The 72,089-nt window shown below is 37.2% G+C and overlaps 1 pseudogene; it reads right to left on the bottom strand.

Annotated features, from left to right (window-relative positions):
* Positions 1–25,605: 25,605 nt before the first annotated feature.
* LOC149252824 (AAA-ATPase At4g25835-like) lies at positions 25,606–59,287 on the bottom strand (annotated as a pseudogene).
* Positions 59,288–72,089: the final 12,802 nt, after the last annotated feature.

The raw sequence follows: 72,089 nt of genomic DNA, 5'->3' as shown, positions 1-72,089 counted from the left end.
TAACCATTGAAAAATGTTTTTTCTATTGAAATTGTATATAAACCATTTGTACTAGAGAATGTCACTAACTTGTGTGTTTTCAATCACGACCAACAGATACTGAACTTTATGGGTAGTGATAAAGTATTCAGAGATGTTTCCATAGAGGAGGATGATCATGATCAGGATCTGTAGGAAGAATCTAATGACATTAAAGTAAAAACTATGCCTAAAGGTGTAGTGTCCCTAGAGAATTTATCAGCGGACGTGTGTATTTGATCATTGTACATGTATTGTTATTTTATATGTTGAACATGGGTATGCCTCCCTCAGTAGAGATATCATGATGTAATATGTTGTAACAAATAATGATCTCACTGATTGTTCTTGATCCTGACTTGTCAGAAGGTAAAGAACTTTAGTCATCATATGCCATTTCAAACTTTGAGATTTAGGGGAAAATATGTTATAGGCCATTTTGTCACATCTAGTTGATAGGCCTATTAACTGGATCAATCAACATCCTTTTACCCCTTATCATCACATTTTCACAAATCCTTAAGCATGACTGTCCCTAATCCCAATTTTTTTGCCTTTAACTTCTTCATTTCAGTAATTTTAGGGTCCAACACACCCTAGCCCTTTAAGAGACTATGTTCACCAGTAGGTTGACCCTCTCTGGACCTGCATTGATCACCACGACGTTGCTCCTTGCTACGGGTGCACTGATTCTAGAAATTCGGAAAAAATAAAAATAATCCCAAAGATTCCTCTTCTAGAAGCTTCCAAGAGTAATTACAATCATTTACCTTAAATGAAAGTCTTGAAAATTATCCTATCCTACCTTGGATATTTCACCCCTTACCCCTTTAGCTCATCCTCCCATCAAGAGTAGGTCTCAATCCTAGATTGATAAATGGATAAGAATTCCTAACCTATCATTCTCTTCTATATATTTAATATCATCCAGAAGCTAGGGGTTGGATTTTAGAGATAGCTTCTACACTCATGCTCCTATTGTGAGAGTCATTATTCCATGCATTAGGTTGCTATATAGATACACTTTGTGACAAGGAAGGTCAAGTCAACTTGGAGGAGCTCTTCCACAAGATCAACTTTATATTTGGTTGTAACTCTCTCCATTTCTATTAATAAAAAGAGTTCATTGTTTTCCTATATATGATGTTATTATTTCATGCATTTCAATACCATGTTGATCTATTGAATGAAGTGATTGGATGATGCTACATAGATGTCGTAGATCTTTGGCTTGTGCTGTCTAATTGTGCAAGTTCTAATTATAATGATTGGAGCTAGGATTAGAGCATACAAGTTAATAGAGGAATGAAGCTTACGATCTATTCCAGGTGGAATTTATCCCATTGTCCATTTACTTTAAAGAAAAAATTGGTTTCTTTGCTTTCTATTGTTCTAGACTAGGCCACCCAATCTAAGGAAGATACGTTTGTCCACAGTCGTAGATTCTATATAAAAAATTATCTCTTATAGGCCATTTTTTCACATCTGGTCAATAGGCCTATTGACTATATCAATCAACATCCTTTCACCCTTTATCATCACCTTTTCACAAATCCCTAAGCATGACTCTCCCTAATCCCAGAGTTTTTGTGTTTAACTGCTTCACTTAAGTGATTTTAAGGCCCATCACATCCTGTCCCTTTAGGATACTATGCTCATGAGTAGGTTGACCTTCTCTGGACTTGCGTTGATCACCAGTAGGTTGCCCCTTGTTGGGGGTTTGGTGATTCTAGAAATTTAGGAAAAATAAAAAGAATCTTGAAGCTTCCTCTTCCATAAGCTTCCAAAGGTTGTTCTAACCATTTACCTTGGATGAAAGTATTGAATCCTATCTTATCCTACCTTGGAGATCTCATCCCTTATCCCTTGAGCTCATCCTCCCATCAAAAGTGGATCTCAATCCTTGATTGATAAATGGATAAAACTTCCTAACCTCGATTGATAAATGGATAAGAATTCCTAACTGGTCATCCTTTCGTATATATTTACTACCATCCACAAGCTAGGGGTTGAATTTTGGAGATAGATTATACCCTCATGTTGTTGTTGTGAGAGTAATTATTCCATGCATTAGGGTGACATAGAGATACACTTTGTGAACAGGAAGGACAAGTCAACTTGGAGGAGCTTTTCTACAAGATCAACTCTATATTTGGTTGTAACTCTCTCCATTTCTATTAATACAAAGAGTTCGTTGTTTTCTTATATGTGATGTTGTTATTTCATGTATTTCAATAACATGTTTATCTATTGAATGAAGCGATTGGATGATGATACATAGATGTAGTAGATCTTTGGCTTTTGTTGTTTGATTGTGCAGGTTCTAATTATAGCAATCGAAACTAGTATTGGAGCATATAATCTAAGAGAGGAATGAGGCATATGACAGATTCTAGGTAGGCTTCATCCCATTATCCATTTATTTTAAAGAAAACATTGGTTTCTTTTGTTTCTGTGGTTCTAGACTAGGTCACCTAGTCAAGGGAAGATACTTTTGTCCGCATTCATAGATTCTATATAAAAAAAATATTTTTTATAGGCCATTTTGTCATATCTCGTCAATAGGCTCATTAACTATATCAAAAAACATGCCTTTACCCCTTACCATAGCCTTTTCACAAATCCCTAAGCATGACTCTTCCTAATCCCAGTGTCTCTACCTTTAGCTACTTCATTTCAGTGATTTTAAGGCCCAACACACCCAGACCCTTTAGGAGACTTCATTCACCAACTGGTTGACCTTCTATAGACCTGTGCTGATCACCAGTAGGTTTCCCCTTGTTGGGGCTGCACTAATTCTAGAATTTCAAAAAAATAAAAATAATCCCGAAGCTTCCTCTTCCAAAATATTCTAGAGGTTGTTATAACCTTTTACCTTGGATGAAATTTTGGAATCCTATCCTATCCTACCTTGGGGATTTCATGCCTTATCCCTTGATCTCATCCGCCAAAGTATGTGAACCTCGGTACTTGATTCTCTCCACACGAATGATAGGAATGTATCCACTTATTTAGATAGTACCTTTATGTGTTCACATGGACATATGATGATTTGAAGACTTATGACACTTATATTATCCAGCACATCATCCCTATAAAAGAAGGGGTGAAATTGTTCTAGCAGAAACTATAGAAAGTTCATCTAACATTGGAACCCCTTATACATAAGGAATTGAGAAAGTTGTTGAATGATTGGATCATATTTCAAGTCAGAAATTCTATGTGGGTTTCTAATCTAGTCCCAATCAAAAAGAATTCTAGAGAGATAAGATTATGTGTATATTTCCACAACCTTCATGAGGCTTCTGATAAATATAACTATCAAGTGTCATCCATGGAGTGGATACTCTAGACAATATATGGGTCTAAAATGTTTTTTCTACTAAATGGTTTCTCTGGTATTAAGAAAGTGTTAGTATAAGAACCAAACAAATTACAAAATACCTTCCTGACCAAATGCGGAATATTCACTTTCAAGAGGATGCCATTCAAACTTATAAATGTAGGTGTGACTTTCCAAAGAGAAATGGAAATTGCTTTTCGTGGCTTGATAGGTCAGAGAGTTGTTGTTTATTTGGGTGATGTTAATGTGTTCTCCAAGAAAATATTAGACCACATACGTCATATGAAACAAATATTCAAGAAGTGTTGAAAGTACGAGATTTCTCTTAATCCCAAGAAGAGCACCTTTGATGTGTCTAAAGGGATCCTACACAGATAGATCATCACAAAGAGTAGAATTAAGATTCGACCTGAGAGGGACAAAGCCATCATGTAGATATTATTCCCTTTGAATAAGAAATCCATGTTGCCTTTATTAGCAAAAATTAATTTCTTGAGAAAATTCATCTTCGATTATCCATAGATAGTCAAGCCTATATAGGTGGTGATCAAGAATAAGTAGTATACAAATGGGATAAATGGGAAAAGGATGCCATTTCTCATATTAAGTGGCCCATTGTTGATGCACCCATGTTATTTAGTTTGGACTATGGCAAAGATTTCTTGCCCTATATTTTTTCTTCATATTCATCGATTGCGGTTGTGTTGACTGAGAAAGATATTGAAGGAAATGAGCAGCCTATCTCATTTATGAGTGCTATTCGACAAGGACCCAAATTAAATTATCCTACCATTGAAAAAAAGACATATGTAGTGTACAAGGCAATTAAATATTTCAAGCCCTATCTATTAAAATCTCACATAATTATATTTGTACCTCATCCAACAATAAGTACATTGTTCATGTAACAAGAGCTGGGTGAGAAGAGGGCTAGTTGGATGACCTGTCTTCAAGAATATGACTTGGAGTTAAAAACACTTCATACCATAAAAGTTCGTCGCCTATGTAAGCTAGTTGTCAAAGCAAGAGATGCTCTCAATCAAGATCATTCAGGATGGGAGTAGCAGATTGAAATTTATAACATTAAACATGTTCCTCAATCCACATCTACAGCGCCATGGTATGCAGTTCTACAAAAATTTCTAGAGAACGGAACCTTTCCCTTGTACTTATCGAATAAATAGAAGAGGTTCATTCATTTAAAATCTCTATCTTACCACCCGGATGTGGGTGGTATTAAGTCTCATTTATGACAAGCCGCATAACACAGGCAGCTGGCTTGGCAGACGGCAGGTGGATCGTTTGCAAGGTACGCGTAGCAGGTGGGCAAATGGTCTTAAGCACAGGTGAATTCAATTCCGGGCAGTCTCAAATGTTGGTCTTGCAGTCCGGCATTAATGCAAGCATGCATGATTGGCAGATAATTTGGTTTATAGACATGGATCTGTTCACTACGCCTGTTTCAGTCATTGGAGCGTTTCATAGCGAGGCAGAGCTGCTTCAGTACCCTTGTCTGGCGTTCCGAATCTGGCTGTTAGCGTGGGTCTGTAAATTCTTTGAAGCTGTCTGCGTTCCTCAGGTAATAGATTTACTTTGTCCTCAGGTTATAGACTTACTTTGTCACAATCCCTCTGCTCGTCAATTCGTGCTTCTGAAGATGCCTCGACGTCGAGGTGTTCCCCGCAGAGGCAGTCATACCGGGAATAGAGGCCAACCTTCTCGCCCTGTTCCTCAGAATGTTATCCCTATTGCCTCAGCATCCCCTTCTTCTCCGCCTCTGGAACAAGCTAGGCCCATTCCGAACAATTCATTCCAGACCTCCAGATTCACTTTTCAAAGTCGGCTTAACAGGCCTGTTTTGACAGCAAGTATCACTATCATTCTCGCGGAGGAAGACAGTAACCAGGTCAGCTCGGCTACAACTACCCCCTCTCAATCTCAGGGAGACAGTGTGCTTCTCGGGGACCTGACAGGGATGGTGTTCCAGGCAGACAACCAGCAAGATGTTGGCCATGTCTCGGAGGTGCCGCAACAACCCGTGGATCCGGCTCAAAGTGATATTCTGCCTTGCGGCCCGACTCAGTGTGCAGGCGGTATTTTAAACTTGGTGACCACTCCTGATGGTGGTGCACCAGCATATGATGACAGTGGTTTTGTGACCTGGGTGGCTTCTTCCAGCCAGGCGGACAAGGAAATACCAGATTCACCAAAGCATGCAGATTAGAACTGTTTCCTCGCTGTCGGGTGGTCTAAGCAATTTTGGTTATGTGTCGTCAATTTTGAGGTTAGATATCTCTGTTTGGTTCATACTCTGGCTACAGAGTGTGGCCAATGTCATTCCAGTCTCTGTTTTTTGTAATAGAAATGGCTATGATAGTTGCTTCTCAGTTTTTGTGGTCAATGAAGGGCATGATGAACTTAGTCTGGGCAATTTATTTCAGCATGTCAGGGCCCGAACTAAAAATTTTGTAGTGTGTTTTGTAAATTCGACATTAAGCCTGAATTGTAAGGCCTCTGAGTTTTTGGTAGAGGAATGGCTGCGGCCTCCTCTGAGGTACTAACCTCTTTGTATATACTTTTTATTTTTCTTTAATAGAATTAGCATTTATGGAGAAAAAAAAAATCTCTATCTTACCAATAAGTTCATGGGGTGCTCTTTCGGAAGCACCATAATAGTGTCTTGCTAAGGTGCCTTAAGTTGTAGGATACAGAGAAGGTCCTTAAAGATTTACACAATGGATTGGTATGTCGCCACTATGCGGATGACACTATATCACGTAAGGTTATGAGGGTTGGATATTATTGGTCCAATTTATTTACGGATGGTCACGCTTATGTCTGCAAGTTCCAAGCATGTCAGAGATGGAGTCTCAAGGCTCAGTACTCACCCCTGACCTCCTGAGTTGTGCAACTGCGCTATCCCTAAGTTTGTCTCCTAGCTTGCCACTCGGTTCTGGCTCAACCAATGGTTATCATGAAGCATGTTAGAATAGGGGTTTATCAGAATGATTTTGTCTTGTCATGAGTAGATTGCAGTTGTAGGTATTCTATCATGTTTTGACAAGATGATGATGAAGAAGATGGAGAAGGAGACTTGGCTAGAAGACACCTTTGTAGTTGTGGAAACAATTTGATCAATCAAGGGAGACAAAGGGACACCTAATTTTGACAACAAATGAAGATAAAGATCACATTGAAGACTCCTTATCATCAAGCCATGTGGAGGAGGAAGAAGAAGAGCATGTTCCATCTCTCAAGAAGACAAAAAGAAAGAAGCAACAAAGAGTTTCTTGACACTTCCATGTCATCATGAAGTCCATGTCATCAGTTTCATGTCATGAGTCATCATGTGCCACATCATATTGCAGATTATGTAAATTCAGTATTTGAGAAATGTAACGTAAAGTGTAAGTCCACGAATCATCCATGTAATGTGAATATTCATGTAAGGAAGTTTAAAGGTCATAGAGAAGTCAAACCATCATGAGGATAGTCCAAGAGTCACAAGGGAGGTAAACCATCACCCCATTTGTTATATATACACCCTCATTTCTCATGTAAAGGAGTTTTCACCTTGGCTCCTCCTACCAGGAATTAGAGATGAAGATAGTTCTTTTGGAGGAGCAAGTGGTTGTTGTAACACTCCACTATTGGAGCTAATGGTCTTCATTGTCTTGATGTATCTTGGAACCTTTATGTAATTTCATAAGCTCGTTGAGCTAACACACTTTCATGTGTGTGTCATAAATATTTTAAGGCTATTCTTTGAAATTTTGTGATGTATGTTGTTTTCATATATGCTAAGGAAATTAAACTATTTCGGTGGTTTTGGTACCTATCTTGTTGAGGGTGTGTTGTATGTTTTTTAAAAGTCATTTCTTCTAAGTAAACTATTTCGCTATTTGTTGAATAATTCATTCATACTTATATGCTCGTGTGTCTTTTATATATTTGTACTATTACTTGTATTTAAAAGGCTCACTTACCTTCCCCCTTTCGGTAGAAGAACCCTGATACATTTTACAGTTGAACATTCCACAAGGCATACTCACTTCCTAATCTAAAATTACATGTGTATTGCTCTCTCTTTTTGACATTGAAGCCAAGGAATATCTTTAAGAATATATGGCATCCATGCCTTATTTCCATAAGGGCTTCCACACCAAACATTGCGAAGTCCAATTGGGACTTTTCATGAGAGAGACCCCTTTGCATGTTGGTGGTATCCAGCACCATCAACAGGTAGATTAGTGCCTACAAATTAGTAGAGGGGATTGGTGTCTCATGTAAGTTGGTACCTATAAATTTATGTAATAATAGGTTTATGCCTACAAGATCATTCATATAAAGAAGTTTTGTGGTTTTCTCCCTTAAGGGTTTCCCTGTATATCTTGTATTACTTATTTAGTTTATGAGATTGATGTTTTATGATGTTTGAATAGCTTTAAATGAGTAAAAATTGTTACTATACTGATTCACACCCCCCTCTCAATATAATTGTGAATCCAACACCCTCTGCATATCCAGATTCTTTAGGAAAAATTATTGTGTAAGATTGGATTAAGATTGTTGGAGATGAGATTGGAAATGTTTTTGTAAATAACATTTCAAAACATTATGGGTATATATTTATTGTAAAATTGAGGATTATGCTTTTTAGGAACAAAAGTGATGAATGTAGAATAAAAGCATGTAGTAGGCAACCTAAACTCAATATATTTCCAAACATTATCTTCAATAATTGATCAATAGATTGAAGTAATTCCATAATGAAGCCATCAAGTACTAATTCTTTATTGATTCCCATTGAGTGCACCATAGTTGTTACCTATTATAAATAAATAGTATGGAAGAGACCTTAATTTCTCAAGAGAGATCAAGAGGGAATAAGACCAATATAGAGTCAGTGATTTCACATTCACTCATCTCTAGTTCAATTATGATCTGACTAAAATGTTCCTTTAGTTACTACACTATTTCATCATACTTTTCAAATCCTCTCCTTTTTGAGGAATTCAAACAAGAGATTCGACTCTGGTTTCTTCTATTGAGGATGGACTTGTGAAAAAATTTGAGTTCATATCACCTTTTTTGAGCCACTAGATCTTATCGTTTTTCTTCCACAATAGTTTTTCCTTGTATTCCTTGTTTGTGATTTCCTACAATTGGTGCATCCTTTGATATTCCTATTCCATTTTTTGTCCATTCATAATTATTCTTGCTTGAAGGGCCTTTATATTCTCCTTAAGTGTTTGTTTATCAAATACATTACCAGATACCTCTCTTTTCCATTTTTTATTTTTTGGTTGGACTCTTTTAGCTTCTCTTGAATTCAATATATGATGGGGCCTTGGATAGTACCTATATATTTCCACTATATCATCATATTAAAACATAATTATGTGTGGTCCACCCAACATATTTCAAATCTAAAGATTATGGCTTTGGTGAAAGATAGAAATTCTAGGAGGGTTTGATGGGAAAATGATCCAAGCCTATATAAGGTAGGATATAATATTCTAATAACATAATTCCTTAAAATAATTGTTAAAATAATAGGATTTGATTAAGTCTTATAGCTATTTTGTTAGATCATCCTCGCTTCTTATTCTAGGTGTAGCATACATTGCCACTTTGAATATGCAATAGTTGAAGCTTTGTTATGAAGTTTTTGAAGGATAGATTACCAAATTTTAGTCTTCTTAAACATTTTTATTTAATTTAATGGAATTTAACATATTAAGGACACCTTCAATTAAGTAATGTGATATAAGCGAAGTTCACCAACTTCCCTAAGGGGTTCTAGAAAGGTTACCTTGATAGTCGGGTTGACGGGTACATAAACATTAGTGGTAGATCCTTATATTAGATATTTCTTTATCTTAAAATTAGCCAAGAGGTTATTAAACCATTGAGTAATCTATGGATGGTATTACTATTATTTGACATGAATTCCAACATATCTTCACAAGTGGCAAGATTCTTTACTTGTCACACTTTGTTTCTTGTAGAAATACCATAGTGGGTTTTTCTTGATTGATTTTTTTATTTAACATGTGATGTTTTCTATGTGCATTTAAACCCCTTATATTCAATGTGAGAACAATCATTTGTAAGTTAGGATGGGAAGGAAGGTACTTATCTTTCAAGTTGATGGCATGTCCTAAGTCTACTAAGAGTAATCTAACTTTATTTACTTTCTACTTTGTAGATTTTCATATTCCTTTTTTCTCCTTTGAATTTAGCATACTTTCATATTTGATAGAGGTTCTAATATCCATTCCTTCAATTTGGCTAGGGTTTTAGATTGCCTTACTACTTTTATATTTCTTCCTAGCTAGTTCCATTTTTGGCTACTATAATTGTGGAAATTATAGATATTCCAAGTGAGGTTATCCATGACCGCTTAATAGGGTTGGGATGTTTATAACCATCATTTAAGTATCCATTTCTAATATATTTTATTCTTCCTCAAACTCTTGAAGTTCCTCTTCTTTCATATCTAGTTTTTCTCTAAGATATTCGATTAGTAGTTGAGAGCATTAGGTTAGTTGTTTTCCTTTTGGAGTTCTCTTCAAATGTGGATTCTAATGTGGGATCTAGTTTGGTGCCAACTAATGGCTTAGCTATTTTGTAGGGTCTGTCTTCTTCATTGGAAAATATTACAAATCTAATATTTCCATTAAGCGCCTAATTTCGTGGTCCTAGGATAAAGGTATTTCTAGTGAATTTCCTTTGATTTGGAACCTTGATGAAGCCTTTTTGATTTTCACCTTACTTCCCCACCTCAGTGTTCTCATGTATATTAGGTGGGGTATATTATAATAGATGTTTGTGTTCATGGAATATTTTGCAGTAAAATGGAATTTGGACATATTCCATGTGGATCTCCTGTCACATTCATATACACAAAAATTTGAGCATATGGAGTGTAACCGAGCATTCTAGTGAGTTATGAAATTTTGAAAAGGAACTTAGGAAGTTGTCAATGCCTTCAAGATTTTCTCATTCCCAAAATTCCTAAGAAAATACAATTTGGTCTAAACAAGGGCTTCAAAGGATGTTTCCTTGCTAGGACTAAATCATTTTATCCAATATTTTAGATGTAGACTAGTCGAATTGAAGAAATAAGGTCCTTCTTCAAATATATGCTCTTTATCTTCCACATAACAGAAGATTGAGGTGAAGAAACACTTGGATCCTAGTTTGAGATAATTCTATCCTTTTATTTTCTTCATATAGTATTGATTCATAATATGAGGGACTTAAAGGGCCAAATCCCCATGAATTTTCCAACAACTCCATGATCCTTCATTTTTTGGATGTAGTTACCTACATTCTAAGATGTTCCCCTGTACTTTAGGTTCTCCTTCACCTTGGCCAAGAATATAATTTGTACTTTTGTGGTTGTATTCCTCTCACCAGATGCATCTATAGTGGTATTCAATCCATGGATTGGCTCCTTCTGTGCAACACCTTTTCCATTCAAAGGTTTCCTCAACAAATTGCCGCATCATGCCACATCCTTGACACATAATGTGTCCTTGACGAGTAGGGAATTGAGATGCTTCAGAGAATATGTATTGATGTAAAGAACCACAAAACCTCCAAGCAATAAGAACCAATCAAGGAGTAGCATAGTACCTAAACATAAAATAGTTGTAAGGCACCATCATCTTTTTGTTTTCAAAATTAAATATCTATATTGACATTTTGTTAGTTATAAATTAATATAAAAGAAACTATGTAACATTTAAATTATAAATCTATAGTGTTTATTTTTTTGAATTAAAAATAATTCATTAAATTTTATAAGTTACATATTTATATAAGGGTGTCGATAGAAGAGGCCGAAGACCCAATGATCAAGAGGGGTGATCATTAAAATACTATCAAACCAAAAGTATTGGAACTCTTCCCACCAACTCACCACCCACTACTCATTTCATGTGTGTGTAATCGTGTGGTAAGCATATGATGATTTCATTAGTGGAGTTTTGCAATATAATCATGGTTACCAATGCGAAACCTTGACACTACCCACTGCTGATCGCTATAAAATGTGTCACATTGTAACATGAACATGAGCTTTCTAACAAGGGTGAGAATGATACAACCATGGTTTTGAGAGAATTTAACCCTATCGTATCCCACCCCCACTACCTGATCCTAGGTTACTTCTTAAATGCCATGATCAATAATACAAATGAGTAGCCCTCTAGCTTAGCATGGGCCTAAAACTACATGTCCAACTATGATGACTTGTCAGGGTCAATGATTTCCAATGGAGGCCATATGGGCACTAGATGACTAGTTTCAAGATATAACCTCTTTTAAGCCTATCTTTAATCGAGCATATTTTTATATCTAAGACTCAGTTTGGGATAAAATTTATATCACTAAAAAAATCTCAACAATTTGAGTGTGATGTTGATGTCAGAATATAATTCCACGGACTTGAGTGAAGATCCATTATGTAACCCCATCTTTATGACAGACCTTGGGGTCATGTTAAAGCAAGAAGGTAACAACTTCTACTGCTTGTGGTAATATTAAGGGGTGGGAGTGCGGTTACATAGTGGTATTAGAGCCAAGGTTTAACACTTCCTTAATAGAGAAATTTAGAATCATTGGCTAGAATGGTTGGGCCTTGAAATAGAAAGTTATAAGCTTTTGATATAAAGCGTTATTGCAGGAGAAAATGTTCAATATTGGACCTTTGGGATTAAATTTTGGAGCTCTTTTACATAGTGATATTAAAACCAAGTTTCAATACTAGACATTTGGGAATGAAATTGATTAGAGTGTTGGATAAAATTTAAATTGTCATTTTAATTGCTAGATGTGTGTTGATTTTAGACTTTCGACTGACATGGATACTAAATTTGATATAATGTTAATGTATTATTTTGCTTTATAACCTACATATTGACATGGGATTTGATTTTGCAATCAACTTCATGGTAGAATTATGAAGTGCAAGTATGCCAAGGTGATGAGAGAATATATTTGTTTATGATTGAATTAGCTAATAGTTGTGTGTGTGTAATAAAATACAAAGATATAAGAAGACACAAATTTATAGCAGGGAACAAAAGGAATGAGTAGAAATTTGGCAGAGAAGAACATGCATAGATCCTACAATCATCATGAAGAGGACTCACTTGGAAAAAGGTCAAAGAAAAATTCTCCTAATTGGATAAAGACCCTTAGGAGTTTGAAAACTGAATTGAGAAGTTTCAAAGAAGATAACGAAAATATCATCTAAGCATAAGAAATACAGTGAGAGGTGAATGCAATGATCTTGTAGCGTTTTTCAGATTTACATGGAAAAAACAACATGACCTTGGTGTCATCTATCTATCCAGGCACAAATCCAAGCAAAGCTCATATGAAACACAGAAACATGGATTGGAGACCAATAGGGAAGAAGGTAGAAAGTCAAGAAAATGACACATGCAAGAAAGTGAAGGCATAGTGAGGGGAGGAACCCCAATTAGCACTCTAGAAATGGAGTAAAGCTACCATGATTAGTTGCCTAGGGATGCAACCAGGAGACACCATTAGTAAAGGAGGAGTGAGAAAATATCAATGTTAGGTGACTTGAAGAAAGTAAAGCCTCATACCTTTGATGGAGAAATTAAGAAGGAAAAGGAGGAAAAATCCTAGTTGTTGGGAATAAATAAACAATTTAGATTCCATGAATACTCTCAAAACATGAAGCATAGAGTAGCCATTTTTAGTACAAAGGGAAAATATGTCATATGGTGGGAAGACTTGAAAAACGTCAAGGTATTTTGAGAAAAGGAATTATCACAAAGGAAATTTGAGAAATATTTGTTGAAAATAGAAACAAGAAATGATAAAAATAGAATCCAAAATATTCCAATTTTAATTTGTCCTTGAATTAAAATTGTGAATTAAAATCGAATTTAGTCTCACCAACTACTTGGAAATAATTAATTAATCCGTTCTGGACTAATTAGTTGGAGAAATTCAAGTTAGAAGTCTTTCTGAAGTCATGTAACAGTTATCCCTTAAATTAAGGAGATTATCCCTTAATTAAGGAGATAAGATTGAGTTATATTTGAGTTATAATTAGTTACCTCAGTTTACTGAGTTAAGTCCAGTTAAATTAGTTCCAAACTATTTGAGGAACTAATTGTGAGTTATCAGTCAGTTCATGCATGCGTGCACTCAACAAGTGTAGTCTAGATAACTTAATATTCCCTCATCAGAAACTCATGCATGTCTATTTTGAGAAAGGCCCAGTTGAGATTAAAGTCAAGGACAATGTACTATCAGTTGCATGTTTTCTCATATAAAGGAAACTCATGCATGCAGTCAAGGCAAGGTTCCTTGAGGATTGCGTAGTTCGAACAGTGTGTTAGAACAACGTGTGAGAGCAATGTTACACTGGGTGAAGGACATCATCCCAGAGGAACTGTGCAAGGAAATAGGAGCTTGGAGGGCAAAGAGGAAGGTTTGTGAGAAGCTTTAGTTGCCTATGAGCATCCAGGAGTATTGTACTGAGAGTTGGATAGTTGTGAGAGCTAAGGCTTTGTATAATTCTGATGTATTTCCACCTTGTATGATAATACAGATAGTGGGGTTTCTAGCTGAGGCTTCCCCCTAAGTATTTTATGTGTCTCATGTGCATTGATTCTTCTTCTTCTGGTTATATGTGTTCAACTCGATCTTGCTCAATCTTTAAGCTTCCATAAAGCAAATTGATAGTAGAAGTAGGTTATAGTATTTTTCTTTGGTATATTGCATTATCGAGTTAATCTACAGTCAAATTTTCTACATGGTCTTAGAGGTAGATTTGTAGAGAATTTGCAGAATTTCTACATCGTATCAGAGCTTGCTAATTTATAGAGAAATTTATACAATATTTCCATGATAAGTACCTTCTCAGAGGTATCCTGACAACAAAACTAAGGAGTTCCATGAACATAAGCTGGGAAAACTCACTTGGGATGCTTATACTAATAGATTTTTGGAGCTTCTAAGGTATGTGCCATATATGAAGTATGAGAAGGTAAAGATTTAGAGATACCTCAATGGGTTACACATCCATACTAAGATAGGATTGAGTTTGATGAGCCAAGGAATTTGGAGGACACCATCCAAACAAATAACTACTATTACTATCAATTTAAGCATAAGGTTGAGTTTTGATCAGGATGGAGAAAGAAAGTTAAAACTAATTTTAAGGGGAAGGGACAAAAATCCTCTGAGTACAAGAAAATTGGGAAGGATGTCATGATAACCACACTTTCTAAAGGTGAATTCAAACAAATGTTCCCTGCTGAAAATAGAGATAATGTTGTTAGAAAAACAAGAGAAGAGGTCAATGAGCCCAAGAGAAAGTCATTGCCTTTCCTAGGATGTTGATAGAACCACATGCTGAATGATTTCCCTCACCAACATTAGAACAATAAGAGGTTGTATAATTTTCAAGAGGAAGTAATGGTAAATGATGTGGCTCAGAGTGTGCCTTGAATTTATGTCGCATTGGAAAATAGGAAAGTGGATATCAAGCATCAGTAATCAAAATGAAAGGTATGGTCATTAACGATCTTATTTTAATTTTGATTGATCTAGGTTTTAATTTCATTTATATAAGCTCGAAGGTTGCAGTGAAATGCACTTTTCATAGGAAGACTCTGTGCAGAGTCATGGATATTATAGTTAGGCACAAGAGTCAAAAAACAAGTAACAAAATTAGTGGAATTGGCATATCCACTATGCTCACCCTTAACCTATTCTTGTTGGGTTCATATGACTTTTTAATTGATATGGAGTAGTTAGCATCTAACAAAACTAAATTAGATTTCTATAATAAGTTGTTGTAGTGCCTCAATGATGAAGGTAAGAAAAGAACACTATAGGTACCGAGGAATTCTATCTCTATCAGGAAATTCTTAGTGATGTAAGTGAAGAGATGTAGAGGAAAGGGGTGTGTTCTATTCACATTCCAAGTGACCAAGATTCAAGAGTTCAATAATTCTAGAAAATAAGACCACCCTATATTAAGGAAATTAAGTGATGTATTTCTAGAAGACATGCCATGTTTTCCTTCAAGGAGAGATTGATTTATACATTTGTAGGTTTTAACCATGCACAAAAACTACATACAAATGGATTCTTAAAATAGAAAAATAGACAATGGTGAGAACATAAAACAAATATACATAGAAATTTTCCTCTGGATCCCAAAACCGGGAATACAAAATTGATTTTTCATTATATTCCTTTCAAATTCACAATACATATTTATACATGTTGAACCATTCATAAACCCCAACCCACTAATCCTGGATTAGAACATAGCTGTAGTTCCCTATACCAGATCTAGAAATCAGCATGGGCAGAAAACCATCATGCCAAAAACCATGTGCAAAAACCATACATAAACCATGGGTAGGTTTTCCCACCATCTTTGGGTCCACCTCCATCCTTGGGTTTGCATAAAATAACTTTTTTTGGGGGGCCATGCTTGGGACCCCATGACGCATGGAAAGAATATAAAACACACCAAAAATTCTCCCACTTGTTGTTTTATTTCCACACAGGAGGCTACAAGAGAGCTTAGTCATTGGTCTAGGGTTGCAATGCACATTATTTCTCTACACCAAGAAAAATTCTTAGTGCTCACAAATTTTTTCAATGCATTTTCAACATTCTTCAAAGTGTCCACCTTTACCAACAACATATTTTTTTCTTCAACCATATCCCTCACAAATTGATATTAAACATCAATTTTCTTTGTCATCGAATGATAACCAGGGATCTTTGCCAAGAAAATCGCACTTTGGTTATCACAATATATATCGTTGTACCAAAGCCATATTTTAACACAATATCTAAAACCAACTACTTTCTTTCTTGCATGAGTGGTTGCCATGTATTCAACCTTTTTAGTTGAAAGTTCCACTATAGATTGTCTCTTGCTCATCCAACTAACTACTCCTCCAAATATGTTAAAAACATACCCACTTCTATATCTTCTATGATCTAGATCTCTAACTTAGTTTCATCAACAAAGGCACATATGTCCAAAACTCTATCCAATCCTAGTCTTCCTTGGTAACACAAACATTTATCACTAGTGCCACATAAATACCTGAAAACCCGCTTCACTTTTATCCAATTCTCCTTCTTTGGTTTTGACATAAACCTTCTCAATATGCCCACTACATGTTCAATGTATAGTCTAGTGTAAACCATTGGATACATCAGGCTACTAATTGCACTCACATATGGAACACAAGACATGTCCTCTTCCTCTTCCTGTGTCTTGGGACACTATTCAACATATAATTTACAACTACAAGAATAGGAACCTTGATAGGTTTACTATCCTGCATATGAAACCTTTGCATATTGTTTCGACATACTTTCTATGGTTTAACCAAAGCTCCCTCTTTTCCTAATCTTATTTAATTTCCATGTCCAAAATATAGTTTTCAACACCAAGATCCTTCATGTCGAGTTTGGAGGACAATTGGGTATTCAAATCCTATACTTTTTGTTTGTCATTTCCAATCAACAACTTGTCATCCACATAGAAGACGAAATAAATAACATAGTTAACAATTAATTTAAAATACACACAATGATCCACTTTTCTCCTTATGAAGCCAAGTCCTCATATATATATGTATCAAATTTTTGATACCACATCCTTAGTGATTTCTTTAACCCATACAAAGACTTTTTTAACCTGCATACCAGTTATTTATTACCCTTCATTGCAAAGCCTTCTGGTCATTCCATGTAGATCTCTTATTCGAGATCCCTGTGATTTTCTCTCCCTTATTTTGTTGGCATACCACACATTCGACCATAAAATTTTTCACATTTTCTCTAAGGCCTTCCCAACTTTTTTTTTCTTGATCCTGTGGCATGTCTTTAAGAACCCTAATTTTTCTCCTATAGAAGAAGTGTGTAACTCCAAAAGGACCTTACTTTTTAGTTGATAATTCTCACATAAGTATTGTTGGCATTGTAGTGTTGGCATTGATGTCAATTATATGGAGGTGTTGCTGGTCATATGCATGTGTGATGAGTGCTTGGAAATGTATGATTGGTGATCATCTTGTCTATTTCCATTGATGTCAACATACCTATAACTAGAGCTAGTGGAGATGATCTTGTGGATGCTGAGGAGATGGATTCCAGACATGTTGAGTTGGTTGGAGATGTTGCTGCTACAGGAGGATTGTATTGTTGCTATGGGTGTTGATTTTGTGATGTAGATTGGAGATGCTACTGTTGCAGGAGGTTAGAGAGTTGCTCATGTTGTGTTGATCATAGATGTTACTATTGCAGGTGGTTGGAGTGATTCTACATATGCTGCATATGTCTCTTAATGTATTAGAGACATTACATGTGCTACTACATGTGTGAGAAGTGGTTGCTTGAGTTGGAGGTGCTTTTATCAATGATGGATTTAATTGTCTGCCTTCATGCTTCTACTATAGGTGTTGAGGTTGCTACTATAGGTGATGCAGATGTTGTTGTAATAGTCAGAGATGTTGAGGTTGTTACTTGAGGAGATGGAGGTGTTGGTCTCGGTCCTAAGGTCAGCAGAATAGGTCTAGCATTTCATAGACTTGTTCTTAGCCTATTTCATCGCTTGTATACCTATTGCAGAGGCTTAGAGTAGTGTTCAGGTGTTATAGAAGATGATGGAATAGGTGGCAAAGGTTTAGGCCTGAGAGGTTGATGATTTTATTGAGCTAAGCCCGAGTTGCATGCATAGAGGCCTATGGGAGTAGTTGGAGAGATCAAGTTGCATGGAGTAAGGTGCAAGGGAGTGGTTATAGCTCCAATCACTTGTGGGACAATGCTAAGCGATTGACTAGGGTGTTTTCATGAAAATTGCTTCGCATTCCTCACGTTGTTGAGCTACTTTTTGGTTTATGGCGACATCCTTGATTGAAATTTTTTGGTTTATAGTCGGAAAATTTCATGGGACCTCCAAAAGTTTATTAAATTTTAAAAGATAAAAAAGGCTAGTGGAGTTAGTGGATGATTGGGCCAAAGAGATGAATCTGGATCTAATCTAGCATATGAACAAGATTGTCGAGATCAATAGTTCTAAGTAATTATTGAGTTGATCACTTGAGTTCATCTACATATTGGAGAAAGATCATTGTGAGTTGGTTGATTTTCAAGTTGTGTTGTCAGTATGTGTGTGTGGAGAAGATCCTACAAGCTGCATGTGTGCCCATTAGAGGAAATTTCAACCTAAAATTGGTCTCCTAAGGAAAACTAATAAACTAATAGTTAAAATAATAAAATAAGAGTTATGAATTTTGTAGCAAAAAGAAGAAAAATAATTTTTTAATTGTATTTTTTTATTATCTCATATTTTTACTCAAATTTCAAGTGTAGACACTCGTTGGATGAAAAATTAAATTTTTCATCCAATGAATACCCATTATGCATACTTTTCAGAAAACCCACACTAATAAAAATTGTAGATACATTAAAAACATGTGTTCCATGTGTTTTTTTAATGTATCTACAATTTTTATCAATGTTGGTCTTCTCAAAAGTATGCATAATGGGTACTTGTTGGATGTAGAATTTAATTCCACACCCAACGAGTGTCTAAACTTGAAATTTGAGTAAATCTAAAAGGAGTAATTTGAGTAAAACTATATATGTGTATGTTATTACACACACAAAACTATTAGCTAAGTCAAGAAAAAGCAAATATATTCACTCATCACCTTGGATTACTTGCACTTAAGCATGCTACCATGAAGTTGATTGGAAAATCAAATCCCATGTCAATTTGTAGGTTATAAAACAAAATAATACATCAACATTATATCAAAGTTAGTATCCATATCAATGACAAATCTAGACTCATCAGACATCTAGCAATTAAAATAGAAATTTAAATTTTACCCAAACTAATCAATTTCATTCCCAAGTTATAGTATTGAACCTTGGTTTTAATATCACTCTATAAAAGAGCTCCAACATTTAATCCCAGAGGTCCATTATTGAATATTTTCTACTCCAATACCACTTTGTATCAAAGATTCCAACTTTCTCTCTTAAGGCCCATCTAGTCTACATGTTAAACCTTGGCTCTAATAGCACTCTATAACCACATCCCCACCCTTGGCAAGTCATCACATTGGGACATGTCATATTAGGCCCATGCTAAGATAGAATTGCAACTCATTTCTATTATCACCCATGGAATTTAAGAACTAGCCCAGGATTAGGTATTGGGGGTTGGGAAAATATAGGGCTTTCTCTCATAACCATGTCGATCAGCCTCACCCTTGTTAGCATGCTCATGTTCATGTTACAATGTGCCACATTTTATAGTGATTAGCAGTGGGTAGTGTCCATTTTTCATGATGGGAACCATGATTGCATTGGAAAACTCCATTGGCACACTCGTCAAATGCTTACCACACAATTACACACACATGTGATGAGTAGTGAGTGGTGGGTCTGTGGGAAGAGTTCCAATACTCCGTGTTTGACAACAATTTGACACTCATCCCTTTTTTTCATTTGGTCTTTGGCCACTTTTATCAACACCCCCTTAACTCCTTGCATACACAATTTTATGATCGATGGTTGATGGCCCCGATGGCTCACATGTCATGGTTTTGTGGAGGCGAGGTTCCACCCTTGTTCGTTCAGTGTCGACCCCACACACACATGCTCATAAGTGTTTAAAGATTTTTTGTTTACAAGTATCAATGACAGATACATGTATAACAAAAGAATCAAATAGTTGTGTTTATGAAAAGGGAAGGGTGACCAATCCATGATGATTACCTAAAGTTTAGGTTGAAGGAGATGAGGCTTTAACATCAAATTTTTTTATCACCTATAAGAAAAAGGATGACCCAAACCACAAATTTTTTGAGTGTTATGGCCCAAGGCCTAAAGCGTTGAAATGCCAATTTTAGTACATTAACTAGTACGAGGAACAAGTTGAGCATTTTCCTTTTATTCATGGGCCTCAACAGTCAATTGAATGAACTTAAACACATAATTTCTCACTTCAATCGTGAACATAATAATGGATAGCATAGTTCTAGCATGCATTAGAATTCAAGTACATACAAAATATCATTCCAGTCATGAGTACAATAGTGAACTTCTCATCTCAGGCATTCATTTAGATTCATCAACACACAAGATCTTTCACTAGTCATAATATAAATAGGAACATCACCATTCATGAGTCAGTATGCATGGGTAATTTAAATTTATCTATGTGCTTAAATATCTTTAGAAATTGATGGAGGTACTTCAACTCTCCACCGATCCATAGGCCAACTACACTGTAACCATGCTTGTAGCTTACCAGTCTTGAGTCAGATCTATAAAATGAGGGAATTCTTTCTCCTAGGAAACTTCACCCCAATGGGTTAAATAGGCACTCAAAGATGATGTTCATTTTCCGTGTGGTTTATCAACTATCCTATGAAATTACAAACCATAGTAACTCACTCTCCTAAGTCCATTTATAAGGATTCACACATGGTCTAGATGAAGTATTTTTTATTCCAAGAGATTGAATCCACTGTCCAAGTGATTTATCAGTTGTCTTTTCAGAACAAGCACAACAAGGTTTTGCTTTCCACTATCCAGGTGGTTAAAATCTCTCTAGAAAGCACCAAAGTGACTTATATTTCCTTGTCTAGGTGATTTATTAGCTATATAGAAAACACCATAGTGATTTAGTCATCAACTAAGCCTCCCACCCACCTCACAGGTATTGACACATAGTTTAGTGGTCTCAAACAAAAAACATCGAGATTAACATTGAAAATTCACAAGGCTCAAGACAAAGTGTTTAGCTCCACATCTACCCTGGTTTCCTTTTATGATCCTCCATTTCTCCATGCTATTTGCACCAGTCTTGAGCAATCCAAGGAATAACTACTAACAAAACAAGATGAGGTAGAAGGGGAATTCGATAAAGGAGAAGAACTCCCACACTTCTCTATTGTGCATAAATATATTCTCCTTCATGACTTTTAATTTTTAGGAAAGGCACAACCTCTCTTGGCTTCTCAATCTGATGTTGACTCTTCTTTGTTCTCCTTCCACATTTTATGCCTTTATTCCCCATTATCTTTGGTGCTTCTTTTATTTCCTGAAGATTCTGCCCCTAGTCGATCGTTCCTTGATCTATGAGGGGAGATAGGCATTGCCTTGTGCTCCTCATTGTTCTTGTCCAATATCATAACTATTTTTGAGTGATGATAGCCCAACTGGGTTAGAACTAAATCTAGTAATAACTTACAATGAAGTTTCATGGATTTTAAGCAAGCAAGCTCCCTCTTCCTTCTGAACTATGGATCTACATGATCCTCTCCTCGGCCAATCATTTAAGTTTATATTTAATTATTGAGTTTAATATCCACTTGCTTCATCCAACCATGAATATTTCGTTAGTATTAGATGATTTCATATACAAAATAAAAGGGTAAAAAAAATGGTCGTTACATTACATTGCGAAGAAGCAAGAAATCTTAGTGAAGTAGGATGATGCATATAAATATTTGCAGCCTTTGGGATTGGTGTTTCTTGTAGGTGGGTTCCTACAAATCTTGTAGTAGTGGGGATGGTTGTCTCCTATAGGTTGGGCCCTATAAAATAGAAAAGGGGATTGTGTATCCTATAGATTGGTGCCTACAAAAGAGCGGATGGGATTGGTGTCTTTTATAGGTTGGTTGTTACAAAGAAATAAAGGGTATTCATGTCTCCCATAGGTTGGTGCCTACAAAGCAAAAAATGGAATTGGTGTCTCTGGTAGCTTTGTGCCTACAAAGTAGCGGAAGGGTTTGGTGTCTCTTATAGGTTGGTGCCTAGAAATGGTTGTAATAGTAGGCTAATATGTACAAGATCCTTCATATAAAGAAGTTTTGTGTTTTTCTACCATAAGGGTTTCCACATTTATCTTATGTTAATTTTTGTGTTATGAGATTGAATTTTTATGATGTTTGACTTGACTTAAATAAGTAAAATTTTTAATTATACTGATTTACTCCTTCTCTCAATATAATTATGAACCCAACATCCTCCACATATCCACCCTATTTAATAAAAATGATTTTGTCTAGGATTGGCTTAAGATTGTTGGCAATGACTTTGGAAATGTTTTTGTAAATAAGATTAGACAACACTATGGGAATAAATCTACTGGAAATTTGAGGATTAGTTTATTTAGGAACAAAAGTAATGAATGGAGAGTCAAAAGCATGTAGTAGGCTACCTAAAAGCCTTAACTCTTTAATAACTTTCCAGACATGCTATTCAATAATTGATCAAGAGGATTGAAATAATTCCATAGTGAAGCCATCAAGCCTTGATGCTTTATTGATACCCATAGAGTGCACCATAGTTGTTACTTATTCAAAATAGGTATGGTGGAAGATACTCTAATTGATAAAGAGAGATTAAGAGGGACTGAACCAATATAGAGTCAATTGTTACATGTTTGTTCATTATTGATTCAATTATGATATGTCTAAAATGTTACTTTAGTTAATACATTATTTCATCATAATTTTAAAATATCTCCCTTTTTATAATTTTTTTTAACATCTGAATTTTTCTAGGTGTGTTGAGAGCACTTATATTCAATGACAGAACAATCATTTGTAACTTAGGATGAGAAGGAAGGTACTTATATTTTAGGTTGATGGCCTATACTCATTCTACTAAGAGTGTTCTGACTTTATTTAGTTCTTATTTTGTATATTTTCATATTCCTTTTCTTTTCCTTTTCATTTATTTTACTTTGAGATTTGAGAGAGGTTCTAACACCTGGTCCTTCAACTTGGCTCGGGTTCGAGGGTGACTTACTATTTAATACTTCTTCCTAGATAATTGTCTTTTCGGCTACTAGAATTGTGGAAATTATAGATCTTCCAAGTGATATTTTCCATGCTCCAATAAGAGGGTTGGGATGTTAATCTACATCATTTAAGTATCTGTTTCTGTTTGATGTTATTATTCCCTAGACTCTCAAAGTTCATCTTCCTTCATCTCTAGTTTTGTTCTAAGATATTGTATTACTAATGGAGAGAAGTAGGTTAGATTTTTTTCCTTTCAGAGTTCTGTGGCATTTGATTTGGTTCCAAATAAGTGCTCACCTATTTTGGAGGGGCCATCCTCTTCAATCTATTTTTACCATCGGGTGCCTAATTTGGGGATCCTAGTATAAGGGTTTTCTTTATGGACTTCATTCTCTTCAAAACTTTGATGCAACCCTCTTTCCCTACACCTTTGCTCCCCACCTCAGTGTTCTCATGTATATTAAGTTGGAAATATCATAACAGATGGTTATGTTCATGACAATTACTACACTTAAATGGAATGTACAGATAGTCCAAGGTTTGGATCCATTCTATATCTTGGTAACATACATTGATAGATTCAGGAAGTGCTCTAGTCACATTCATATGCACACCAATATGAGCATATGAGGTGTAATCATCCATTCTAGTTAGTTATGAAACTTTAACAAAGGAACTTCAGGTGTTCTCGATGCCTTTAAGAGTTTCTCAATCCTAGAATTCCTAAGGGAGTACATTTTGATACAAACAAAGACTTCAATGAATGTTTCTTTCTTAGGAATAAATCATATTTTCCAGTATCTCAGATGTAGAGCAGTCGAATTGAAAAAATAGGGTCCTTCTTCAAAAATATGCTCTTTGTCTTCCATATAGGTGAATACTGAGGTGAAGAAACCCTTGGAGCCTAGTTTGAGATCATTCTATCCTTTCATTTTCCATATAGTATTGACCTATCACATGAGGGATTTTTAAGAGAGCCAAATCACCATGATCTTTTCAGAAACTATGTGGTCCTTCATCTATTGGATGTAGCTACCCACATTGAGAGATGTGCCCTCGTCCTTCAGGTTCTCCTTCACTCTGGACAAGAAACCACTATGTAGTTTTATGGCTATCTTCCTCTCATCAAATGCATCTATGGTGGTATCCAATCCATGGATTGGGTCCTTCCCTAGACCACCCTTTCCATTCAAATGTTGCGTGAGAACAAATTTTGTTATCATACCACATCCATGGCACTTAATGTGTCCTATGGGAACAAGTGGGGCATTGTCATGCTTCAAAGAAAATGCAATAATGTAAAAAACCACAAAACCTCCAAATAATAAGAACACAAGATGTAACATAGTACCTAAACCTAAAATGGTTATAAAGCACATCATCTTTTTTCAAAATAAAAATTATATTTACATCCTATTAATTATAAATTCAATATTAAAACACTAATATAACATTTAAATTACAAATTTTATAAATTCTATAAAATAATTCACATTTAAAAAATTAACATATTTTTTCTTCTAATTTTTATACATAATGCAAAAATCTTACATTTTATAATAATAATTATAATTAATTTTGAAAACAATAAATCATTACTTGTGATCCATAATAAATTAAGAAAAGTCTTTATGTAGAAATCACACAAGAGAAATTTTTGGCTGGCATTTTGAACCAATAAGTATCGTTCATCACCACATGATGAACCACACTTATTGGTTCGAACACATTGGCCAAAATTTTCTCTTATATACTTTATAGAAAGACTTTTCTTAATAAATAATTAATTTATCTTACTCTTTAAAATAATAAAAAAATAAAAATAATATATCTATATATATATATAAACAAAAATCTTCGTAAATGTCCTTCATTTAAATTATGAAAACATAAAAAATTTTGAAAATTTATTCTCATACATTTATAAAATACTTGATCCGAATTATTTACATATACATTGACTGATATAAATTTGACAACATTGACATTCCACACATATTAACATCCATGCAGACCTTGGTTACATCTCAGGTGAAACTAAAAGGTGAAACTATCAAATTATTGTAGAAATATTAATGTGGAAAAAAAACCATAGAATGAAAATTAGAGAAGCCTTTGAATTATATTTCAGATGAAAGATCTATGGTGAGCGTTCGCCTCTTTTTCTACGAAAAAATCAGATGATCCATCCGATGCTTTGCAACAGCCTCTTCATTTTGATCATATACCAAGTTCAATGGGTTTTTCTGACTTTGATGCGTTAAATTGACCATTCCCTTACTCTTGTCAGAATGCTGATCAACTTCTAAGCCCGAACCACTTCTCAACAACTTAACCGCATGCCCGTTCTCTATTTTCTCCACCGAAGGACAGCTTTTGTCGCCCTCAAGGCTCATTGTCGATGATTTCCTTTCTGGCAATACGGAGATGAAGAGCAAAAACCACGGCCTTCAATGCATTATGCGGGTCGTTCTTATTCTTCATCAGGATTTCGCTGATCTCTGCAGGTGTCAAGGCTCCCGTGGCCTGTATGCTTTGCTCAACTATGGAGAACAGGTTGTGATCATCCATTCCCAAATAATTGAAAGCCAGGCATTTGAAAGCCGGGAATACAGCGGTGGACAGCGGGATATGCATGTCCATTCTGCCGGACCCGATGAGCGCCGGATCGATGTTGTTCTTGTGATTCGTAGTTAAGACTATGATCCGCTCCTTGCCACAACACGCCCAGAGACCGTCCTTGAAATTGAGCAGACCTGAGAGCGTCACGCGGGTATCGTCTTGATCATCAAAAAATTCGACCTATTTTCTCTTCTCGGTTCGGGTTGCAGGCGGGTTGCAGCCGGAACCCGCCTGGCGGTTGCTCGCTCGGAGCGATCGGTTGAGCAACCGATGTCCTCTATGACGATGATGGATTTGTTCGTCGTTTGAATCAGAAGCGCCCAGAGCTCGGAATCGTCTGTCACTTTCGTCAATTCCAGGTCGTACACATCGTAGTGGAGGTAATTCGCCATGGCGGCGATCAGGCTCGATTTGCCATTTCCAGGCGGGCCATGGAGAAGATACCCACGCTTCCACGGCCGCCCAACGTGGTGATAAAACCCTTTACGCTGCCCGAACGAATCGAGGTCTGCCTTGATATTTTCCTTCAGCTCTGGGTCGAGCGCCAGCGTCGAGAACGTGGCCGGGTGCCCTCTCCGTCTTCGTTGCTGGTTCCGTTAACGTCGACCGAAGCGCCCACCTTTGAAGTGGGAAAGACCCCCAAAAATCCCGAGGAATTTGCAGTAGACAACCCTTGGCAGGTCTTTGCACTATACTTAGCGTATGGTGATTACTGCATGGTAACATGGTGGCATGCGTGTTACGCCATCACCATTAATTTTGGGATCAGATCCATTTCTCCGGCATCTGCAGGCAACACCACTCCGACTTAACTATTCCGACGCAGTTAATGCAGTTTTATTAATGTAAATTAGTGATGTCATTGATGAGGTTATGAACGTCTATTTCCAAGCATGGGACTCGATAGACTTTGCGGACACTTCTATTAACTAGGAGCCTCACTACCAATTAGCAAAGAAAAAATTACTTTAAATGCAGAAAGGAAATGTTGCTTACGCTGGGAAATGAAAGCATTGCATGGGAAGACAAGACATTAAAAAGTGACATCAAATTATCTAGCTAAGAATCTATACATATTTTTTGCAAAAGTGACTTAAGTAACCTTGCATATAACATCTAGTTATCTGGACTAAATGAGCAAAAAAATTTACCTAAGAACTATTGTGACTGCTGCATGCATGTGCTAACTAGAAATTGTAGAAAAAGTTTTTTATTTTTTTTTATTTTCAGTTTTATGAATGCAAATCCTAATTTAACCAATTTGTTCTTTGGTAGGGGAGACAGGTATGGGGAAACAAGTCTAAAATGGTGTCGAGGGTATGGAAGCCATGTGGAGGCCTAACTTAAGCTCAGATGACCATTTTTCTCAATTTGGGCTTAAAACAGGTGCTACAAGGTTTCCTATAGTACTACAGGATGTCCTAGTTCTACTACAGGATGCCCTGATTTACTACATGAAATAGGTCGAAAGCTTATAGGGAGGTACAAAAGGTAGAATGAAGTGTGGGAAAGGTGTCTGAGGGGGAAATAAGACATAGAGGGGGTGCACACTACCTAAGGCTCAGTCCAAGGCTTCAAGATGGTTGGACTTGCTCAAGGAAAATGTCCACTTTGCTACAAAACAAGAATTCGGATTAGGGTTTGGTGGACTTTGGCAGTGTGGGTGGAGAAGACTTGGATGAGGCTGGTAAGATGAGGTCTCCCTGCAAATCATAAGCTCTTGTAACAACATACATTCTTTTCTTCATTTATGCACAACTTCATTTATATATGGAAAAGATGAGTTGAATTTAGGAAAAACAAAGTTATTAATAGCTAATGGTTAAGTTTATGAATGGAAGTGCTTCTAAACCATAGCAAACTCAAGAGACCAAAATGAAAATTGCAGGTACTTCTAAGAAATTTAGAAACAATGATCTATTCAACAAGAAACCCTAGGTTATGTAGTGATCAAACAATAAATCTATTTTTTGGGCTATGTGAATGGAACCCTCAAACCATGATCCCATAAGGGAGATGAGGCAAAGGCCACTACCACAAGCTTTTCTGAAGTGTTTACTGTCACTATTGTACCACTAATCTATTTATCCATAAATGGAAGTAAACTAAGTAATCATCTAAATAATTGCAGACTAAACAAAACCAAAATCACTTCAGCAGCTAACTATGAATGTAATCTAAGCATACATGTACAGAAAGAGGAACCTCTGCTGCTAGGGTTGGGCCCTAACCCAAGAGCTTCAGCCCTCTAATTCAACTCAGTGTTGGATCAAGGGAATGCTTTTGATTTTTATCAAAATGTAAAAAATACATAAGAGTTATCAGTGATAAGGTCTTAGCTCAAAAATGCCTCTTGTCTACAATAAGAAAAGTTGAATCCTAATGAGGCCCTAAGCCTTCTTATTTATACAACTGAAGCTACCAACAACTTCCTTAAAATTAGGGAGGCTTGGCTCCCAACTCGAGATCAACTTGTCTTCAACTATCACTAGCTTGGCTGCCAATGACCTCGGTGGGCTTGGCTGCTTGTAACTCCAAGATGATGAGATCTGGTGGAGGAATATTTGAGTGATTGAGGAGTTAAGGAGGGAGATCCAATCTCCTAAAATCCCTCTTGCTTGTCTACTTTGAGTTCCTGCACTTAAATTAGCCAAAATTGCTCCAAATCCTGTAATTAATGCACATTAGGCCACATGACATAACATCTCATCTTTACCCTTCTCACTAAGCAAAATATAATAAAATATGTAAATAAATGTGAGAAAAGTTGATTTTAATAAGCCGGAGGGTGGAATTAAGGTCCATATAATTTCCCTGTTGATGAGCCTCATCATAAATTTTCTAGAAAAGTTGTTAGTTACAATCATTTTGTCTTAAGAAGATATTTTTCTTAATGTAAAAATGATATAAGATACGAGGGTCCTCGAAAGAGTCACTTGTCCAAGTCCATGAATTGTGAAAGACTCCATCTGTGTATTTACCTAGAAGTTCAAACTAATAAATCTATCTAGTCTCTGTTTTATGGCATATTTCTCTAGCTTACATTAGTCTAAGTGTAGTTCTTCATGTACAACGTTCTCTCGTTACTTAGCCAAATTATTGTAGTAATCCAAAGTGATATATATATATGTATGTATGTATGTATGTATGTATGTATGTATGTATGTATGTATGTATGTATGTATGTATGCCTAGAAATACGAGTAGATAAATCAATCGATTGCAGGGCAATGATCATGAGCTCTTCCAACGATGAGAGTTATCCATTTGACCATTACACCACATATCAAGCTACAAGAATTGAAATTTCCGTCATTGAGAAAAATTTTGGGCAATTTGAGAGAGTCATCGATTCGTAGCATTGAATCACAACCATCAAATCTCTAGCTAGTCAGATCTCATCGGATAATGAAAGTGCAGACCACCAATGATTTTCTTCACACCAAGCCTTTCAAACCCAAGAAAAAATGCCCATCAGGCTTACGAAAGTGGATCAATTGTGGAAGTTTTGCATGTCCGATGGTTCTTCGATTTTTAATTTTGATGTGAGATTCCCACTATTAATCCATTCCTTGACCGCATCTTGTAACACTAAGTCATATAACCATAGAATTAGGTTAGGGTTCATTAGTGGCCACCAAAGGTTTTGACTTGCATACCATGTAATTGGGGAGCCAATGGGAGTTATAGTACAAGGTCTAAACTCACTAGAGCATCACTCAAGCTAGAGATTAGTTCATTGAAACAATATAATTGTTTTTTTTGGGAAATTGGCTAGATGTTCGACTTGTGTTCATGGCCAAATATCTTGGTTATGACTTCAAATTAAATTATAGGTCAAAGAGGAATGGAACAAATTGTGTTCGCAACTAAGATATTGGCCCGTAGTGCCAAATAGAATTCGAAATACCAACATAGCGTGAATCCTTGAAGGCAGACCTGAAAACACAAAGGACAATTTTCCCTCTACTAGAAGAAAAAAATTGAGCAAGGGTCCATCAATGTTGTACATTACGTCATTAATGCAACAACAACTTAGGAAAAAAGATCAGGAGAAGACACTCAATAGCCCTCTTTTCATGTCTTCTACCATGATTAAGAGCTTCTACCATGATCAAGAGTGTCAAGTTGATGGATGATTGAACACTTCTTTGTCCTTATCTATGTCATTTTTAATATTCACTAACAACAATAATAAACATTGCAAACAACCATTGATATTTCAAGGATGTGGTCATTTGAAAAGAAATATGTTCATAGTTAAAAAAAAACCAGTTCTTTCACTTCCTGATTTAGAGCAGCCATTTGAGATACAAATTGGTGCAAGTGACTATGTTATGGGAGCGGTCTTGATGGAAAATGGTAAACCTATTTGTTACGATTCTGAAACCTTTAACGGTGCAGTGATTAACTATCCAACATATGACAAAGAATTGTATGCTTTGGTGCAAAGTGTGAAAAAGTGGAAACATTATATGATTGGAAAGGAAACTATCATTCACATTGATCATCAACCATTGCAATACTTGCAATCACAAACCAAGCTACAACAAGCGAGGCATTTCAGATGGATGGGTTTCTTGCATCACTTCCACTTGGTGATAAGGTATAAGAAAGGTATCTATAACAAAGTTGTTGGTATGCTATCTAGATAAATTGTTAATGCATTTGTTATTCTGAAGCATAATTATATCATGCATGAGAGCTATGTTGACCAATATGCTTTGGATGAAGATTTTAAGGATGTATATGCAACTTTGTGTAAAGGAAACTAAGTAGAAGAATTAGATTACCATGTTCATGATAAATTTTGTATCATCTTGGCAAGCTATGTATTCCATAGGGAGAAAGAGTCAACATCATAAAGGAAGCACATACTTCTCTTATTGCGAACCATTTTGGTGTAGGCAAGATGGTGGCACAATTACAGAGGTATTGTTATTGGCCTCGTATGAATGAAAGTGTGTCATGATATGTAAGAGGATGTTCTTTGTGTGCTACTAGTAAGCCTAGAAATAGAAAGTTGGGATTGTATACTCCACTTTTGGTTCCTTCCCATCCTTGGGAAAGTGTTTCTATGGACTTTTTGGGAGGACTACCTATGTCTAGGAAAAATCATGATTATCCTTATGTTGTTGTAGATCGTTTAAGAAAAATGTGGCAGGTCAAAGCGAAACAGACTGCAAAAATGTTCTTTCAAAATGTATGGATGCATTTTGGGTTGCCCACATCAATTATTTCTGATCAAGATTCTCAATTTGTCAGGAAATTTTAGTCAAGATTATGGAGACTCATGGACACCAAGCTGAAGAAGAGCACAACATTCCATCCACAAACCAATAGTCAGACAAAAGTGGTCAATAGAGCAGTAGTACATCTCCTTTGTGGTTATTGCAGCAAGCATCCTAACCTTTAGGATGAACACTTACACTTCATTCAACATGCTTACAACGAGGCTAAGAATTCATCGACTCAAACATCTCCATTTGAGGCATGCTTGGGATACTTACCAAAATCTCCTTTAGATTTTATCTTTGGGAAAGATGTTGCTATTCATGGACATAATGACATAGATAAGGCCAAGGAATTTATTGAAAAAGTTCAATTAGTGCATCAAATGGTACAAGAATAGTTGGAAAAGAGATAAGCCATGTACAAGACAAGAAATGATAAGCATCGTGTTGACCACAGTTTTCAGGTTGGAGATGAATTTTGGATTTACATTAGCAAGGAGAGGCTTCAACGAGAAGGTAAAAAACTAAAACCAATCAGATATGGACCTTTTTAAGATCTTAGAAAATTTTGGTATTAATGCCTTCTCGTTGGGTTTGCCTCCATATATGCAAGTCTATGCAGTTGCTAATGATGAGAACTTGAGATTATATGAGCTTCCTTTGATTGAAGATCAAGGAGAGAATTTTCAAATTCCTTCAATATAAGATTTCTCTCCTGAATATCTTGAATAATTGCAGCAATATACTATCCTTGATAGAAAAACAAGAACTTAAAGAAGATGGAACATGGAGTACCTTCATGTGGGTCTCAAGAGAAAAAATCCAAGCAAGGCCAAATGGATTAAGATTGGAGGGGTGAGGGAACTGTACCTCATCTATTTATTGACTGAAAACTAAAAATGATATTTTGGAGGTCCAAAATATTCTAGTGGGAAGGAGTGATCCAATGGATGAATAAAGTGTTCAAAAGAGCCCAAAACTAGTGACAAAACGTATATCTCGTTGTCCTGAATCCAACACAAATTGAATTGCTCAAAACCAATATAATATGCTCCACATATCACGTTTCGATCGTTTGCCTAAATAGGTAACTTTTTTGCAGATTGAAGTAGAAGACTGCTGACTGGGTAGTTCATACGATCACTCAACAGGCTCACTGTGTACCTCGGGCCAAAGGGAGGATGCCAAGTGTCTACACTTGATTGGTTCATGGTTGTTGAATTTTGATTGGATGTTGGCTTTTTTTATGGATCAATGATTGGGTGCCACGTGGCACTCTAAAACAATGAAAAAATTGTTAAGGATTGAGCTAGTGTCTACCGAGTTCAAATTGATGAGCTAAAAGTAGACAGGGGCAACGCTTTACCAATGCACTACTGGTGGTTCTTATTAAACATTATTCCAAAGTTTTATTTAAAGTTTCGACAATTTCAGTTTGGGGAATGGGGTCGGGGCTTAATCCTTGGCCCTCAGTCACTGCATGCCATATAACCCATGGCAGAGAAACTGAGGGGTCAAGGATTATCCCCAGCCTAAGGTCACATAACCAGCATAGAACTAGAGGACGAGCGCTGGAGAGTTGACAGGTGAGGGGGCTTGGGTATGGCCCGACCCCATGGCATATGGAGATTCACAAGATTGTGGCACGAGTGGAAAGGTGTCAGGTGATGGGTGTAAGAACATGGGGGCTAGACTTGGGTTCTATGAATTGTTGGAATCATGGCCTGAAAATTAGGGGCTAAGCCTGTGGGGGTGGGTGTTTATCCCCAGTCCCGGGCCGCATGGTCCCATGTGGCCCAGTTTTTCTGCCATAGGGGTCATTGTGCATTTAAACGGCCTGACAAATTGCACCCAAACTGATGGGAATCTTGCTGGCGCCAGGCAAATTTGGCACTCGACGATCTCAAGAATTGTGGAATTCGTAGAATAGTTAGACAAACGAGCCAATTTGTAGAGTAGTTAGCATCGAAACTTCTCTAGCGCATAACTTTCTCAGGTTTTGGCCAGATTGAGCCCAACAAGAGCCAAGTTTGGGGTTTTGGGTGTTCTAGAGCCATTGAAGATATTATTTTTACATTCTGGGAATTATAAATCTATGAAATCACATATCTGAGCACTTAATGAAAGAGGTCCAACATTGGAAGTTGGAACAAGAGATGTAACCCAGGAGGGGTGAACTCCTTTATCATTTTGTTGTCTTGTGTTGTTGTGTATGGTATATCTGTCTATGTTTTTATGTTGCAAAATAATTTTAAAAACCATTAATTTATGTACTTTTGCAAATGATCCATTGCCTAAAAAAAAAAATTTACTTGCACATTTTTCCATAAACCTTCAATTTTGTAATACAGATCAATTCGTCAGCCATATTGAACCCTTTAGAGTGGAGAAAATGGAGAAATTATCTCATATGACTATTTTTTCCAGTGGGTCCCAATCGACCAAATTGAGGTCTGAAACCTTTTAGAAGAAGCATCAAACGATGTTTTTCTGGGGGGGTAAAACTTTTTTGCTTAAGTGCAACACCTTGTAGCATGATTCTACACATAGATACCTTACCAACGACACAAGAATCACATCAATCGGAATCATATGCAAAAGTCATGCCACTTGGAAGTTGACCTTCCTATTTTGACAATCATAATTCGAGGGGATGCGATGTCAACCCCCATTACTCGTGGAAGAGGGGATAACCACGTGATCATGATGAAATACAAATTTAGAAGATTCCATGTTGTAACTCAAGTTTATTAATTTTTAGATTGTTCTATGTTGATTCAATTCTTTTATTAGAAATCTTTCAATAACAATTAATATTTCCAACCATCAATCTTATTGAAGATAGAACAATAAATGCAGTGACAAAGGATACAATCAACACATCAACAAGAGAGTGAAAATTTGGTAAAAGACCAGGGAAAAACCTACTATGTGGAAAACCCTTTGAAATTATTAGCTCTTATTTAGAATAATACACTTTATTAATTAATTTAGGTCTTTATATTGACAAATTGTAAATACCAATTTTGCATGACATTATTATGGTTGTGCTTTTTTTTTTGTAAGTAAGACAAAAAATTCATATTAGAAAAAAATATATACACAATTTACATAGTTGTGATAATGTCAAAGATAACCATTATGGGACCAACTTCCTTTCATGGGGAAACCAGAAGGTCCCAGATTGAAGCATGAGGTCCAAAAAAACTTAGTGGTAAACAAAGTTTTAAGATAGAGTAACAAGTTTAGACTGAGCCAAAGAGTATGACAATAAGAACTGTATACCAAAAAAAAAACCCTGTGATGATATGCTTGAAAATTGAGATTAAGTGTCATTGTGAAATACTAGAGAAATAGATTGCTTACCTATGCTAGTCAGAAAGGTATCTTGTATGTTGTTGGTCAACTTTGTAGCTACGACTTCCTTTGAATAGTCTTCGATGGTGAGACACCCAAAGGAACTAGAAGCCTATTGAGTCAATGCCTTCACATCTTCCACATTTTCTAGACCCTACTTTAGAACATAATATGTCCAATAAAAGGGGGAGGGAGAAGCAAGCATGTTAGTGGAGGAGCCAATGCCATCTTGGGAGTTGGAGGAGGAGGCAGTGAGTGGAATTGGAGGGAAGGGGATACCAGAGAGACAAGAAAGCTAACATAGGGACTAGCGAAAGTGATTGATTTGACAATTTCCTTCTGCAACCTTCAACTCAACAACGTTTCTAGCCTGTTCTTGTTTCCATATGTTTCTGGCTAGAAGATTCCAGACGACCTATTTCCCATCTCTTAGACGCATGCGCTCATTAGCTTCCAGAGAAGTAACCTTGTGTTGAATGCTCAGAGGAATGTTTGAGTCATTAAGAGTCGATTTCTTGTCTTCTTGTGGAGGTCACCCACAACCACGACCTCCACCTTCTCACTTGACGCGAGTACACTCACAAACCATGTTGACTAGCAAAGGAGGGCAGTGGGAGGAAGATGATTTGTAGAGGGTGTATTTGCTAATCTCCTGATGGGCATGGAGAGGATGGCTAAGGGGGAGATAAGGGCTCATAATGAGGAAAATGAACATGAGGCAGTTGGATAACTAGAAGGAGCTCCAAAGACGAGGGAGTGGAGAGCGGTGTAAATGAGGCATGTTGTCAAAGTACCTCGAAATCAAGTCATAGATATGGTTGATTAAGTTATAGCTCATCGAGATCAATGTGTATGTGTGCCAGCTAGAAGTATTGGAGTTTGCCAGGGGGAGTGGAGAGCGGTGTAAATGAGGCATGTTGTCAAAGTACCTAGAAATCAAGTCATAGATATGGCTGATTAAGTTATAGCTCATCGAGATCAATGTGTATGTGTGCCAGCTGGAAGTATTGGAGTTTGCAGGTCGTCACTTGTGATGATAATGAATGAAAGTGATTAACGCTCTGAGGACAACAGTGGACAATTTACACCTGCACTTAGGGAATTAATATAATTGTGTTGAGTTAAAAAAATGATAAACTTTCAAAATGAATAAATACATGAAATTATAGATAATTATATGAAAGTGTATAGTAATAAATTTTAAAAATCAATGTATTACATAATTATAAAGTGAAAAATTATGTTTAATATAAATAATGGTTACATTAAAAATCTAAAAAAATAAAATTGTTAGTATTTTTTTAAGATGAATAAATATTAAAATTTAATTTTATAAAACCAAAAACATTACAATAAATGTATTTTTTAAAAATATGTAAAAAATTAAATTATTAATATTTATATAAATTGAATAAACATCAAAATTTAAATTTTATAGAACAAAAACATTACAATAAGTATGAATTTTAAAATTACAAATGAGTTTTCAACTTATTGGAAACAAAATTACAAATGAGCTTTCAACTTATTGGAAACAAAATTACTTTCAACTTATTCAAAACAATAAACTGATTCAAATTAAAGAACATATTTAAATCAGTAACATAATTATTTATTTTTACACTTTTAGTTTGTATATATTTTTTATCTTTCTTTCTCTCTGAAAATATTTTTTATCTTTCATGTTTTTTAGAAAAATAATGTGGAAAGAATAAACAACAATATTTAGTTATGTAACAAATAGATAAAACAAAAACGTTGTAAATTAAAAATTTATTGTAAATATATTGAAATTTGCATAAATTTTTAAAATTTAAACAATATTTCAAATATATTTTTCATTTAACATAAATTATAAACTTATTTTTAAAAAAAAATTGAAATTAACCAAAAAAAAACTACATTAAAAATATTTATTAATAAAATAAATATATAATACATGTGAAATATTTAAATATTATTGTTAGATAAAACATATTTCATTAGTTTATAAAATATTTTAATTTAGATTGACAGTATAGCATATAACGATTATCTCAAAGGAATCCAAAATGATTACACAAGTACCCAAAATGGAAGACAACCTCTAGATGAAGGGAAAGAGGGTGGTCGGTTTGTTATAATTTAGATAATTTCAACAGTCGGTGTTTTTTTTCGCGGGAGAGCCGAAGCAACCAGGGTTTCTAAAAACAACAGAGTTCGTCTCTCATGGTGGGCGACAGAGGAGGGAGCTCGGCTCCCTCCTACAAAGAACCTGTAGCTAGCAAAAGTAAATCTCTGACGGGGAACAAAAAAGATTGTACGAATGAAAGGATCAAGGATAATGAAAAGGAAACAGATGGGACCAAAACCAAGAAAAACAATAGCACCAAGGACAAAGAGGAAGAAGAAAAAAGTCAGGGTTCAAGAGACAAAAAACAAAAAGGACCTTGCAAACCAAAAGCATAAATCACTCCTAGAGTAATATTAAATGATCCTGCTCCACAGGTGCACAAGGAACATATGGGGACCTACGCCATTATCTATAAATTCATGGGACTATGGCCCACTGAAAAAGCTTTACAAATGTGGATCAGGTATCACTAGAAACCCAAAGCAAGCATTGACCTACATCTTGGGTTAAAGGGATTCTTTACAGTGGTGTTCTCAAACATCGAAGATAAAGACAGAATATTCGAAGGACGACCCTACTTTTTTGCAGCTGCCGGTCTCTACATGAGGCCTTAGAGGATGAACTTTGTCCCAGAGCAGGAAACGTTCTCTTCAGTTCCAGTGTGGGTAAGGCTCTATTCTCTACCTCTTGATTATTGGCAAATTGAATCGCTAGCTGCCATTGGAAATAAACTAGGACATTTTGTCAAAGCTTCTGAAGCCACAAGAAGAGGAAAACATACCTCCTTTGCTAGGATGTGTGTGGAAATGGATCTATCAAGTATGCTTCCGGATGAAGTCATCCTGGAAGTTTTTGATGAGGAATGGGTTTAGACAGTGGACTATGAGCATATCCCTTTCAGATGCCATAGATGCCACAAACATGGACATCTGTTCAGAGATTGCCCTCTTAGTAAAGCAGACAACAAAGATAAACTTAATTCAACGAAGGATGCAGAAAACTTTCAGAAAGTGGTAAATAAAGGAAAATGAGGAAATAAGGGGCTAAAGCAACAACATAGCGAAGGGTAGAAGGTCAGTCAGAACAATTTTCAAGTGCTGGAAGAGAATGAAGAAATCACAAGAGAGAACCAATATCAGGAGGAAGGCACTAATGAAAAAGACAAAGAAGAGGACAAAGAACAATCTCAAGATATTGATTCTCAAAAAGTAGCAATGATAAGTGAAACAGAAATGGAGATGGACCAGAAAATGACCCAAAGTGAAACAGATCTGGAAGATCATGAACTACAAGAAATACTCAACAAGGAAAACCTAGATCTGGAAGGATTCTTGAAGCAGGGAACCAAAGCAGGAATAGATTCACTATCTCAAGAAGAATGCAACAGAATACAGCAATTGTTTTTATGGAAAACTCAGGAAAAAGGACTGGATAAAGTTAAAAACATTCACAAACAAGAGCACAGAGGGGTGAAAACAATGAAATCAACTCCAGGATTAGCTACTAGAAATCCAGGAAAGAAGAGGGGCAGGAGAAAAAAAAATGAGCTCTTGATGGAGTGTGGAAAGCTAATGATAGATTCGGGTAAGATGAAAGATCTAACCAGTTACTCCTTTACAAATATTTAATTATGAAGTTCATATCTTGGAATATCAAAGGTCTAGGCAGTAAAAGGAAACAAAGAATGCTAAGTAACAAAATGAAAATAGCAACACCAAACATAATCTTCATTCAAGAAACAAATGCTCCATTCAGAAACTAAAACAAATACATAGAAAATGGCTTAACAAATTTAAGTTTCTAGAAGTTAAAGTACAGAACACAGCTGGGGGCATTCTCACTTTATGGAATCCCCAAAAAGTAAGCATAATAGATGCAGAGTCATCGAGAAATTATTTATCAGTTATCATTCTACCAATGGGGGTGTCGCTCGCCTTCCTGGTCATGAATGTTTATGGTCCCCAACGAATAGATGAGAAATTCAGATTTCTTGACTCCCTGGTAGATCTCAGAAGCAGATATGTAGGAATACCTTGGGTCATGGGAGGAGATTTTAACATGATTAAATATCTTTCAGAAAAAAAAGGAGGTACTAGAATGCTAAGAAAAGATTCAGTAGCGTTCCAATCCTTCACAGGAGATATGAAACTGGTTGACCCTGAAATGCATAACGGATTTTTTACTTGGAATAACAAAAGAGGAGGTGACACCCAGGTCGCCTCCAAGTTAGACAAATTTTTTATCTCAGAGGAGCTGATGTTCACTAATAAAGAAATAATGGCTAGAGTTCTCCCCTTTGGAGGCTCTGATCACTGGTCGATTCAACTTGATATCAAAGGGATTGATTCTCCCAAGAATATACCCTTTAGATTTGAGAATATCTGGCTCTCCCACCTAGATTTCATCAGCAACATTGAAAAATGGTGGTCCAGAGATTTGCAGATCTAGGGCAGCAATATGTTCCTCCTTCATAAAAGACTGAAGTACGTAAAGCTCAGACTCAAAGAATGGAACAAGAAGGATTTTGGCAAAATTTTCGTAGACAAAAAATCAGTGGAAATTAAACTACAGGAACTAAACCAAGCATTGATCATAGAGGGTTTTAATAAAGTCAAAAGTGAGCAAGCTAATAAATACAACCAAGAATGGGGGAATTTATGCAAACAAGAGGAAATATTCTAGAGACAAAAGTCTAGAGTTCAATGGCTCAAAGAAGGTGAACGAAATATCAAATTTTTCCACAGATCCACCATTGCCAATAGAGCGCACAATAGAATCTCTTCGATATTGAATGAGAATGGGGAGCTTCAGATCACTCATAAGAATATCGAAGCTATGCTGGTTCAACATTTCAGAAGCATCACAAAGGAAAGTAATCTACACAAAGAACAATGCATCAAGGAAATTACAAAAAATATCCCTAAAATGGTGTCTAGAGAGGATAATTTTAACCTAAATAAACCAGTAACTGAAGAAGAAATCAGTGAGGTTATCAAAGACATGCAGAATGGCAAAGCTCTAGGTCCAGATGGTTTTAATATAGATTTTTTCAAGGCCTGATGGAATGTTTTCAAACAGGATATTTTGAATGTTGTAGAGGATTCCAGAAGAAGCATGACCATTCTGAAAGTCCTCAACACCTCCTTCATCTTCCTGATCCCCAAACAAGATGCAGCCCTGACTCCTGATAAGTTCAGACCCATTTCTTTATACAATGTGGTGTATAAAATCATATCCAAGATTTTGGATAAGAGACTCAAACCTCTTCTTCCTTCTTTAATTTCAGGGGAACAATCTAGTGATGTGGAAATAAGACAAATGCTAAACAATATTATTCAAGCCCACGAGGTAGTTCATTCGCTTACCAGCAAAAGGCACGCTGGTGTGATCATGCAATTAAATATTGCAAAAGCATATGACAAGGTGAACTGGATTTACATTAAGAAGGTCCTTATTGCTTTTGGGATTGATCACAACTGGGTCAGATGGGTTATGGCTTTGGTTACTTCTTCCAGCTTTTCAATTCTGGTGAATGGCTCACCCTTAGAGATCTTCACTCCTTCCAGAGGCCTTAGGCAGGGAGACCCATTCTCTCTCTTTCTCTTTATCCTCATGATGGAAGGATTGGGTAGATCCATTAAACAAGCCAAAGTCTCAGGAAAGATCAAGGGACTTCAATTAATGGAGAATGGTCAAGCAATGACTCACCAACAATTTGTGGATGACACCATGCTCCAGGGTATCCCCACAGTCAAAGACGCTTCAGCGTACAAACAAATCCTAAATGACTTTGCCTTGGCTACAGGTATGGAAGTTAATCTTTCCAAATCAAATTTTTTTTCCTTAAATACTAACATTGCAGTTCAGAGGAATATCTCCAGAATTTTGGGCTTTCAAAGGGATTCCCTCCCTTCAAAGTATTTGGGAATTCCCCTTATATCTAAACCATTGCACAAAAGCATTTGGGAACTAGTACTCAACAAGATGCAAGATAAACTCAAGAAATGGACTTTTAGATCGTTGAACCTTGCTGGTAGGTTGATTTTGACAAAGGTTGTTCTGCAATCTATCCCTTTTTTTTTCTTATCAACCCTTCCAACTCCCAAAGGGGTTTTACAGCAATTTAGGAATATCCAGAGAGACTTCCTTTGGGGCAAGGAGGAAACAAGGAAGAAATGGGCCCTTGTTTCTTGGGATAAAATCTGTAAACCCAAAAGTCATGGAGGTCTTGGCTTAGATGATCAAGAGATTCTAAGTAAAATTTTATGTGCTAAGCTCTAGTGGAGGTGGGTTAAAGAACCAGAAGCTCAATGGGCTAAAACCTGGAAAGAAAAATATGCAAACTCCTGGCAAACACATGATCTTATAAGAATGTTTGGAAACATAAAAGGCTCTCATATTTGGAATAAAGCCTGGGAAAACAGAAGCCTAGTACAAAACAATAGCTTCTGGGAAATCAGAGTAGGAGATCTAGCTCTCTTTTGGGAAGACAAATGGGAACAAGAACCAAAACTGATAAGAGAGGACTCTATAAGCCTCAAGCAGGAAACAGAGTCCCAAGGCTTATTAAAAGTCAAAGATTTCTGGAATCTTCCTCATGACTCAGGAAAGTGGAGAAACTAGAGAAGTATAAAATGCAGAGAGGACAACCCCACAAAAGCAAAAGCAGAGGAACTCATGAGCATGTTAAAACAAAGGAAAATCTTGGTAACAGATGGGTAGGATCAGTTAAGATGGGGCTTCAACAAACAAGATACCTTTAATATTAAGGAAGCAAAAAGACTTATCCTAAACCTTGATCCTTGTGTTTTGGTGAAATCTTGGCAACAACTTTGGAGTCACCAAGGTTGAATGAAGATCAAGCTTGTCATGTGGTTAGTTCTTCATAAGAAAATATTAACTTGGGAAAATATGTGAAAGTGGGGGGTTATTGGACCTTCTAGATGTCAGTTATGTGAAGCTCAAGAGGAGACAATGGAGCACATTCTCAACAAATGCACCTACACCACCTGGCTGTGGGATTCTTTTTACACCATTTTCCAACAGACAGACAGATATAAGAGTAGTATCATTAATACCCTGAACAAGTCGAGAAATAACTTTTCAGAATTTGAGATCCTTAATTTGGCCTAGACCTTAATGCCAAGTTTCATTATCTGGAATGTTTGGAAAGAGAGGAATACAAGAATTTTCAAGGAAGAAAAAACTACTCCTCTTCACCTGTTGGATATGATCTTGAAACAGATTAAGGAGATAGCTTCCACCACTATGCGCAGTTATCCCAAGAACCCTCCCACTCTAAATGAATTGAGATCCCTCAGGCATCTAGGCATGCAGGAGATCATTTTCCATGGACTTCATAGAAAGGAAAGAGATTTGGAAATGGAAAAGGAGGTCTGGTAGTCTCCACCAAAAGGTTATCTGAAATGCAATATTGATGGTGCTTCAAAAAGCAACCCTTGAACAGCAAGTTATGGAGGGGTGTTAAGAGATGAAGAAGGAAATATAATATTTATATTCCACTACCATTTAGGCATAGCAACCAATAATATGGCTGAATTAATGTCTTTGGAACAATGTCTAGAGCTTCTTAAACTAAATCACAGCTCAAATGTTATTATTGAAGCAGACTCAGAGATCTCTATAATTGCAGTTAAGAGAATCAGTTGTGGAAAAGCGCCAAAAAGGGTCTCAAAGTATTGGAGACTAGTACAAGTGTACAAAAGAATTCAAAAACATCTCCTGAGTCTTCGAACTATTAGCTTCAATCATGTTCGTCGAGAAGCCAATAAACTAGTGGATTTACTGGCCAACCAAGGAGTGATTAATTCAAAAAGTAGGATTGAGATGACGCGGCAGGAGGCACCACAGAGCATATTAAAAGCTCTCTACAATGAACAAGTGGTAGAGGACAGAGAAGTTTTTAGACATTGGGTAAGAAGGAAAGGCATGGAATGAAGCTCAATATGCAAGTTCAAACACAGTTCTTCGGTTGGTACTGGGAAGAAGGGAAAACTTTGAGTGGATTCATTATCCTTTGGTGTAAGTTAACCAGTCTCCTTTTTCCTTCATATTGCAACACAAGGTTTAATGTACCGTCAGCGGCTGCATCGGTTGTGAGTCTCGAGGTAAGCTATCACGGGATGGATGGCTGGATCTTCCCAGCGAAGGAAATTCTCATCCATTCCTATTATAAGTTGGATAACCTGGCTTTAAAGTGGTTTACAAGCGGTTTCCAGGTGATCGCTGGCCTTTTGAATGGTAAGTGGTATGGGCGTTTTGAGAGCGATTCCACTAGGCTCTCGACACGTGGCTAGGTTGGGGTACAAAATACCACCCTCCATCGCACCATAAAACTCAAGCACCTTAGCTTTCCAATATTTCTCCAAGCGGTCCATTTGTGTAGATGGATTCAACGGTCAGATTTGGTCATGCAATTTTGTGGGGCCATTTGTATGATCAAACTTTGCGAGTTAATGTTGGAAGGATTCTGGAGTTTGACTTTGGGCTAAAGGTTAACCGAGGGTACCATTTGTGAGGTTCGCTTGTCCTTTATTTATTTTAGTGAGTTATATTCATGGCAAAATGGCCTTGATTTTTCCGAAGTCCATGATTAAGTTTGGATTTTTGTTTATATTGTAACATTACTTTTGGTTTATTAGAATAGAAGGAAAGTCTCTTGCTTTAGCAAAGAAAAAGATAGTATAGCATATAACATGGTAATTTTTTTATAAAAATAAAAATAAAAATGATTTTTATTTTTTAAAATTATAAAGAAAAATAAGATAAAAATACTTATTCTTTTAACATCATTTACTGCAATCAACTAACATAATTTAAAATTAGTAAAGAAAATTACACAATAATAAAATGTATGTGAAAAACATGCAATTATATTTATCTTATTACTATATGATAAATAATTAATTTAATACTTTTAATACAAAATATTTATAATAAATATTAACTATTGCACGTCATGCACCATATAAAAGCTCAAATGGCCATAAGTTACGAAGAGTTATAAGAAAATGATCATCGTGAAATCTTAAAAACATTATAAAAGCTCAAATGGCCATTAGTTACGAAGAGTTATATGAAAATGATCATCATAATCAAATCTTAAAAATATTTTCAGATATTTTTAAGATTTCATTATGATGATGATTATTTTCTTATAGCTCCTCATTAACTTATGGCCATTTGAGCTTTTATATGGTGCATGCAGTGCAATAGTAAATATTTATTATAAATATTTTTTTATTAAAATGTATTATTTATCATATGGTAATAGGGTAAATATAATGGCATGTTTTTTCATATACATTTTACTTTTTTGTAATGTTTTTTTATTAACTTTGAATTATGTTAGTTGATAAATGATGCTAAAAGAATAAGTATTTTTATCTTATTTTTTTTTATAATTTCAAAAAATAAAAATCATTTTTATTTTTATTTTTATAAAAATTTTCTTTCTTTCCTTAGCATTTTGAAAATTAAAATAATTTCTTTTTTTCTTTCTTTGAACCGTGCTACGAATCCATGCCAACGTCCATCTATTTAAACAGAGATAGAGAGGTGGGTGTAAGGACCTGCGGTCCTTATGCGCACGCTCCGGCTTGAAGAGCGACGAAGGAAGAGCGAGCCTTGACTTAGCACGCGAAGGCATCAAGTTATAATGCGTGTGGAAGGAGGGCGAGCTGAGTTATATGTGTGGAAACATGGGTTTGAACGTATGGAGGCCGACCTACGAACATGAGCAAGGCCGACACATAGTAGAGGTGTTTGCAATGGAGTAGGGGCGTTGGGCAAGTCGGCTGGGTAGCCAAGACTTCGCCCTGCCTTGCATATATATTGAGGAGCATTAAAGCTCATTCGATCATCATACAACCATCGCTCAACATGTGAGAAGTGCGCAGAACAAGGTGAGGATGCAACAAGAAGAAGGAGGCCGTAGATTTGGGTGATGCGCCCATTCTTGGGCGAGGCCGCATGGAGGTAGCAGCGTTTCTTGGTTTAGGTGAAAGGCGTGGGTAGAGGAGCGCCCGCCGATTGGAGTAGGGCGTGCACAAGTGTGTGGCGCCCGGGTTATGCGACGAAGCGCCCGACGGTGAAATGTTGGTGGGCGCCCAGTTTGTGCGATGGCTTCGCACCAGTTCTTGGGCGACTCGGGTGAGCGCCCGCCCGTCGTGCAAGTGTGCACGGTGTGACCTTTGGTGAAGTGTTGAGATTGTGAACAGAGGTGTGTCTGGGGCAGAGGCACCCGTGTGTGGTGACTTGGAGGCGTGCCCGAGTTGGGCAAACAACACGATCGTTCGACAAGGTGAACGAAGGGTTGGAGAGTCGTGTGGCGACCGTGCGGAGGTGCTAACGAGCTGGGCAACCGATCTTTCCGAAGTTGTGAAAATTGGCTAAGTGTAAATTTGGGTTTTCCCAAGATTTAACTTGTAAAGCTTTGTAACATTGAAGATTGTATAATATATTGATTCGGGCAAACTCATATTGCAGGGAGTTGCCCCTCCCTTTATACTGTTGTGCATTTCTCTTGTATAACGTTGTTTATGTGAATGTTATGGGCTTTCACTTGTATAAATGAACACATTAATAATACTTGGTAATAAAAATAAGACTAAGTATGGAATGTTAGGCATAGTCTACAATCGTAAGTATTGATGAAAAGAAAATGATTGGTAGTGTCGCACCTTGCTATAAGCGGTTGAAGGAATACCGTAGGTGTAGGGGCGTGACAGTTGGTATCAGAGCTGGTGAACTGAATCAATGAGCTGATTCTACGAAGACCGAAGACTTGAAAGGAAGTTCAAGCTTTGTAGGTAATAGGTGGAATAGTAGGGTGATTCAGGTGAATGGTGAAACAGGTTTAGCAGAGGTGAAGCTTAGTGCTTGGACCAAGCTGAATGACAAGACATGGTAGGTTTGGAAGAATGCGAAGGGAAGCTCTTGCTTACCTTATACAGGTTGAAGCGAATGAAAGAAGAGAATCCCTAGATTCGAGATAACCTTGAAGTCTTGGAAAAGAATGTTGAAGATGAACTTCTTCAACTTGGTTGGGCAATGGAGCAAGATGAAGTTGCAGATTGTGCTGACAAGGAAGAGGAAGCCGTGATGATTGAAGATGTTGCAGTCATGACAACGATGGAGGATGAACTTGATATTGATCAAGTTGGACTAGGATCGTGTAGTTTGCAGACATGGATGGATGAGGATACTCATATGGAGGAACCTCATGATGATGATGTAAGTACTATCGATACTTGTGTTTCATTTGAGCATTTGGTAGATGGGCTGTATGCAGGGAAGAGCAAAATCAGTTTGCCGATGCTAGGGAGGATCTTACCATGGATGTCTACGATGAGACCTTGTATGGAGAAGCAAGGATTGTTGATTGTTTGAGGACTTTTTGGGGTTGTTTGTGACCTTATGGCAGAAGGTACAAAGGCCCGTGACAAGGGAGGAACATGATGATCGTTGCAGAGGATTGGGTCATGCTTTAGCCATATGGAGAATTGGCTAAGTGCCCAGCATGATTCATGGATAGATTGGAGGGCACACACTTGAGGGACGATGATGCTTGGGTGGACTTCTCATGGTTGAGACCAACAGCAACTCTTGGTGGAACCTTCAGTGGAGGAGCCATGATGAGGGGGACTCGTGATGTGATGATGATGATATGGTTGGGTGACCGATTTCACTAGACTGAAGATTGCCGACTTAGATGAGGATGACCGATTGTTGTGATGGGTCTACTTGGTTGGATTACATGGGAAACTTAGTCATGGGCATCAGGTTGGAGACATGAAGCATGGCAGTCTTATGCAGGGACATTATGCAGGAGCACTTGTAGAGGTGTCACTTATGGGCATCCAATGAGGAGTGCTAAGGCAGGGATGTTGTGCAAGTGGATTTGCTAGTGTGACAGGGAGATTTATTATTTATGAGCTGATGGAGTGGTTGTGCACTCTTGTACAACAAGGCCATGGACTTGGATGGAGTTGTGAGAAAAATATGGAGCATTCCTACTACATGGAGGGCTGAGGCATCTTGCAGAGACCTTTGGGCTGAGACTTGTATGCTTACTGAGATATTGGTTGGAGATGACTCATGGAGCTCATGATGACATGAGGTTGTGACTTTTAGGGACTTCATATATGGTGGACTTGGAAGATCTGTTGCATTGAGGAGCTGAGGTCAGAGACTTTGATGCAGGATGGGGTGCATACTTTCAAGTACATGTATGGGAATGGCTTGAAAGAGTGACTTGATGTGGAGGATCGATATGAGGCATTTTGAAGTGATGGAGTTACAATGATGATGATGCCTTGGTGGCAACACTTGGGCATGGGTTGAGCTGAGACTTAACCACTTTTGACACATGGGACTTGATTGACCTATGATTGTGGGCAGCACATGGATAGATGAGATAGGTGTATACTTGTTTCTATGACAGACTTGAGGGATGGCACATTGCAGATATGATGGAGGTTGCTTCATGGACCTGGATGTGACACATCGACAGTCGGAATTTGATGAGATGGTCTCTTCATATTGAGGAGGCACACATATGGATGATGATGTTGGTGTAGATGTAGTTGATTTCATGCAGCACATTAGTGTTGGAAATAATACTGAGAGGGGGGGTGAATCAGTATTATCTAGCAATTTAATAAATCTTCCTTATTTGATCTTTGAATTATTTTTGCATGTCAGTACCATAAAATAATGAGCATGAACAAAGAAAAACAGATAGTCACACCAAAGAACACAAGATGTAAGGTGGAAACCCAATGTGGGTGAAAACCACCTGCTGCAATATGTCTCTATCTTCTTTCAAATTAGAAACTTCTTTTACAATGATTTTGTACTGGTGCAGTCCTTTACCAGTACGCAGGCTGCAACTTGCAGAGAGCTACAACTCTCTCTCTCTCTTGTTTTCCAGTCTACTCCTGGAAGGGAGCTACAACCCCCTACTTCTTTTCATAAAGCATTAGATGATCAACAAGTACGTAACAGTTACAGTTCACTACAGATATCAGATCAGCTATAACAGAAGTAACCCAAAACACCTTATCAACAGAGAAATTCAATCAACAGAATATCTTAAGATAGAGACGCAGTTTTTCCTTCTGTGGCCTGCGACCAGACGCAGTTAACCTTCTGCTCCCCTTCGTCCACACGCAGATATCCTTCTGCTGTGCTGCGTGCCCACACACTGTTCCTTTAACTGCTCTGCGTTCTGTTGCTTCAGGGACGCATTCAGAAACACTATCACGCCGCGTCTTTCTGCTACAGGGACGCACCCAAAAACACTATCGCGCCGCGTCCTTCTACTACAGGGACGCACCCAAAAACACTATCGCGCCGCGTCCTTTTGCTTCAAAGACGCACCTGAACCTTGATCGCTCTGCATCCCCACGCAGATCTCCAGTCACTGAACTGCGTCCCAGACGCACCTGAACTTCGTCTGCCCTGCGTCCCCACGCAGATCTCCAGATATTGCACTGCGTCCCGGCGCGCTTTCCTTTCACTGTACCTGCGTCCCTTCGAGTATGAATGATTTCAAGACTTTAAGTGTAACCCAAACAGTCAGATCTACAGATCTGATCTTGCGCCAAAGGGATCTCAGTCCTTCAGTAGATTCGCCTTTTAGATCTAGACCAGATCTCACCCAATAAGATATTCAACCAAAGACATTCATAAACCAAATGATCTCCTTTGCTTTATATAGGCAAGCTCCTCCTCAAATCATGGAACAATACCACGAGCCGACACCACAATAACACTATACCGTCGGCTAGATACCAAGAGTAAAACACAAGAAACCCCCACGTGTGCTTTTCTCTGCCTTAAAATGTGTGCACTGGGTGGACGCACCTCCTGAACGGCTGGCCTGCGTCTCTGGACGCGGCTTCTGCATGGTGTACCTGTGGGTATGCACCTTCTGTAAGGTATACCTGCGTCCTCCTTATTTCCTTCAATATTTGATAGCTGATCATCAACTTCTGCTGCTGACTTGAAGAGCAGTGATCTGTCACCTGAATGGGTTGCCATCAAGGACAACACTTTAGTCATAATGCCAACAATCTCCCCCTTTGGACTTGATGGCAACCTCACAAACTTCAGCTTCATTCTCCCCCTTTGACATCAAGGGCAAAAGGGGTATGCTCCCCCTAAGAACATGCTCCTCCTGAATATGAACCAGATCTGCAACAAAGAACCATAATCCACCATGAAAGAGATAGAGATATATTGCAGCTATTTCCAAGACCTCCTTCTGACCATCCTCCATAATGCCAACAATGCATTATATGCTCCCCCTGATCCTGTACCATCAATCAGAAAAGATTCAACAACAAGATGATGCATCAACAACCCCCAACTTTTGCCTGAGGTACTCAAAGGTGTCCCTGGGCAATGGTTTGGTGAGAATATCAGCAACTTGTTCCTTAGAACGAACATACTCCAACTTGACCTTCTGTTCAAGCACTTGTTCTCGGAGAAAATGATACTTGATTGGTATGTGATTGGTTTTTGAATGCATAACCGGATTCTTTGAGATGTTGATTGCACTTGTGTTATCACATAAGATGGGGATAGGTGGTGTACAAGTGATTTGAAAATCCTGCAAAGTCTGCATCATCCAAAGAAGTTGGGTGCAACAAGATGCAGCAGCAGCATATTCCGCTTCAGCTGTAGACAAGGCAATCGAACTCTGTTTCTTGCTGAACCAAGATACCAGTCTGGAACCCATAAAGAACGCACCACCACTTGTGCTTTTCCTGTCATCCACGCTTCCGGCCCAATCTGCATCTGTATAAGCATGAAGAGTAAGATCTGTATCTCTAGGATACCATAAGCCATAATTTTGAGTCCCTTGAAGATATTTGAAAATTCTCTTTACTGCCTGAAGATGAGTCTCCTTCGGATTTGCCTGAAATCTTCAAACTATTCCAACTGCATGCATGATGTCTGGTCGAGTACCTGTCAAATATAGTAAACTTCCAATCATAGATCTGTAGGTTGGTTGATGTACTGCTGCAGATTCATCATTTGCACTGAGACTACATCCTGTGACCATGGGTGTACATACTGGTTTTGCATCTTCCATGCCATATTTCTTCAAAATCTGTTTGAGATACTTGGTTTGAGATAAAAAGATTCCTCTTTCTTTTTGTTGGATTTGCAAACCAAGGAAATATGTTAGTTCTCCTAGCAAGGATATTTCAAATTCTTTCTGCATGACCGAGGCAAAGCTTTGACTCATAGCTTCTTCATTGCTGCCAAAAATAATGTCATCTACATACACAACTAGTATTAGCAATTTGTCATTTTCAACTTTTATATACAGATTTCTATCTGCTGAACCTTTTGAAAAACCTTGTTGATGAAGATATTTGTCCAACCGGTAGTACCAAGCCCTTGGAGCTTGTTTGAGACCATAGAGAGCCTTTTTCAATCTGCATACAAGATTTGGATCATTTCCAAGAATGAACCCATCTGGCTATTCAATGTATACTTCTTCTTCCAAGTCTCCATTCAGAAAGGCTGATTTCACGTCCATTTGAAATACTTTGAAGTTTTGAAAACTTGAGAGAGCAAGGAACATTCAGATGGCCTCAAGTCTTGCAACAGGAGCAAAAGTTTCTTCAAAGTCTATTCCTTCTTGCTGCGCATACCCTTTACAAACAAGTCTGGCTTTGTTTCTAATTACTTCTCCATTTTCATTCAATTTATTTTTGAAGACCCATTTTGTTCCGATAACATTCTTATTCTTTGGTCTAGGAACCAGCTCCCAAGTGTTGTTCTTTTCGATTTTCTCAAGTTCTTCATCCATTGCTTTCATCCAACATTCATCTTTGCATGCTTCTTTCACATTTTGTGGTTCAGTAGAGGAGAGTCATGCCAAATAGCTTGAGGCTTCTGCAACTGTTCTTCTTGTTTGTACACCTGCTTCTTTCTGCCCCACAATCTGAGATTCTGGATGATTCTTCTGAACATATCTGGATGGAGTCTTTTCTTCTATTCTTGTTTGCTCCTCTGGCTCTTCTTGAGGTTCTTCTTGAGGTTCTTCTTCTTCATCATCCTGTCTTTGAGGGTAGCCTTCATCTTCTTCGATGTCTTCATGATGGACTTGCCTAGGAATGTATCCCTTCTCATCAACCACTACATCAATGCTGTCAACAATTCTGCCAAGTCTTTTATTGTAGCACTTGTATGCTTTGCTATATGGAGAGTAGCCAAGAAGAATGCCTTCATCTGCTCTAGGTTCAAGTTTGCCAAGCTGCTCATCAGTATTCTTGATATAGCATTTGCTCCCAAAGATTTTGAAGTGCTTTATGGAAGGAGTCCTGCCACTCCAAAGCTCATGAGGAGTTTGAGTGCTGTTCACCCGGACATTTGTTTTGTTGAGAATAACAACCGCAGCATGTGCAGCTTCACCCCAGAAAGTTGCGGGAGTTCCTGATTCATCAAGCATAGCACGAGCCATTTGTTGGATTGTTCTGTTCATTCTTTCAACAACTCCATCTTGCTGACGAGTTCTAGCTGTAGAGAATTCTCTCCTTATCCCATGTTCATCACAGAAATCGAAAAATTCATTTGAAGTAAATTCCCCACCTCTGTCGGATCTGAGGCACTTAATTTTGTGACCTGATTCATTTTCAACCAAGGCTTTGAAGGATTTGAATTTTTCGAATGCTTCATCTTTGTGCTTCATAAGTCCTAACCAGACAAACCTGGAGAAATCGTCAATAAATAATATCAAGTATTCCTCTCCTCTAGGTGTTCTTTTCCTGAATGGACCACATGTATCTGTATGTACTAGCTCAAGAGGCATGCTAGCTGATCCTTCTTTCTCTGGAAAGTTAGTTCTGGTTTGTTTTCCAAACTGACATGATCTGCATATGGTGTTGTCAGGAATTTTGATATCTGGAAGATCGCGAACTGCCTGATATTTGCATGCTTTCCTTATTTGTGAGAAGCTTAGATGTCCCAACCTTCGATGCCATAACCAGTGCTCTTCATCCTTGCTCAGATAGCATTGTTGTTGTCCTTCTTCAAATATGTACAGATTATTTGGAGTTCTTTTGCCTTTGAGTACTGTTTTACCTGTATCAAGATCACGAACAAGACATCCATTCGATCTGAAAATAACCTCGGTTCTTTGATCACACATCTGGCTGACACTTAGAAGATTATGCTTCAATCCATCAACATACAAAACATTTCCAGCTTTGACCTTTTCTTTTAACTGAGCAATGCCTTTTCCTTTTATAGTTGCAGGAGTATCATTTCCAAAAGAGACTTTCTTTCCCTTTTCTAGAGCAGAATAAGATTCAAGTTTTTCTTTATCACCTGTCATATGCTTCGAACATCCACTGTCAATGTACCATAGATTTTCCTGTCCCTCTGCATAAAATGCTATTCCACATCTTTCTGTTTGAGGTTCCTTTATTCTCCATGTTTTGGTGCTTGAGGCTTGCTCCTTTTTCTGCTGAAACCTGCTCCTGCATTCAGATTCTTCATGACGAAAGTTATTGCAAATAGAACATTCGACTTCATTTTCAAGAACTGAAAAGTTGTTATAGGTCCTTTTTGTAATCCCTGTCATACTTCTTTGTTTTTGAGCTTCCCTAGTCATGATTGTTTTATATGAAACACATTGAGCTGCTTTGTGACCAAAGTTATGACAAGAAAAGCATTGTCCATTGCAGAAACTTCTGCGGTTATCGAATCTACTAGCCAACTGATTGTAATTTCTATTTTCATCTATTCTTGGACAAAATTGAGAAGATTTTACCTGTGGCTGGTTCACCCTTAAGATGGATTGCCCTTGATAGTTTCTGTTTGTAATTCGTCCCTGCTTTACCTGATGATCTTCATTGTTCTTTTGCTCATTTCTTCTTGCTGCATCAAGATAACTCTTTGAGGTGGATGCTTGAGAGGTTTCTCCATTGTAGCCCAGACCTGTCTTGTTTAGAGGAGACCGCTGCACATTGATAATCTTATCCAAAGTTTCAGATCCTTTGACAAACTTAAGATTAATAGCTTTTGTTTTCTCAATCTCTTTTCTAAGACCAACAATTTCTCCTTCTAGTTTTTCAAGATGTTTTTCCTTTTCATCAATTTGAAATTGTAGAGTATCAATGATCACATTCTTTTCTTCTATACATCTGTTGAGTCTAGTGATTTCATCATAAAGGTTATCCACATCTCTAGGATCCATATAATCATCATCTTCAAATGCCATTAATAACTTATATTCATTACCTCGTTCATCTTCATCACTGTTTGATAGACCATCACTATCTTCATGGGTGTAGTAGCTTTTCTTATTTGCACTTTGTTTCTTGTTCCATCTAGCAAGTTCCTTTCCTTTATCCTTATAAGGACATTTTGCAGCATAATGACCTACTCTTCCACAAGCAAAGCATTTGAAAGGTAGCTTACCTCTGAACCTTCCCGAACCCCTTTGAAGATTTCTGACAAAATTTGATTCTTCTTCCTCTTCTTCTGGAACATGGCTTGCTTCATAGTAATCTTCTTTGCCTGATGCCTTGAAAGCAGCTTCCCTTCTGTCTGATGGACCTCCCTTTCTCATTTCATAAGCAGTTAGAATTCCATGTAGCTGAGACATAGTGAGAATTCGGAGATTTTCCTTTTCTTCTATTGTAGATACTTTAGATTCAAACTTGGGGGATAATGATCTTAGAATCTTTTCAACTACTATAGCCTCTTTTATTTCTTCACCCAAATTTTTCATACAATTAACAATCTCATCTACCCGAATAAAATAATTAGCCACACTTTCATCATTATACATCTTGAGAGTCTCATACTAAATCCTGAGAGTTTGAAGTTTAGCTCGCTTTACCTGTTCATCTCCTTCATAGCTCGTGACCATTTTGTCCCATATCTCTTTTGCTGATTTGAAGTGCATTACCTTCATGAATTCCGTTTGGGATATACTTCCTAATAGAGTACTGACTGCTTTTGCATTTGTTTCATACTTCTTTTTCTCAGCTGGATCTGTAGGAGTAGCTGAAGGAAAAGCATAGCCTGTTTCTACAATGTCCCAAACTTCTGTACCAAGAGATTGAAGATATGCAGTAACTCTTACCTTCCAATAATTGAAGTTTGTCCCATCAAAAACCGGTGGCCTGATTGATGCTTCTCTCTCGTAGTTGCTCATGATGAACGATCTACCTTCAAGCGATCAAGCTTCTCTGAAGGACCTGCTCCGATACCAATTGTTGGAAATAATACTAAGAAGGGGGGTGAATCAGTATTATCTAGCAATTTAATAAATCTTTCTTATTTGATCTTTGAATTATTTTTGCATGTCAGTACCATAAAATAATGAGCATGACCAAAGAAAAACAGATAGTCACACCAAAGAACACAAGATGTAAGGTGGAAACCCAATGTGGGTGAAAACCACCTGCTGCAATATGTCTCTATCTTCTTTCAAATTAGAAACTTCTTTTACAATGATTTTGTACTGGTGCAGTCCTTTACCAATACGCAGGCTGCAACCTGCAGAGAGCTACAACTCTCTTTCTCTCTCGTTTTCCAGTCTACTCCTGGAAGGGAGCTACAACCCCCTACTTCTTTTCATAAAGCATTAGATGATCAACAAGTACGTAACAGTTACAGTTCACTACAGATATCAGATCAACTATAACAGAAGTAACCCAGAACACCTTATCAACAGAGAAATTCAATCAACAGAATATCTTAAGATAGAGACGCAGTTTTTCCTTCTATGGCCTGCGACCAGACGCAGTTAACCTTCTGCTCCCCTGCGTCCACACGCAGATATCCTTCTGCTGCGCTGCGTGCCCACGCACTGTTCCTTTAACTGCTCTGTGTTCTGTTGCTTCAGGGACGCATTCAAAAACACTATCGCGCCGCGTCTTTCTGCTACAGGGACGCACCCAAAAACACTATCGCGTCGCGTCCTTCTGCTACAGGGACGCACCCAAAAACACTATCGCACCGCGTCTTTTTGCTTCAGAGACGCACCTGAACCTTGATTGCTCTGCGTCCCCACGCAGATCTCCAGTCACTGAACTGCGTCCCAGACGCACCTGAACTTCGTCTGCCCTGCGTCCCCACGCAGATCTCCAGATTCTGCATTGCGTCCCGGCGCGCTTTCCTTTCACTGTACCTGCGTCCCTTCGGGTATGAATGATTTCAAGACTTTAAGAGTAACCCAAACAGTCAGATCTACAGATCTGATCTTGCGCCAAAGGGATCTCAGTCCTTCAGTAGATTTGCCTTTTAGATCTAGACCAGATCTCACCCAATAAGATATTCAACCAAAGACATTCATAAACCAAATGATCTCCTTTGCTTTATATAGGCAAGCTCCTCCTCAAATCATGGAACAATACCACGAGCCAACACCACAATAACACAATACCGTCGGCTAGATACCAAGAGTAAAACACAAGAAACCCCCACGTGTGCTTTTCTCTGCCTTAAAATGTGTGCACTGGGTGGACGCACCTCCTGAACGGCTGGCCTGCGTCTCTGGACACGGCTTCTGCATGGTGTACCTGCGGGTACGCACTTTCTGTAAGGTATACCTGCGTCCTCCTTATTTCCTTCAATATTTGATAGCTGATCATCAACTTCTGCTGCTGACTTGAAGAACAGTGATCTGTCACCTGAATGGGTTGCCATCAAGGACAACACTTTATTCATAATGCCAACAATTAATACCAAACATCATGGACAACATGTTGCAGATGAGATGAGGACCACTTCATGGACCTGAGCATGGCTTACTTATATAGAGATGGATCCTTGATCAAGTTGAGGATGTGACGGGATATTCTGAGAAACAACTGATGGTGGCATGAGGATGTGCATTCTCATGGTTTGAGCGTGACAGTTGGATTAGCTACCCAACTAGTTCAGACATGGGGGACATCAATGTACAGAGATGTGTTAGCATTTGTTGGAGTATCATGGTAGCAGTTCACACGAGGACGACACATGATGAGGTCGACACGGGAGGTTGCAGGAAGCATGTAGCTTGAGATGGAGGGGCCAGCCTTCCATGATGGAGAGCAGCATGTGGAGATTGTGACAGGGTGGTCGATGATCATGGATTGAGATGATTTCCGATGTATGACATACCGATGGAGTGTATACCTTGGTATGGTGATCTTGGTGACAGATGGTTGCTGGGACGAGACATGATAGAGATGGTGGTTCTACATATGTTGCAGGGATGTTTGCAGTGTGTGGAGGAGTTGACATCATGGATGATACAGTTGTTGATGATCTTGGTGGATGGATACCAATATTGTATGTTGTCAAGGACGACAACGACTTCAGGTGGAGGAGGATGTAAGGACCGGCGGTCCTTATGCGCACGCTCTGGCTTGAAGAGTGACGAAGGAAGAGCGAGCCTTGACTTAGCACACGAAGGCATCAAGTTTAAATGCGTGTGGAAGGAGGATGAGCTGAGTTATATGCGTGGAAGCATGGGTTTGAACGTATGGAGGCAGACCTACAAACATGAGCAAGGTCGACACATAGTAGAGGCATTTGCAATGGAGTAGGGTCGTTGGGCAAGTCGGTTGGGTAGCCAAGACTACGCCCTACCTTGCATATATATTGAAGAGCATTAAAGCTCATTCGATCATCATACAACCATCGCTCAACATGTGAGAAGTGCATAGAACAAGGTGAGGACGCAGCAAGAAGAAGGAGGGCGCAAATTTGGGTGATGCGCCTGTTCTTGGGCGAGGCCGCACAGAGGTAGTAGTGTTTTTTGGTTTGGGTGAAGGGCGTGGGTAGAGGAGCGCCCGCCGGTTGGAGTAGGGCGTGCACGGTTGTGTGGTGCCCAGGCTATGCGACAGAGAGCCCGACGGTGAAACGTTGGTGGGCGCCCGGTTTGTGCGACGGCTTGGCACGGTTTCTTGGATGACTCGGTTGAGTGCCCGCCCGTCATGCAAGTGTGCACGGTGTGACCTTTGGTGAAGTGTTGAGATTGTGAACGAAGGTGTGTCTCGGGCAGAGGTGCCCGTGTGTGGCGACTTGGAGGTGCGCCCGAGTTGGGCAAACAGCACGATCGTGCGACAAGGTGAATGAAGGGTTGGAGAGTCGTGCGGCGATCGTGCGGAGGTGCGGACGAGCTAGGCAACCGAGTTTGCCGAAGTTGTGAAAATTGGCTAAGTGTAAATTTGGAGTTTCCCAAGATTAAACTTGTAAAGCTTTGTAACATTGAAGATTGTATAATATATTGATTCGGGCAGACTCATATTGCAGGGAGTTGCCCCTCCCTTCATATTGTTGTGCATTTCTCTTGTATAATACTGTTTATGTGAATGTTATGGATTTCACTTGTATAAAAGAACATATTAATAATTCTTGGTAATGAAAATAAGACTAAGTATGGAATATTAGGCGTAGTCTACAATCGTAAGTATTGGTGAAAAGGAAACGATTGGTAGTGCCGCACCTCGCTATAAGCAGCTAAAAGACTACCGCAGGTGTAGGGGCGTGACAGTGGGCCTGAGTGGGCCACGTAAGCGGTTTGCAGAAACCGGCAATCGGGATAAGGGTTGTCGTCCAGCTGCAGTGACGGGACCCATGGCCGTTATTGGTATAAAGCTTCCGATCACGACTCCGGCAATCGAATTCCTGGGCCTGTTTCTCCAGATGTTGTAGGTAACTCGAGACCACGTGGGCGCGGTCTCGTTTCTTGATTTTGAGCGTGAAGCTCCATCTTTCCTCGCGTAAATCGTTACCAGGCGTCTCCACATGATGCGTCCACCAGAGTGTTTGTCACGCCCCTACACCTACGGTAGTCTTCCAACCGCTTATAGCAAGGTGCGGCACCACCGAACACTTTCTTTTCACCAATACTTATGTTTGTGGACTACGCCTACTTTCACTTTAACATTACTTAGCTTGTGTTTCGCAACCAAGTAAACATACATTTATCCTTTATACCAATGAAGCCCATACTCATTCATTATCCATAGCAATTATAACAAGAACAATGACAATTGCAACAGTATAAAGGGGAGGGGAAACTCCCGTAATGTGAGTCTGCCCGAATCAATATATTATATAATCATCATTTTTACAATGTACAGACTAAGTCCTTGGGAAACCCCAAATTTACACTTAACCAAATTTACACAACTTCGGCAAACTCGGTTGCCCAGCTCGTCGGCACCTCCGCACGGTCGCCGCACGACTCACCAACCCGTCGTTCACCTCGTCGCACGTCTTCCCCGGTTCGCTCTTCGTTTGGTCGCAAACGGCCAAACCGTGTATCCCTGCCCACATGCAGTCCCGCTTGCCAACTCTTGACAAACGCCCAAATCGTGTGCACAACACGTAGTACCGCCTGCCCAACTCAACAACCTCCGGTTCCAACCTTCGTTTCACCTTCGTGTACACTTGCACGCTGGGCGGGCACTCACCCGAGTCGCCAAGACACTCACGCCAAGTCGCCACACAAACGCCTCCGCACAATACACCCGGGCACGTCTTGCCCAACGCATCGACCTCTCACCAAGAGTGCTCTCACCAAGTGCGACTCACCAAGAGGAGTGCATGAGGTATGCGCTCATCCTCCTCTTGAAACTGCGCACTAGAACTTCCCTCCAAGAGCGAAGATAGAGTGATCTGCGATGATGAGTTATGAGCTCCAATGCTCAAGCATATATACATCTTTTAGTGTGTGGGTGTGCTGCCTAGTCGACTGCCCACACACCCCTCTTGCACGCCATACTCAAGTCGGCCTTGGGCTCTCCCATAGGTCGGCCAACCCCTTGCAGAGCCCTTCAAACCATGGTATAAACCACTGTTCATCCATCGCATTATTTCCCAAGTGTCGCACGTTTCGTCGCAAGGAGCTCGCAGAAACGTCGCAGTTTCTCCACACGCCCGGTTCGTCGCACCCGCCCGTCGTGCTCGTGCACGGTCGCCCGGCGCCCAACCGCACCGCAGCTCCAAGGACCTTACAGTGTCGATCCACTGAAGGTGTCTTCCACGGTGTTGTTGCTGGCTGGCGTGAAGTACAGGCATGTCGCGTTTTTGGCCCGGGCAACGCTAACTCTCCTCGGATGGGCAACCGCATCGAGGATGCTGAGATAGAGCTGCACGTTTCTGTAGAGCTCGTTCACCTCTACGCCGCAAGAGTAGCCATTGAATTCGAGTTTGGACTGTAGAAATCCTTGAGAGAATTCCACCATCCCTGTAACAAACGACGTACCTGTGTAGGTAATGCATTATGGATTACTGTCAAAAGCCCTACAAGTGACCAGATTTGTCCTGAGATCGTCATGTCGCGTCGCATTCTTTGTTATATCAGACCCGCAAATTGTTGAAACTAACATTGGTATTTTGTAGGAGTATGAAAGTCTCTGGGCAGGAAGGATAGATGCCACTCCATGGACAACTTTTGGAAAGCCCGAGGAAGTATGGATGTGCAAGTTACGATAGAGCTCCCACTCCTCGGATGGGCAACCGCATCGAGGATGCTGAGATAGAGCTGCACGTTTCTGTAGAGCTCGTTCACCTCTACGCCGCAAGAGTAGCCATTGAATTCTGGAATCTCCAGATACGAGTTTGGACTGTAGAAATCCTTGAGAGAATTCCACCATCCCTGTAACAAACGACGTACCTGTGTAGGTAATGCATTATGGATTACTGTCAAAAGCCCTACAAGTGACCAGATTTGTCCTGAGATCGTCATGTCGCGTCGCATTCTTTGTTATATCAGACCCGCAAATTGTTGAAACTAACATTGGTATTTTGTAGGAGTATGAAAGTCTCTGGGCAGTAAGGATAGATGCCACTCCATGGACAACTTTTGGAAAACCCGTGGAAGTATGGATGTGCAGGTTACGATAGAGCTCCCACTCTCCATCAGATCATACACGTTTCTGTAAAGAGGACAATAAAAAACTATCTGAGAACTCCCAACTACCTGTCAGATTGCTGGCTTTATCAACATTCTAGTGCAGTTATACTGTGTGTGATTATGAAGAGTGCTTTTTATTTCCCCTGGAACGTGGATGGATCGATTGCACTGTAAACTTACACTACTTTGCACGCCCGGTCCCATTTTGTGTAATATATGTAATGAATTTATGACAAGTGGAAATAAGAGTAGGATTAATTGGAAATTAATTTATGTAATATATGCAATGAAGTTATCTCAATTGTCTAAAAGATTATAAATCGGTAATTGTTTCTTGAGCCTTTTACTATCAACTTTTGTGCAAAAGATAAAAAGCCTGAAGTAATCGCATCTACATGTCCAATTAAAAAGTCCGAATTAAAAAGTCCAAGACAACCGAAGATACATCCATAGTTGTTTCTTAAAAATATAAGAAATCTCGAACTAATGATATTGACATCTCCATGACAACCACATGGTACTTTTACTCTAATCCTTTTGTGAAAAAAGATAACATATCTTGAACTAATGATATTGACATGTGCATGACAACCACATGGTACTTCCATAGTTGTTTGTTGGGCCTTTTACTATTCTTTTTCTGTGCAAAAGATAAAAGTCTTAGAGCTAATGTTATAGACATGCCCAACTAAAAAGTCCAAGACAACCACCGATATATTATGGAAGTAAAAAGTCCAACATATCCACCGATGTCATGTCTAGGAAATGTTAAGCATTACCGATGTCATGTCTAGGAAAGGTTAAGCATTAATTAAAATGTTCCAATCTTCAAGGTATTTTCCATTAATTTGCACTATAATAGTGTCAATTTTGCAATGTGATCTAAGGATTCTATGTATGGCTTAAAGTTTTCATTAATTTTTATTGGATGGGAAAATGCATGTGTTATTAGGAATTTATTAGGAAGATGTGTATGGAATAATCTATAAATTTTAATATCTCTATAAATATTTATAGAAATAGTGTGAACTTATTATAGATTTGTTTTTTTAATTTCAAAAATATTTATTTATATATATATATATATATATATATATATATAATTTCTATTTATCTATTCATATATTTGAACTAAAAAATTATTATTTATAGGTGTAATAAACTTTATTTTCTAGTTTTCTTTCCTTTTTATTTTAATTCTTTATTCTTAATTTTTAGTTTTATGGATTTTTTTCATTATTATTTTTTGTTTTAATTTTAATTTTTAATTTTATATTTATTTTCTAATGTTTCTTAAATATAATATTTTATTTTTCTGTGAGTTGGGATTTAGCCATTACATCTCTACTATATTTATTTGTTCTTTGGATTGAGCTATCTATTTTTGTCTTACTATATTTATTTGTTCCTTGGATCTAGCTATCCATCTTTGTCCTAATGATGAACTATAGTAAGTGGTTCACCTTAAAACTTTCATGTGATTTATCCTGAAGATTGAAATTATAAAAGTAATGCATATATTTCTTATTTTGTTTTAAAATATAATTTTGAATAATTTAATTATTTTTTCCTAGTTTATGGCCATTATCTAAAAACTATTCAAAATAGAAAGTTTGAATTAGAAGTTATGACCCTGAGATTCTTGAAAGGAGCTAGTGTCTTATGTGAGTTGGATGTGTCCATTTTTTGATATCTTTTTATTCAACTAAGCAACAGTTTAGGATGAGCATATCGATCAAGAAATGTTAGAGACTAACATCATTCAACGTAGTCAAAGTGATTTCTTTTCACTAATGATGATGGTTATAGAAAAGGAGGGTTCATGGTGTATCCTTCGAGATTACATACAACTTAACAAAATGGAAATCAAAGCTATGTTTCATATTCCTACCATTTATGAATTATTAGATGAATTGCATGGAGTAATATTCTTTACCAAGTTAGGTCTCTATTCTAGTTATCATCAAATCAGAATGGTACAGTAAGCCATCCTGATATCTTTTAGAAGACATGAAGGTCATTATGAGATTTTTGGTTATGCCATTTGGAATTACAAATGAAGCTTTAACATTTTAGAGCTTGATGAATTTCATTTTCAAGCCCTTTCTTTGAAATTTGTGCTAGTGTTTCTTGATGACACGTTAATCTACTACAAATATTGGGAAGAACATGTACACCATGTTTATAGTGTCTTAACATTATTGGAAGAGAACCAACTATATGCAAATCCTTCGAAGTGTGTCGTTGGGTTCAGGAAGATGGATATTTTGGTTATATTGTATTCCATGAAGGTGTCAAAATGGATCTTAACAAAATCAAATCTATAAGGGAATGGAAAATCCCAAATACCTTAAAGAAACTCTAAGAATTCTTGGGATTGACAAGATGTTACTACAAGTTTGTGAAGAATTATGGTCAAGTAGTAGCACATTTAACAAAATTATTTTAGAATGAAGCATTTTTTTGGACTAAAGAAGAAACCAAATCTTTTAAAAAACTTAAAGAGACATGTGTACAACTCTTGTCCTATTTACACTCGACTTCAAAAAAAAATTCATTGTGGAGTGTGATGCAAGAGGACATGACATTGGTGCAAGAAGGAAAATCGCTTTCCTTTGAAAAAAAAAAAAAACATAGTCAAATCCAACTATGATAAAGATATGTTGGTCATACTAGGCATAGTTAAGAAAATATGTCCATAATTTATAAGAAGATGTTTCAAAGTAATAATAAATCATGATAGTTTTAAGTACTTATTGGAACAAAGACTACCTTAAGAGGAGCAATAAAAATGTGTTACAAATTTGTTGGGTTGTGACTTTGAAATTATCTATAGAAAGGGAAAACAAATATTGTGGCAAGTGCATTCACAAGGAAAGAGCATTATTTCCATTTCACAATCTCACCCGGAGGAATAATCAAGGATAGAATTGAAACAAGATGAGTTGATATGCAATATCATTAAAAAAAGTAGTAGGACCTCAACATAGTAGAAAAAATTATGTGGAAGAATTATTTGTTGCAATATTAAGGTCATTGATACTGATGTAAGAATTCTCAAGTCAAAAACAAGTCCTTTTGGAATTACACACTGCTTCTGTAGGAGGAAATTTAGGGTTCTTGAAGACATACCATAGGATCAAGAAATATTTTTTTGGAGAAGGTCATAAACAAATGTGCAAAATTTTATGGTTGAATGTGTGGTATGCCAACTAAATAAGAGAGAGAAAATCAAGACCTTGAGGCTTCTATAACTATTAGTCGTACCAAGCTGGCACCGGGAAGAAGTTTCAATGGATTTTATTACAATTTTAGTTGAATCTGAAGGAAATAATGTCAATATGGTAGTGGTATATCGAATAGAAAAAGTATGCCCATTTTTCTGTCCTCCTAATCATTTTAAAGAAAGCACAATAGTAGAACTATTCATGAAAATTTCCAAAATATAAATGGAATCTCGAAGATTATTATAAGTGACATATCCAATTTTCACTACAAAATTTTAGACCTAATTATTTTCCTATTTAGGTACTCAATTGGCTCACAACTCATCTTACCATCCTCAATTTAATGGGAAATTTGAGATTGTGAATAATTATTTAGAAGGATATCTATGTTGTTTTTTATTTGATAAACATACACAATGGGTGAAGTGATTGTCAATAGTAGATGATGGTACAACACATCCTTCTATATTTCATAAAAAATGTTATCATTTATGACACTTTATGGATATCATCCTTTATCTATCACAACATGCTCGAAAGGGACTATAAAGGCTCAAGTAGTAGGAGAACACATACACAACACTAACAAGAGTACAGGATGAAACAATAAGAATATCATCATCACAGTGATGGGGAATTTGAAGTGGGGGAGTGGGTATTTGTGAGACTACAACCATATAAATAGTTTTTCCTCAAACAAAAAAAGAAGGCAAATAAATTCTCACCGAGCTATTATGTCTCTTATAAGTTGTTGCAAACAATTGGACATGTGGTTAACAAATTGGATCTGCCTCCATCTTCATGTGTACACTTGAGAATCAGGATAATACTGAGATGGGGGGATGAAGCAATATTATATAATTTCTAACAATTATTTAACCATTCAAATATATTCAGTCACATGATGATGTAACATTCAACATACATAGTTTCATGATCGATGGTTGATGGCCCCAATGAATCACATGTCATAGTTATGTGGAGGTGAGGTTTTGCCCTTGTTCATTTAGTGCTGACCCCATGCACACATACTCATAAGTGTTTAAAGTCCTGTTGCTGACAAGTATCAATGAAATATACAAGTATAACAAAATAATCAAATAGTTTTGTTTATCAAAAGGGAAGGGTGACCAACCCATGACGTTTACCTGAAATTTACAATTGAAGGAGATGAGGCTATAACCTAAAATTTTTTTATTACCTATAAGAAAAGGGATGACCCAAACCACCCTTTTCTTAGCTTATGGCCCAAGGTCTGAAGCCTTGGAATGTCAATTTTAGGAAATTAACTAGTATGAGGAACAAGTTGAGAAATTATTTTTATTCATGGGCCTTAACAGTCAATTGAATGAACCTAAACACACAATTTATCCCTTCCATTGTGAACATAATAATGGATAGCATAGTTCTAGCATGCCTTAGAATTTATGGACATACAAAATATCATTCTAGTCATCAGTACAATAGTGAACTTATCATCTCAGACATTCATTTACACTCATCAACACACAAGATCTCCCACTAGTCATAACATAATGAGGAACATCATAGTTCATGAGTTAATATGCAGGGGTAATTTACACTTATCTATGTGTTTAAATATGGTTAGAAATTGAAAGAGAGACTTAAACTCTCCACCCAACCATTGGCCAACTACACTACAACCATGCTTGTAGCTTACCAGTCTTGACTCAGGTCTATAAAACTGAGGGAATTCTTGCTCATCGAGAACTTCACACCAATGGGTGAAATAGACACTCAAAGATGAAGTTAATTTTCCATGTGGTTTATCAACTATCTTATGAATGTATGCACCACAGTAACTCTCTATCCTAAGTCCATTTACAGGGATTCAACCATGGTCTAGATGGGGTATTTTTTAGTCCAAGAGATTGAATCCACTGTCCAAGTGGTTTATGAGTTGTATTTTCATAACAAGGACCACAATTTTATGCTCTCTAATATCCAGGTGGTTAACATCGCTCTAGAAAGAACCAAAGTGACTTACATTCCCTTGTCCAAGTGTATATCAGCTATACAGAAAACACCATAGTGATTCAATCATCCACTAAACCTCCAACTCTCCTCACATGTATAGACACAATTTAGTGGCCTCAAACAAAAAACATCAGGATTAACAATGAAAATTTACAACGCTCAAGACGAAGTGATTATCTCCACATCTACCCTGCCTTCATTTTGCTATGCTCCATTACTCCATGCTATTTGCACTAGTCTTGGGAACTCCAAGGAATAACTACTAACTAAAAAAGAAGGGGTAGAAGGGAAATTTGATGAAGGAGAATAACTCCCACACCTCTCTGTTGTGTGTAAATATATTCTCCTTGATGGCCCTTCATTTTAGGAAAGGCACAACCTTTCTTGGCTTCTCAATCTAATGTTGACTCTTCTTTGTTCTCCTCCCACATTCTATGCCTGTATTCCCCATTCTCTTTGGTACTTTGTTTATTCTCATACCTATTTTCGAGTGATGATAGACCAATTATGTTAGAACTGAAATCAGTAATAAATTCCAATAAAGTTTCATGGGTTTGAAGCAAGCTAGATCCATCTTCCCTCGGTACTATGTATCTACGTCATCCTCTCCTCGAAAAACCACTTAAATTTATATTTAATTCTTCAGTTTACTATCCAGCTGCTTCATCCAACCATGAACCGTATGCTAGTAGTACATGGTTACGTCTGCAAAATACAAGGGTAACAAAAATGGTTGTTACATTACATTTCGAAGAAGCAAGCAATCATAATGAAGTAGGATGCCACAAAAAAATATTTGCAACCTTTGGGATTGGTGTCTCTTGTAGGTTGGTTCCTACAAATCATGCGACATTGGGGATGGGTGTCTCCTATAGGTTGACACCTATAAAATAGAAAATGGGATTGGTGTATCCTATAGGTTGGTTCCTACAAAGGATTAGATGGAATTGGGTTGGTTCCTACAAAAGAACAAAGGGTATTCGTGACACCTATAGGTTGGTGCCTACAAAACAACAAAGGGAATTTGTGTCTCTAGTAAATTTGTGCCTACAAAGTAGTATAGGGGATCGATGTCTCAAATAGTTTGGTGCCTAGAAAATGATGTAATAGTAGGGTGATGCCTACAAGATCATTGATATAAAGAAGTTTTGTATTTTTCACCCATAATGATTTCCATATTTATCTTATGTTAAGTTTTTTGTTATGAGATTGAATTTTTATGATGTTTGACTAGATTCAAATAATTAAAATTTGTAATTATACTGATTTACTCCCCCTCTCAATATAATTATGAATCCAACGCCCTCTACATATCCATGCTATTTAGGAAAAATGCTTTTTTCTAGGATTGGTTTAAGATTGTTGGCAATGACTTTGGAAATGTTTTTGTAAATAACATTACACAACACTATGGGTATAAATTTGTTGGAAAATTTAGGATTAGTTTATTTAGGAAAAAAAGTGATGATTGGAGAATCAAAATCATGTAGTAGGATACCTAAGAGGATTACGTCTTTAATATATTTCCAAACATCCTATTCAGTAATGGATCGATGAGATTGAAATAATTCCATATTGAAGCCATCAGATCTTGATGATTTATTGATACCCATAGAGTGCCCCATAGTTGTTTCCTATTCAAAATAAATATGATGGAAGTTACTTTAATTGCTAAAGAGAGATTAAGAGGGATTACGCAAAGATACATTCAATCGTTGCACATTTGTTCATTATTGGTTCAATTATGATATGACTAAAATGTTCCTTTAGTCCATATATTATCATGGATTTGTGAAAAACATTTGATTTTCTATCCCCTTCTTTGAGCCACTAGATATTATATTTTTGCTTCCACAATAGTTTTTCCTTGTACAATTATGTGTGATTTCCTATATTTGGTGCACTGTTTCAACTTTCTATTCCATTTTTCATCCATTCATAATGATTCTAGCTTAAAGGGCCTTTATATCATCCTCAAGTGCTTGTTTCTCAAAAAAGATGTTACCACAGACCTCTCTTTTCCATTTTTTTTTCTTGGCTTCTTTTAGCTTCTATTGAAGTCATTACATGATGGAGTGTTAGCTATGACCTACATATGTCCACTAGATCATCATGCTAAAAAATAAGTATGTGTGGCCCACCAAAAATATTTTAAATCTAAAGGTTACGGCTTTGATGAATGAGAGCAATTCTAGGAGAGTTTGATGGGCCAATGGTACAAGTGTGTATAAGATAGGATATCATATTCTAATAACATCAATCCTTGAAAAAAATCTTCAAATAATAAGAATTGATCAAGTCTTATATCTATTTGATTATATCCTCCTTGCTTCTTTTTCTAGGTGTAGCATACATTGCCACTTTGAATATATAATAGTTGAAGCTCTATTATGGAGTTTTTGAAGGATAAAATAACAATGTTTAGTCTTCTTAACATTTTTTTATTTAATTGAATGGAAGTGAACATATTAAGGTCACCTCAAATTAAGTAATGTGATTTAAGGGAAGTTCCCCAACTTCCTTAAGGGATTCGAGAAAGTGTACCTTGAAAGTAGGATTGATGGGTACATAAACATTAGTGATAGATCCTTTAATTAGAGAATTCTTGATCCTAAAATTATCCAAGATGAAGTTGGACTCAACGATGTTTTCCATTTTGATTAAGTTAGGATTGCAAAGAACTGCTAATTCATTGCGGAATCCTATATATGGTATTACTATTACTTTACATGCATTCCAATATTTATTCACAAGACAAAAGATTGATTACTTGTCACACTTTGTTGCTTGTAAAATTACCATTTTGTGTTTTTCCTAATTGATTATTTTCTTTAACATGTCATGTTTTCTAGCTGCATTGAGACCACTTATATTCATTTACAGAACAATTATTTGTAACTTAGCATGAGTCAGAAGGTACTTATATTTCACGTTGATGGCCTATCCTGATTCTACTAAGAGTGTTCTAACTTTATTTAGCTTCTATTTTGTATATTTTCATATTCCTTTTTACTCCTTTTCATTTATCTTACTCTGAGGATTTGAGAGAGGTTCTAACACTTAGTCCTTCAACTTGGTTGGGGTTTGAGGGTGACTTATTGTTTTATACTTCTTCCTAGATAGCTCTTTTTTTGGCTACTAGAATTATGGAAATTATAGATCTTCCAACTAAGATTCTCCATGCTCCAATAAGAGGGTTGGGATGTCAATATACATCATTTAAGTCTCAATTTCTGTTTGATGTTATTCTTCCTTAGACTTTCAAAGTTCATCTTCATTCATCTCTAGTCTTTTTCTAAGATATTGGATTAGCAGTGGAGACCATTAGGTTAGATTTTTCCCTTTTAGAATTGTTTGGGATTTGGTTTGGTGACAAACAAGGGTTCACCTATTTTGAAGGGGTCCTCCTCTTCATTGGTCTATAGTACAAATCTATTTTTACCACGGGGTTCCTAATTTGGGGATCTTAGTATAAGGGTTTTCTTAGTGGACTTCATTTTATTCATAACCTTGATGCAACTTTCTTGACCTACACCGTCCCTCCCCACCTCAGTGTTCTCATGTTATTAAGTTGGAAATATCATAACAAATGGTTATGTTCATTGCATTTTCTGCACTAAAATGGAATGTACTAATAGTCCAAGGTTTGGATCCATTCTATATCTTGGTCACATACGTTGAGAGATTCAGGGCATGCTTTAGTCACATTCATATGCACATAAATATGATAATATGAGGTGTTGTAATCCATTCTAGTTAGTTATGAAACTTTAAAAAATGAACTTAGGGTGTTTTTGACACCTTTAAGAGTTTCTCGTTCCTAGAATTCCTAAGGGAGTACATTTTGATACAAAGAAAGACTTCAATGAATGTTTCTTTCTTAGTACTAAAATCATCTTTTCCAGTAATTCAAATTTGACCAGGTGAATTTAAAAAATAGGGCCGTTATTAAAAAATATGCTCTTTGTAATCCATATAGGTGAAGATTGAGGCAAAGAAACCCTTGGAGCCTAGTTTGAGATCATTCTATCCTTTCATTTTCCATATAGTATTGACCTATCACATGAGGGATTTTTAAGAGAACGAAATCAGCATGATCTTTTCAACAAATATGTGGTCCTTGATTTACTGGATGTAGCTACCCATATTCAGAGATGTGCCCTCATCCTTAAGGCTCTCTTTCACTTTGGCCAAGCAACCACTATGTAATTTTATGACTATCTTCCTCTCATCAAATTCATCTATGGTGGTATCCAATCCATGCATTGGCTCCTCCTCTAGACCACACTTTCCATTCAAAAGTTGCTTGAGAACAAATTACGTCATCATACCACATCCATGACACTTAATGTGTTGTATAGGAACTAGTGAGACATTGTCGTGCTTCAAAGAAGATAATAATGTAAAAAACCACAAAATCTCAAAGCAATACAAACCAATAAAAATGTGACATAATACCTAAACCTAAAATGGTTATAAAACACATCATCTTTTTTCAAAATAAAAACTATGTTTACATCTTATTAATTATAAATTTAATATTAAAACACTAATATAACATTTAAATTACAAATTATAATATTTATTTCTTTTAGTAAAAATATTTCAATCAAATTTTGTAAGTTTTATAAAAATATAAATAATTCATATTTAAAAAATTAACCTATTTTTTCTTCTAATTTTTATACACAATGCAAAGATCTTACATTTTAAAAATAATGATTATAGTTAATTTTAAAACCAATAAACAATTAATTTACATTACTCTATTACTCTTTAATGTATAAACAAATAGAAATCTTCATAAATGTCGTTCATTTACATTATGAAAACATCAATAATTATGAAAATTTATTTTCATATAATTATAAAATACCCGATACCAATTATTTACTTATTCATTGACTGATATAAATTTGACTCCATTGACGTTCCACACATATTGATAACATTGACAGTCCAATATGTTCCATGCTGACCTTGGTTACGTCTCAGATGTAACTATCATGTTTACATCTCAGGTGTAACCATCAAAATATAAGTAGTAAGACTAGCATTTGCACCTAGTGTTGCAAAGGAAACGCCGTAAGGCATAGTGTGTGGAAGAATATTGAAACGTGAATAGGCTTTTGCGGGCTTTTTTGGAAGCAAGGGTCGATGAATTCGAGCTTTAATTTGAGGGAGCGATGCCTAAAACTGTTGAAATGGAATGCAAGCAGCCATAAATATGCATTGAACCTGTTTAGAGACCTTTGTTTGTAGTTGGCAAAAATTGTGGAGTTAAAGGTGAAGATAAATGAATGAATCCATGCGAACAACAACCGGGCAACCATATTGATTTGGAAAGGGCTATTTAAGAAATCATTATTCAAAAGGGAAATTAAATTAATATGCGAACAACAACTGGGCAACCATATTGATTTGGAAAGGGCTATTTAAGAAACCATTACTCAAATTGAAAATTAAATTAATATGAAGATATATTGAAAACATGTATTATAATCATTAAAGTCAATTGATTTTGTAAACAAAATATGTTAAAACCCATTGAAAATGAAATGGTTGTGAGGACATAAACTATCAAAATGGCATTGATCTCGAAACATCCCTTTTTAAGTTTGAAACGGGAAACACAAATAGTTGTGAGGACATGAACTATCAAAATGGTATTTGATGTTGAAACATCCTTTTTTAAGTGTGAAATGGAAAATACAAATAGTGTATTGTAACATCCTTTTTAAAGTTTGAAATGGAAAATACAAATAGTGTGTTGTAACATCCTTTTTAAAGATTGAAATGGAAAACACAAATAGTTGTGAGGAAACAAACAATGAAAGCGGTATTTGATCTTGAAACATCCTTTTTCAAGTTTGAAATGGAAAATACAAACAGTGAATTGTAACAAAAGACGTTCGAGAAGGAATATAATAGTCTAAAGAACATTGTGCTTGTCATTCCATATTTGAAGTTGTACGAAAACATGGTGGAGGCAGCGAAGGCCTGAAGACGCAGCAATGGACCTGCAAAATTTATATTTTGTTAGAATTAGTAATATGTAAATCAGTTGCAGAAATTTATTAGTAATAGTCTGCAGGTGAGTTGTGTTAAAATGAATCTGGAATGAATGGTAATGAAGTTACCTTTGCTATGGGGATCCATATATTGTTAGTGGAAGATGCATGGTGAATAACGGCATATTGAACACCATTGGAGGTCAATGCACAGTTGGAGATGCAGTTTTTTTGCTTGCCAATCTACATGTAGTTGTGCAGGTATGTTATTTCTGAGCCCATGTGGCCTGCTGCAAAAGAAAGAAAAGGTTAGAATGAGATGTACAGATAATATAAAGACATTCTAATATTTGCTTATTTACTAATATTGATTAAAGTTTGTTGTTGTTGAAAGATATGAAAAGTATGTTATGAAATAGAATGAGGTAAATAAATGGAGGAAACCTTTTGGTGATGTCAAAGTACGGGTTGGAGCAGATTATCTGGAGGCGGAATTGAACGGAGAATTTCTTCTGCGTGTTTTCTGCGAGCAATGTTTTTGTTGTCCTTCATTTTACTGTAACGATCGAAACTGAATGCGGGGTTAATCCGGAGATCTTGTAGAGAAGGCACTCTTGAAATAGCTGTGAATGTGAGACCTTGACGTTCTGTTTTTCCAATGTCAATTGTTGCTTTTGGAAGTGTCATACCTTGAGATTTATGTATGGTTAAAGCCCAAGCCATCTTCAGGGGGATTTGTGCACGACCATTTATTTTTACTGCTAGAATAGGCAAGTGAGTGGGGTTTCTTTCATCCCAAGGAGGCCCAATGTACTTGGGGAAATCTACGACAACAATTGTTGGAATTTGTGTTTGTGCAGTTGATTCTTTGTAAAAGATGGTTACAATTTTTCCAAGGGAACCATTAACAAGACCGACTGAAACCCAAAGGCTGGAAGTCAACATAGCTTTTTCGCCATTGCATAGCAATACAATTCGCTCAAGTTGCTCATCTTCAGAGGAAAGACTCGAATATGTGTTGTCATCTTCAGCAATGGATCGTGCGATAGGAGTGTTTAGAGATTTCATCATTTGCTTATTATGGACCATTGTTTGAGCATTTGTTGGAAATAGATGCATGGAATCATGGAATGAACATATTTCTTCTTCTGATAAAAAGGAATCTATGCGCGATATGAGTACGTTGTAGTCATCAATTGTTGGATTTGCATCTCTAATGTTCTGGAGAATGTTCCTGAAAGTAACCTATGCGATGTCGTCCCCTTGTTGACGAAATATTGTGTCTAAGTGATGACTGTGTTGAAGGTGTTCAACAGTGCGCTTCCATGGCTCGTCCCTGCATATAGAGGTATGTCTTTGACGGGTGGTAGCTGACCGAGATCACCAACCAATATTATG

This window comes from Pinus tabuliformis, chromosome 7 (assembly GCF_031772625.1).
Source record: "Pinus tabuliformis cultivar Carrire ecotype Pingquan chromosome 7, CPIR1, whole genome shotgun sequence".
NCBI lineage: Eukaryota > Viridiplantae > Streptophyta > Pinopsida > Pinales > Pinaceae > Pinus > Pinus tabuliformis.
Note: the sequence above shows the minus strand (reverse complement) of the source record. Positions and strands in the feature narration are given on the sequence as shown.